Genomic DNA, 72,089 nt, shown 5'->3' with positions numbered 1-72,089 from the left:
TGGTTTTAGAAAAGGCAGAGGAACCAGAGATCAAATTGCCAACATCCTCTGGATCATGGAAAAAGCAAGAGAGTTCCAGAAAAACATCTATTTCTGCTTTATTGACTATGCCAAAGCCTTTGACTGTGTGGATCACAATAAACTGTGGACAATTCTGAAAGAGATGGGAATACCAGACCACCTAACCTGCCCCTTGAGAAATCTGTATGCAGGTCAGGAAGCAACAGTTAGAACTGGACATGGAACAACAGACTGGTTCCAAAAAGGAAAAAGAGTACATCAAGGCTGTATATTGTCACCCTGCTTATTTAACTTCTATGCAGAACATCATGAGAAACCCTGGACTGGAAGAAACACAAGCTGGAATCAAGATTGCCGGGAGACATATCAATCACCTCAGATATGCAGATGATACTACCCTTATGGAAGAAAGTGAAGAGAAGGTAAAGAGCCTCTTGATGAAAGTGAAAGTGGAGAGTGAAAAAGTTGGCTTAAAGCTCAACATTCAGAAAACGAAGATCATGGCATCCGGTCCATCACTTCATGGGAAATAGATGGGGAAACAGTGGAAACAGTGTCAGACTTTATTTTGGGGGGCTCCAAAATCACTGCAGATGGTGACTACAGCCATGAAATTAAAAGACGCTTATTCCTTGGAAGAAAAGTTATGACCAACCTAGATAGCATATTCAAAAGCAGAGACATTACTTTGCCGACTAAGGTCCATCTAGTCAAGGCTATGGTTTTTCCTGTGGCAAGTATGTATGTGAGAGTTGGACTGTGAAGAAGGCTGAGCGCCGAAGAATTGATGCGTTTGAACTGTGGTGTTGGAGAAGACTCTTGAGAGTCCCTTGGACTGCAAGGAGATCCAACCAGTCCATTCTGAAGGAGGTCAACCCTCGGATTTCTTTGGAAGGAATGATGGCAAAGCTGAAGCTCCAGTACTTTGGCCACCTCATGCGAAGAGTTGACTCATTGGAAAAGACTCTGATGCTGGGAGGGATTGGGGGCAGGAGGAGAAGGGGACGACCAAGGATGAGATGGCTGCATGGCATCACGGACTTGATGGTCGTCAGTCTGCGTGAACTCCTGGAGTTGGTGATGGACAGGGAGGCCTGGCGTGCTGTGATTCATGGGGTCGCAAAGAGTCGGACACTACTGAGCGACTGAACTGAAATGAACTGAACTGAACTGAGATGGACCTTAGTCAGCAAAGTAATGTCTCTGCTTTTGAATATGCTATCTAGGTTGGTCATAACTTTTCTTCCACGGAGGAAGCGTCTTTTAATTTGATCACCAGCTGTAGTCACCATCTGCAGTGATTTTGGAGCCCAAAAAAATAAAGTCTGACAGTTTTCACTGGTTCCCCATTTATTTCCCATGAAGTGATGGGACCAGATGCCATGATCTTCATTTTCTGAATGTTAAGATTTAGGCCAACTTTTTCACTCTCCACTTTCACTTTCATCAAGAGGCTTTTTAGTTCCTCTTAACTTTCTGCCATAAGGGTAGTATCATCTGCATATCTGAGGTTATTGATATGTCTCCCGGCAACCTTGATTCCAGCTGTGTTTCTTGCAGTCCAGCGTTTCTCATGATGTACTCTGCATAGACGTTAAATAAACAGGGTGACAATATACAGCCTTGACGTACTCCTTTTCCTATTTGGAACCAGTCTGTTGTTCCATGTCCAGTTCTAACTGTTGCTTCCTGACCTGCATACAGATTTCTCAAGGGGCAGGTTAGGTGGTCTGGTATTCCCTTCTCTTTCAGAATTGTCCACAGTTTATTGTGATCCACACAGTCAAAGGCTTTGGCATAGTCAATAAAGCAGAAATAGATGTTTTTCTGGAACTCTCTTGCCTTTTCCATGATCCAGAGGATGTTGGCAATTTGATCTCTGGTTCCTCTGCCTTTTCTAAAACCAGCTTGAACATCAGGGAGTTCACGGGTCACATATTGCTGAAGCCTGGCTTGGAGAATTTTGAGCATTGCTTTACTAGCGTGTGAGATGAGTGCAATTGTGCAGTAGTTTGAGCATTCTTTTGCATTACCTTTCTTTGTGATTGCAATGAAAACTGACCTTTTCCAGTCCTGTGGCCACTGCTGAGTTTTCCAAATTTTCTGGCATATTGAGTGCAGCACTTTCACAGCATCATCTTTCAGGATTTGAAACAGGACAAGCAGTGTGACCACAGCCGATTCACAAGCCTCTTGCATTTCAAATTCCTCCCTTGTAAAAGAGGACAGGAATCTCCCTTCTACCTCCTTCCCTGAGCTTCTATGAGAAGGATACAGTGGGGCAGCAAAAGCAATGCTAGTGGCTGTCATGTTGAGACTTCTTATTCATTGGGCACCTTATATCCATCACTTCACTTATCCCCAAGTTATGAGAACATGAGAAATACCCTCAGTGAAAAACACACTGAAAAATTTCCTGAAGGAACATGCTTACAGACCATCCCAGATTTCTTCTGGTGGCTGAAATATAACTATTCACCCCCTGATGAACATCATGAAAAGATGCTCAACATCACTCATTATCAGAGAAATGCAAATCAAAACCACAATGAGGTACCATTTCATGCCAGTCAGAATGGCTGCGATCCAAAAGTCTACCAGCAATAAATGCTAAAGAGGGTGTGGAGAAAAGGGAACCCTTTTACACTGTTAGTGGGAATGAAAACTAGTACAGCCACTATGGAGAACAGTGTGGAGATGCCATAAAAAACTGGAAATAGAACTGCCTTATGACCCAGCAATCCCACGGCTGGGCATACATACCAAGGAACCCAGGATTGAAAGAGACACGTGTACCCCAATGTTCATCACAGCATTGTTTATAATAGCCAGGACATGGAAGCAACCTAGATGTCCATCAGCAGATGAATGTATAAGAAAGCAGTGGTACATATACACAGTGGAGTATTACTCAGCCATTAAAAAGGATACATTTGAATCAGTTCTAATGAGGTGGATTAAACTGGAGCTTATTATATAGAGTGAAGCAAGCCAGAAAGAAAAACACCAATACAGTATACTAATGCATATATATGCAATTTAGAAAGATGGTAACGATAACCCTGTATGTAAGACAGCAAAAGAAACACAGATGTATAGAACAGACTTTTGGACACTGTGGGAGAGGGTGAGGGTGGGATGATTTCGGAGAATGACATTGAAACATGTATAATATCATGTGTGAAATGAATAGCCAGTCCAGGTTCGATGCATGATACTGGATGCTTGGGGCTGATGTACTGGGACGATCCAGAGGGATGGTTCGGGGAGCGAGGAGGGAGGAGAGTTCAGGATGGAGAACATGTGTATACCTGTGGCAGATTCATGTTGATGTATGGCAAAACCAATACAATATTGTAAAGTAATTAACCCCCAATTAAAATAAATAAATTTATATTAAAAAAAAAAAAAGAACAGTGGAGTGGGTTGCCATTTCCTTCTCCAATGCATGAAAGTGAAAAGTGAAAGTGAAGTTGCTCAGTCGTGTCTGACCCTCAGCAACCCCATGCACTGCAGCCTTCTAGGCTCCTTCATACATGGGATTTTCCAGGCAAAAGTGCTGGAGTGGGGTACCATTGTCTTCTCCAAAATGAAGACCTAATGCTGCCCCCAAAAAAAAAAAAAAAAAACCACCCACCTCCAAAGAAACTAGTCAGGTCTCAGGGGAAGCAGGACACGAAAAAGGAAGAAACCAGTCTGGTTCTGATATTATGCAAGTCACGGAGAGGGAAGCCACAGCCTGTTTTCACAGGGAACTTGGGATATAAGTTGTGCCTCAACCCAAGGCTAGGGAGCTGGGATTTCACTCTCCCACTAGCGCCTCCCTCTCATCCTTCAACTAACACCCAGCTGATGTCTCCAAGCCCTTGTATTAGATGCTGGAAGGACAAATCAAAGCTGAACCTAGAAGCAAAAGACACCAAAGGTCAGGGAAATGCAACCTCAGATAATGTCTAGATGTCTGCACCCAGTCTGCCATCTCCAGCATCATATCTGAAATCTTCCGAGTCTAAAGAACTCCATAGGTCTCTACATGTAAGCATTTTTTTTTGTTAAAATTCAGGTTTTAATTTATATGAGTGTAGTTGATTTACAGCATTGTATTAATATTAGTTGTATGGGAAATTAATTTCCATATATATACACATGTATCCATTGTTTCTTAGATTCTTTTCCCATACAGGATATTACAGACTATTGAGCAGAATTCTTGTGCTGTACAGTAGGTCTTTGTTGCTTATCTATTAAATAAAGTAGTATACAGATATTAATCTCAAACTCTCAATTTATCCCTCCCCCACCTTTCCACTTTGGTAACTATAATTATTGTTTTGATGGAGGGAACGATCTAGGCACTTTTTGGATGAGGGTCTGTGCTTGTGAGAATGCATTGGCCAGAAAAAGCAAGCCTGAGAGAGACTCATTTGAGATTATGGTGAATGTTGAAAAGGACCTGGCCATGCAGAAAGCTGGAAGAAAAACATTGTAGATGTGGAAAGTAGCCCCTGCTAAGGACCAAGATAACCAAGTTTAATAAATGGCTACCCTTTCACTGCCAACCTTCCTTCTATGCTTGGAACTTGGCCTACAGGTCAACCACCATGACCTCATCCCATGCTTCAGTTGTGAGTTAGCCACAATGAGGCATGTCAGCCTTCCCAAAAAGGGAGAACCTGGACTATCACAAGGCTGAATATGCGCTGGATTCAGGGACTTGTCCACAAACTAGTTGTCACCAGGAGCATCAGGTGCCAGGGGCACCGCCAATGCCTCTGACTATCTCCATGTACTTGTTCTCAGGAGTATAAATGCCAAGGAACTGATAGAGCAATGAACAAGTAGTGACTGTTTTTCATCTTGCCCCATGTGTTTTCACAGCCCTTTGACCACACTTGTCTCTGGCCAAAAACTCTTTCCTGTATTCCTTCTTCAAAGGTGCCTTGTGAATAACATCAGCACTTGACTGTGAAGCCTGATGGCTGGAACTGAACTCACAGTCAGCTGGGACTCAGAGATGTCTGCCTTTTCCTGTGTTTCTATCCTTTTTCTCCAACCAGATTCATAAAGCAAAATCCCTATAAGATATAAGGATGATTGTAATTCTCTCAAGGCGTTTGAATCTCCAAGTACTATTTACAGCATCAAGGAGGGAACACATTCCCTGCATCCAGGCTAGTCTAAGACCCTGATCTCGCTCAGCCAGTGGTTCCCTAAGGAAACGTAAGGCACATATCTACGTTGCCAGAAGGTTGAGAAGAGAAAGCTTCTCACTGTGAATGCAGGTTCATGTTACTCTGTCAGCCAAGGGTCTGTCTTGTGTGAATGAGGAGCGGGAGCTCTGGAGATCTGAGTTGGGAGTGAGTCAGTCACCACCTGCACGACTGCCTCCTGGGGTTACTACAGCTGGGGCTCTCCCACTGTGCCTGGTACCCAGAAGAAACCCAGAAAAAGGGGGGCTTCTTTTTTAAAGGAATAGCTACTGTAAATATATATCATGTTCAAAAAGTTGTTTGTCCCATGCCGTGGTAGAAGGAAATTATCATCTGAGGGACTCTCAAGATTAAGCTTGTCAAGCTTCTTGTAAATTCTCCCAGTGAGTAAGTTGAGAGGCAATTTGACTCCAAAGTCTGTGTTCCTTACTGGTAGTACAACTTTCAAGTGCACTGTCATGGATTGGTTAGTCTCATATTCTCCTAGTATTTGTATAATAGATCTGGAATTTCTCACATTCCCTGGTGGCTCAGATGGTAAAGAAACTGCCTACAATGCAGGAGACCTGGGTTCAATCCCTGGGTCAGGAAGATCACCTGGAGAAGGGAATAGCAACCCACTCTAGTATTCTTGTCTGGAGGATTGCATGAACATAGGATCCTGGTGAGCTACAGTCAGTGGGGTCACAAAGAGTGGTCCACGACTGAGCAGCTAACACTAACTAACTGATCCAACAAGTGAAGTGGTAGATTTTAGATGGAAAGCAAAATGCAACTATTATCAGTTGACATGTGAAAAATAATCAATGGCCTCCCAGGTGGTGCTAGTGGTAAAGATTCTGCCAGCCAATGCAGAAGACGATGCAAGAGATGTGGGTTCGATACCTGGGATAGGAAGATCCCCTAGAGAAGGAAAGGGCAATCCACTCTGGTTTTCTTACCAGGAATATGCCATGAAGAGAGGAGCCTGGCAGGCTACAGTCCTTGGGGTCTCAGGGAGTCGGACAGGACTGAGCAACTGAGCACAGCTGACTGCCCTTGCATGCTCATCTTTCATCAGGTGGCTGGTGGAATCTTCTCGATGGCTGATTATCACCAATAAACCAGATGAGGGCTTAAAGGAACTTAAAATGGCTGCACACAGAAATGGAATGAAGAATGTTGAAGAAACCCTGAACTTAGAGGTGAGTGGGAAAGGGAAGGGAAGAGGGTTACTTGGTTGAAGGGAGATCATAAAACTGACCTGCCTTCTTGAGATAGCGTCTTTTAATTTCAAGGCTGAATATTGCTTTCCTGCTGCTACATGGAGGCAGGTCTGCTGATAAAATGAGAACCAGACTTGAGGGGCAACAGGAAAGAAACTTCCACTCTGGTGCTTACAGACATCTGAGAGCTACCCAGCAGTGGATGCAATTGAGCTTTCTCTCATCTTTCCCTTCCTGGAAGTCTCCTAGCCTGAGAACCAGAGTTCCTGGGTCCCAACTCTTCACTAACTTACCTGCAGCTAATGTGAGTCATACACACATTAGGGTTCAGTTTCCCATCTCTTGGATGAGGGAGACTGGACTTGCTGCAGAACACTTGTTCCAGACTGAAGCTCAATGCCAATCAGTGGACAAGTGGCTCAGAAGTGGGTGTTGCTGAGGATGATGAGGCTGCCTCTGGTGGGCAGGGGGATGTAACTGTTTGGTGATGTTCATGTGTCCTGGTCTCAGGACTGAAAGTTGTAGAGCACTTGGCACACAGCTGCTGTGACACCTAGGATCTTAGAGGCCTTGCCCACTAGAACTTACCATCATTTGAGTTCTGTGGGATGAGATCAGATAGTTATAAGTCAGAAGTTACCAATGGGGAAGCTTGTAGATTCCTCAGCAGAAACCCAAATTAGGCTGATGAATCATCTCTCCAAAAATACTCTGGGAACTAGATATGCCTGGATTCTTAGACAAATTTTGTGTTATTTTAAATACCATTTAAAGTTGGTTATCTTTTGGATGACCTGCCATTTGCTCTCTGGCTTGGGATGATACCCACAGTTAGAGTGGAATCAAAGGGCCTCTGGGGGGCTGTCCCTCTCCCCATGACTCATTAGCAGTGAGTACGGCTGTCTCCTCTCCACATCTGGAGCAGGAATTCCAGCAGGAAGAAAGTGACCTCCAAGTTTAACTGGAAGACTCAGGTAGGTCTGGCCCTCAGGTAGGCACTAGTCTTTTCCCAGTGCTTCTGCCTTCCCTCCTGGGTCCTGTACAAGCTGCCCACCTCCTGGTTATTGGGTTCTGAATTCCTCCTCCATTCACTTGTAGATATCTAGCCATTCCCACTTGTGGCTCCATCTCTATCCATGCCCAATCCCTCACCTGCAGATGGCACTAAAGAAGGGAAAACCAAGATGGGTCTTCCCAGTTCATTCTTTCTAAAAATGTCTGCATTCCTTCATCTTCCAGACCCTGTCCTGAATCAACATCTCCAGCTAGATGACTCAGCTTAGCAGAGGAATAGAGATGCAGATGGGAGTGGGGCAGTAGGGGTGTCAGGTGTGGGGGACAGTTTTCAGATGACAAGAGATTAGTTAGAGTAAGGAGCATGTTGTCCTCCAACCACTCATTCATTGGGGACCTGCCTGAATCTGCTATCTTGGGCTCCTCAGGGTATCACTAAGACAGAAACTTCAAAATGGATTTTCTATAGACTTCTTACTAAAAAACAATTTCAAACATAACAAATATAAGGCAGAAGAGTGTCATGAACCCTATGTTTCATCATTCGGCATCAATAACTATAAAACTAACCTCAGTCCCACAGTTTGTCATAGACTGCAGACTATGCAACATCAAGGTGGTGGCCAATTGATTTCCCAGTGAAGGCATTCTTGACTTCCATCAGTCTTTCTCTTTTTGCTATATTCTCACGTGTGGTGGTTGAAGGGAAGGAAGAAGAGGGAGAATAAGAGAGAAAAAGAGGGAGAGGCTAATCCTATCATGAGGGACCACCATCAAAACCCCATGTCAACCTGGATACCTCCCAAATGCCCTACTTCCTAATACCATCACATTGGGAGTGAAGGGTGGACACAATTCAATATATAGCAGCTATCTGTTTTTAAATCAAGACAGACCGTCATTTCATTCTCTCTTTTACTCCTTATTCATTTTTCCTGAAGTATTTTAGGGACAAGATGAACATTTCACCAAATATACATAATGGGTAATTGTGGTAGAATGATAGGATATTAAAAAAATGCTCTTTTGTTCCCCCCAAAATGAACATTTTATATCCAGTCCATGTGCAAATTTCCCTGATTCTCAAAAAGCAGATGTCTTTTCACATTTTATTGAAAGAATGTAGTCATATGTTGTACGTGGTTGTTCTCCTTTAAGACAAAGTAACTGTTTCTCTCCCAATTTTAAAGCCATTTATTTGTTCAGAAACAGGGAGAAAGCAGGGTGGTTTGTCTTACAGAATGTCCCACTATTGGGTTTAGAGCAGGAGTCCACAATACCAGCACAGTGGGTCAGGACCAGTATCAGTCCTTGGTCTATTAGGAACCAGACCTCCACAGCAGGTGAGCTGCAGGCCAGCAAGTGAGGCTTCATGTGTATTATAGCTGCTCCCCATCACTCTCTCATCACCCCCAGAAGGGACAGTCTAGCTTGTTTTCCTGGAACTGTTGGTAGTATCATAACCTATGCTTAATAGAAACAAAAATAGCATAAATATTGATTATTTTCCTTTCTCAGTGCTCAGAATGCTGAGTTGGTGTCCTAGCAGTCTATCACAGTGACAAATTAGATGTTGCCTATTAACATTTGGCACATTCGACCAGCTTAAAATTAAATATTAAAAAACTAAAATCATAGGATATGATGATCCAGCCCCATCCTTCATGGCAAATAGAAGGAGAAAAGGCGGAAGCAGTGACAGATTTATTCATCTTAGGCTCTAAAACAACTGTGGATGGTGCCTGCAGCCATGAAATGAGAAGACGTTTCCTTCTTGGCAGAAGAGCTATGAGAAACATAAACAGCATGTTGAGAAGCAGAAACATCATTCTGCCCAACAAACTGGTAGATGTTTGGCCTTTCATTTGGATTCTTAAACTTTCTGTCCAGTCTCCATTGGTCTTTGAAGTTCCTCAGTTTTCTGGTCCTTCACGATTCCCAAGATTATTTTGTGCATTTCTTTACCCAGTCCTGAAATCAACCATCTCTTTAAGATTGTCAGATGGGAAATGTATTCAGAGGCTACATGTTAGACCTCAGAATAGTCACTGTCATCAAGTTGTCACTCCTTCTAGGCTTTACAGTGGTCAGAGGAGGAAGTACACATTTTGCTTAAAAATTAAAATGGAATAAAAATAGTTGGTACAAACTTATGCTTTCAGTTCAAGATTTAAGACAGCAGGATTTGAATTAAACTTCTATATGTTATGTGTGGACCTCTTTTTCTAGCCACTGAAAGGCTTACTTCAAAACATTAGTTGTAATTATTGTCTTGCTTTTACCTGTTAACATACATACGATTCTGTCACAATTACAGAAACAGTATGAGGAACAATAAGTTGTTGAATTATTGCTCGCTGCAGCTACGATGCCAGTGCAGATGCATGGCGGCTGCAACAGCAGTGCAGAAGCATGGCGGAGAGGAACTACCCTATGTCCAAATCAGAGGCGGCAGCCGAGAGGAGCTGCCCTACTTCCGAAGTAAGGAGCAGTGGCTGCGCTTTGCTGGAGGAGCCGTGAAGACATACCCCACGTCCAAGGTAAGAGAAACCCAAGTAAGATGGTAGGCGCTGAGAGAGGGCATCAGAGGGCAAACAGAATGAAACCACATTCAAAGACAACTAGCTAATTTGTCACCCAGACTACAGTCTTGTCTAACTCAATGAAACTAAGCCATGCCATGTGGGGCCACGGAAGATGGACGAGTCATGCTGGAGAGGTCTGACAGAATATGGTCCACTGGAGAAGGGAATGGCAAACCACTTCAGTATTCTTGCCTTAAGAACCCCATGAACAGTATGATAAGGCAAAAAGATAGGACACTGAAAGGTGAAATCCCCAGGTTGGTAGGTGCCCAATATGCTACTGGAGATCAGTGGAGAAATAACTCCAGAAAGAATGAAGGGATGGAGCCAAAGCAAAGACAACACCCAGTTGAGAGTGGGACTGGTGATATAACCAAGGTTCGATGCTGTAGAGAGCAATATTGCATAGGAGCCTGGATTGTTAGATCCATGAATCAAGGCAAATTGGAAGTGGTCAAACAGGAGATGACAAGAGTAAACATAGACAGTCTAGGAATCAGCAAACTAAGATGGACTGGAATCTGTGAATTTAACTCAGATGACCGTTATATCTACTACTGTGGTCAGGAATCCCTTGGAAGAAGTGGAGTAGACATCACAGTCAACAAAAGATTCTGAAATACAGTACTTGTATGCAATCTCAGAAATGACAGTATGATCTCTGTTCGTTTCCAAGGCAAACCATTCAATATCACTGTAATACAAGTCTATGCCCTGACCAGTAATGCTGAAGTTGAACAGTTCTATGAAGACTTTAAAGACCTAGAACTAACACGTGAAAAAGATGTCATTTTATAGTGGACTGGAATGTAAATGTAGGAGTCAAGAAACACCGGGAGTAACATGCAAATTTGGCCTTGGAGTACAGAAAGAAGCAGGGCAAAGGCTAATGGAGTTCTGCCAAGAGAACACACTGGTCATAGCAAACACCCTCTTCCAACAACATGAGAGAAGACTCTACACATGGACATCACCAGATGTTTGGAACCAATTCAGATTGATTATATTATTTGCAGTGAAAGATGGAGAAACTCTATACTGTCAGCAAAAATGGGAGCTGATGGTGGTTCAGATCATGAACTCCTTATTGCCAAGTTCAGACTGAAATTGAAGAAAGTGGAGAAAAGCACTAGACCATTCAGGTATGACCGAAATCAAATTCCTTAGGACTATACAGTGGAAGTTAGAAATAGACTTAAGGGACTAGATCTAATAGACAGAGTGCCTGATGAACTATGGACGGAGTTTCATGAATTTGTACAGGAGACAGGAATCAAGACTACCCCCAAGAAAAAGAAATGCAAAAAACCAAAATGGCTGTCTGAGGAGGCCTTACAGATAGCTGTGAAAAGAAGGGAAGCCAAAAGCAAAGGAGAAAAGCAAAGATATACTCATTCGAATGCAGAGTTCCAAAGAATAGCAGGGAGAGATAAGAAAGCCTTCCTCTGTGATCAATGCAAAGAAATAGAGGAAAACAATAGAATGGGAAAGACTAGAGATCTCTTCAGGAAAATTAGAAGTACCAAGGGAATATTTCATGCAAACATGAGCTCAATAAAGGACAGAAATGGTATGGACCTAACAGAAGCAGAAGATATGAAGAGGAGGTGGCAGGAATACACAGAAGTACTGTACAAAAAAGATCTTCCTGACCCAGATAATCACAATGGAGTGATCATTCACTTAGATCCAGACATCCTGGAATGTGAAGTCAAATGGGCCTTAGGAAGCATCACTATGAACAAAGCCAATGGAGGTGATGGAATTCCAGTTGAGCTATTTCAAATATTAAAAGATGATGCTGTGAAAATGCTGCACTCAATATGCCAGCAAATTTGGAAAACTCAGCAGTGGCCACAGGACTGGAAAAGTTGTTTTCATTCAAATCCTAAAGAAAGGCAGTGCCAAAAAATGCTCAAGCTACAGCACAACTGCACTCATCTCACACACTGGTAAAGTAATGCTTAAAATTCTCAAGCCAGGCTTCAGCCTTACGTGAAACATGAACTTCCAGATGATCAAGTTGGTTTTAGAAAAGGCAGAGGACCCAGAAATCGTATTGCTAACATCTGATGGATTATCGAAAAAGCAAGAAATTCCAGAAAAACACCTACTTCTGCTTTACTGACTATACCAAAGCCTTTGACTGTGTGGATCACGATAAAACATGGAAATTTCTTAAAGAGATGGGAATACCAGACCTCCTGACCTGCATCTTGAGAAACCTGTATGCAGGTCAGGAAGCAACAGTTAGGACTGGACACAAAACAACAGACTGGTTCCAAACAGGAAAGGAGTATGTCAGACTGTATATTGTCACCCTGCTCATTTAACTTATATGCAATGTGCATCATGAAAACGCTGGGCTGGAGTAAGAACAGGCTGGAATCAAGATTGCTGGGAGAAATATCCATAGCCTCAGATATGCAGATGACACCACCTTATTGCAGAAAGTGAAGAAGAATAAAGAACCTCTTGATGAAGGTGAACGAGGAGAGTTAAAAGTTGGCTTAAAGCTCAACATTTGGAAAACTAAGATCATGGCCCCGGTCCCATCACTTCAGGGCCAATAGAGGGGAGACAGTGGAGACAGTGGTTGACTTTATTTTTCTGGGCTCAAATCACTGCAGATGGTGATTGCAGCCATGAAATTAAAAGACGCTTACACCTTGGAAGGAAAGTTGAGACTAATCTAGACAGTATATTGAAAAGCAGAGACATTACTATGTCAACAAAGGTCCGTGTAGTCAAGGCTATGGTTTTTTCCAGTGGTCATATATGAATGTGAGAGTTGGACTATCATGTAAGCTAAGCCCCGAAGGATTGATGCTTTTGAACTGTGGTGTTGGAGATTCTTGAGTGTCCCTTGGACTGCAAGAAGATCCAACCAGTCCATGCTAAAGAAAATCAGTCCTGAATGTTCACTGGAAGGACTGATGCTAAAGCTGAAACTCCATTATTTTGGCCACCTGATGCAAAGAGATCACTCATTTGAAAAGACCCTGATGTTGGGAAAGATTGAGGGCAGGAGGAGAAGGGGATGAGAGAGGATGAGATGGTTGGATGGCATCACCAACTCAATGGACATGAGTATGTGTGGACTCCGGGAGTTGGTGATGGACAGGGAGGCCTTGCATTCTGCCATTCATGGGCTCACAAAGAGTTGAACACGACTAAGCAACTGAACTGAACTGAAGTTGTTGAGTATAGTTTCACATTTCTTTCCTTTTTTTCTTTTGGTTTTCTTTGGTTTGTATTTTGATGTGCAGTATTTTTGTTTTTCCTTAGAAGATATTCCACTCTGAATGTAGAGTCATAAGTCTGAATTTTAAAGCCACTTAAGTAATGTGTTGTTATAGGTAGCTAGTCAACAACTTGATGCAATTAAATTTGTTCACTTCAGTTCAGTCCTTCAGTTGTGTTCGTCTCTTTGCAACGCCATAGACTGCAGCATGCCAGGCTTCCCTATCCATCGCCAACTCCCAGAGCTTACTCAAGCTCATGTCCATCAACTTGGTGATGCTATCCAACCATCTCATCCTCTGTCTTCCGCTTCTTGTCTTGCCTTCAATCTTTCCTAATATAAGGGTCTTTTCCAATGAGTCAGCATGTTTAGTATGCATTCAGTCTCTTTTAAAATCAACCAACATGTATTAAATTCCTCTCTGTCCTCACTGCACTCCCGATTCTAGGCAGAAACACAAAACTGCAGAGACTGAAGGCTGATTCCAGCACATCACTGTGGAGATTTCATTCCCACTGTTTTTTAGGAAAAAAAAATTAATTGTTAACATTAAAATCAGTAGATTGTACATAAATATCCAAACTTCTGATTCTCTTGAAATCATGGCCAACTGGCCTTTTTTCCATCATGGGTGAAATGGAGGGAAGGCTGCTCCCAGTGGTAAGGCCTGTGCTGCCCAGATTCCAACATGGCCACCTAGTCCTAGTATCATATCACCTGCCTCCTGGGGCCATGAGTTCTAGCTCTCTTAAGATAAAGACTACTTTTGTCTTGATCAACTTTGACTTTGAAGCCTTTAGCCCAGAACCTAGCATACAGTTCTTCCTTGTACAATTGTTGGATGATATAAAATATCTTTTGGATGCATATAAAATTTCCTCCAATACTGAAACCATGCAACTGAAGTACTACTCTGCCATAAATCTTTGATGCAGCCTGGCATCATAGGTGCCCCTGATGTCTGCCATTAGACCCACTACCTAAAGCCAGGTGTATGTCCCTGGGCTGTCCCTGAAGTCTTCAGTTTGCCATTTGACAACTTATCCTCCTAGCAATCTCCTCTCCAATGAAGACAGCAATGCATATCTCATGAAGTGGCTAGGAAGATGACATGAAACCATGAATGTCGAGCATGGTGCCTAGTATCCATTTTCATGATGCTCTTAGCTGTTTTTTCTCCAAGTAGTGAGAGTTCTCCATCTTCTTAGATGTCCGTGAAGATCAGTTTGATTTTCCAGCCAAGCTTCAAGGAAGAGTTTATGGTTCAATTCTCTGTATTCTGAAAAGCTTCAAAGGCCACTCATCAAGGACACTGAAGAAGGTAAAGATTTTATCAAGACCTTTGTATTTTTTTCAGATCTTTTAGTGGTCTAAAGCAGAAAACTAGGGTAGGTCAGAGCATATATAACTAGGGGCTCCTGACCACCACTACATGCTAAGAACCCAAACTTCCCTGAGTACTTGGAGCCAGGAAAGAAGCATGAAGTGGCTTGTGCTCCTCGGGCTGGTGGCCTTCTCAGAGTGCATAGTCAAGTAAGTATGGGGACTGTATGTCGCATCATATTCCTTTCTCAGATTTTTCTTTTCATCTGATTATTCTTCCACTCATCAGGTTTAGAAGGGAATGGAATATTTCCCTAAGAGTCTTAAAGTTCAACTATTACTTTTCAATAAGTAACTTGCTGTAGGAACTGTGGATCCCAAGGTCTTGGTGTAGATTTGGGTTGCACAAATCCAGGGGTCCAGTCATGTCATGACCTATTGAAAATGCAACTCCTTGTAACTGTTCAGTGCATAGTCTATGCAGATGTGGATGTGGTCCTGTGGAATAGCACTTTTCTACATTTTATTCAACATGTCCTCTTTGTTCCCTATCTACTTCAGTGTGTATATGCCTATGTCTGCATCTCTGTATCAATGTCATTTATCTCTCCATCTCTTTGGAAGTCACTGGGAGTGTATTTCTCTTTGTGCTGTTTTCTTTTAATTTTTCATTTCACTAATTCTTCCTTCTCAAGCCTCTGAATTTCCCTTACTTGTTCCCTATATCTTGAATTCTTCTTTCAACTCTTTCTTTTCTTTCAACTTGGAGAAAGATACACTGTTTTCTATACACTGTTTTCTGTCAGACAAGCAGTGTGACCGCAGTCAACTCAGAAACTCTTGCATTTCAAATTGCTCCCTTGTAAAAAAGGATAAGAGTTCCCCTTCTACCTCCTTGCTTGAGGTTCTTTGAGAAGGAATGAGTAGGATGGCAACAGCGATGCTAATAGCTGTCATTGTTGAGACTTCCTATTTATCAGGTACCTTATATTCATCACTTCACTCATCCCCAGGATATTCTATTTGGAGGGTTTTTATTGTCACATTCCACCATTTTATTGAAGGGGATACTGAGACACCACGTGGTCATATGGTTTACCCAAGATTGCAGAAAAGAACCTGTATTCAATTCTATGTGTTTGCCATGGTATATGCATAAAATTCTGATAATATTGTGCCTCATAAAAATGATTAGAAAATACACAGGGCCATTACAATGTCCGTTATACCTTAACACTGACTGCTAATTGTAGCATCTTCATTGTTTTCTTTTTCAAATACTCGGTGAAAGAATACCTCTAAGGAGAGTGAAGACCATGAGAAAAACCCTCAGTGGAAAAAACATAGTGAACAATTTCCTGAAGGAGCATTCTTACAGACTGTCCCAGATTTCTTTTTGTGGCTCAAAACTAACTGTTCACCCTCTGAGAAACATCAGGGATGTGAGTATTTTGGGAGGATGGTGCTCCACAGCGCCCTTTGGTGCTATATCCTAGCATGGGGCTCATCTGGAGGTGCCAGGTGGGATGGTGGGGTTGGGTTTCCTGCAGGAGGCAGAGACACTGGAAAATAAGGACCCCACCCAGAGGAGAAGGCACTCTCATCCTCAACTTTTGTTTTTTGTGACTGGGCTGGGCAATTACCAGGTGGCAGGTAAATATTCATTTCTGTGTCAAACGTGTCATTTGTTTGAGGACGATTGTTCCTTGTGAACTAAGTGAGCCACTCAGTTACAGATGAAGAGTGAACCATCACTGATCAAAAGTTAGAACCAACTGCAAAGCAATTGTGAATCCCCAGGTAGAGGAATTCAGTTGCCACAGATGCAAGAATGACAGCAGTAAAAAGTTACTGAACCTGTATTCCGTGTATGGCCGTAAGAATCACTGTGGTTACTGTTTTTAGATTAGAAAAAGGGATTATTTTGTCTTCAAGATGACTTCAAGATGCCCATGCCAGCCTGAGAGATAGGCAAGGAGTGAATACATGTCAAATGAAAGGGTCATCTGTGTGGTGTTGATTGGGTGTGATCTGAGTTTAGAGGGAGTGGCTGGGGTTGATCAAGAAGGACCTCCTGGAGAAGCAAGTGGGAAGGCTGGGATTGAAGAGACTATAGAGCGTCTCAAATGAAGGCACCAGGACTTCCCAAGGTGTCCAGTAGTCCTGGAGGCCCAGTGGTTATGCCTCTGGGCTTCCCATGCAGGAGGTACCACTTCAACGCCTGGTCATAGAATCAATATCCAGCATACAATGTAGCACAGGATAAATATGTCAAATGCAGATACCTCTGTGACCAAAGTCTGTGAGGTGCATGGTGGTTAGAAAGTGGTCTCAAGAGATATGTGACACCCAGAGGGAGGCATCAGTGTGGGAATAGAGGGTAGCCATTTCTGCACTAACCCACTCCCTCCTTCTCCCTTTAGTTGGTCTACGTGGGTAACATCACCATTGGAACACCTCCTCAGGAATTCCAGGTTGTCTTTAGCACAGGCTCATCTGACTTGTGGGTGCCCTCCCTCTTTTGTTCCATGCCAGCATGTTGTGAGTATAGATACCCCCTACCTGGACCATCTTCACTTGCCCTGCTGCCCTGTTTCCACCCTTGGCACCTGATGGCACTCATCTCTTCTGTCTGCAGCTACACACGTTTGGTTCAGACAACATCGGTCTTCCACCTTCCAGCCTACCAATAAGACCTTCACCATCACCTATGGATCTGGGAGCATGAAGGGATTTCTTGCTTATGACACAGTTCGGGTAACAGTGTAACATATGCTGAGACAAGACTGGCTATGGAGTGACCACTGCTTGCAAAACAGATGCAAGACCATCTGGCAGGACCCTTCCTAGCCTAACTCCCATAGATATTGGCCATCTAATCTACAGGATCATGTCTCTGGGGAGGCAGTGCCTGTGGTGACACAGAGCAAACAAATTAGCTAACCCAGAGTGTGACTTGAGGTGTGGACTTGCAGCTCCTCTGCCCATGAGCAGTTCAAGGTTCATTTTGCTGGGAGCAAGAAGAAGGGATAAAAGCACCCACTTTTATATTTGGACTTTTCCAGGCACTTTCAGGTGGTAACTGGTTTAATCCTGCAACAACCCCACATAGCAGTTACTCTGATTAGCTCATGAGACATATGAGGAAACTGAGGTGCAGACAGCAAGGGCCTTGCTGAGGGCACACATGTGGTAAAAGGTGGATTTAGGCTGGCTTTTCAGGACTGAAGTTGCTGTGGGGTGTTTGGGCACAGGATAAAACTGATCTGAGCACCCTGCGGGCAGTCAAGGCCTTCAGGTATCCAGAGTGGGAAACAGGAGGCCTGAGAAGTCAAGGGGCCTGATAAATGAGCTCCCACTCTAGAGGACCCTTGAGAGTCTAATAAACTTAAGGCCTGCCTTCCCCAAAATACCTGAGTAGTTCCCCTCTTTCTCTTTGTCTCTCATGCATACTTACAGAAATATACACATATCCCCAAAAGTGATTTCCCCAGGCAGTAATTTCATAGAACTCTGCAAGCAAGATTGTGTTTTTGGCTTTAGTCTTCCTGGACAGATCCAGAATCCATAGTACCTTGCAGAGAATGCAGTCCATTCCTGTCATTAGGTCACAGGGATGCTAAAGAGAAGGCTATCTTGCTCTTGATTGCTTTGTCCATAAGGTGGCACCAATGGGACCTGGCTTGACTCCTGGTTGCCCCACCTGTACAGAAGCCAAGAGGCCAATTTGACTCACTCTGGTGGTGTTTTTCAGAGGGACAGACATTTTAAAATTCACAGCCTCTCAGAAATGGAACCCAAATTCCCCTCCTAGCTTGGTCTAACTGTCTGTGGGGCACCGAAGACAGAGCCCAGCCTCAAATCTTCTCTGAGGATCTTATGGCAATACACGCTAGCCCAGTCCTAGCACCACTTTATATCTCTGCAACTGGGATCACTCTTCTCTCCCACAGATTGGGGACCTTGTAAGTTCTGATCAGCCATTTGGTCTAAGCATGGCGGAATATGGGTTGGAGGGCAGAAATTATGATGGTGTCTTGGGCTTGAACTACCCCAACGTATCCTTCTCTGGAGCCATCCCCATCTTTGACAACCTGAAGAATCAAGGTGCCATTTCTGAGCCTGTTTTTGCCTTCTACTTGAGCAAGTAAGTCTGAGATGGACAATCCCTTTCTCCAAATTAGCTGTAAGATGCTTTCAGTTGCACAAAAATTACAGAACACTTGATAAAGAAGTATCCTGAGAGATAATCTAACCCAGGATAACTATGGCCCCATGGCCCTACCTTGCTTCACGATTGGCTCTTATAAATAAAAGTTTATTGGAACAGAACTCTATTCCTGGGCTCAAGACCAGTAACATGGTCTAGGGGGGTGAGTGAGGAGGATGGCTAATGGAAGGCAACAGGAAACAAGTTGAAGGAAAGGCATTAGGATTTGCTTATGAATTTGATAAGGAAGGAAGGAGAAGGATGGTGTATATCTTTCCTTCCTCGTTAGCATATCACTGGGAGCCCAGGACTAGCTATCCAATTTGTGGAGCTAGTAAGAAATGAAAGTGTGGTACACAAAAGTGTGGGACCACTAGTTCAAGAAATATTAGGCATTTCAAGTCAGGGAGAGCAGAAGTGATTCCCTTCTGAGTGTGGGGCCCTTTGGACATTAGAGGTCACAGGCCAGTGAAGCCAACTCTGGGTGACCTGAACCCACACCCTTAGAACTCCCAGGCCTTGATTTTCCTGAAAAATGACAAGATGGATAAGGGGAAAGCCAAAGCCCTTCAGCACCCTCTCCTCTGAGGGTGTCTGAGCACTCAGGTCGCTGGAGGTCCAGGGCACCTTCAGAAGACATAGTGGGTGGAGCCCAGCCAAGTGATTCAGCTTTTAACCTTCTCTGTGCCACTCATGAGATAGTAACAGACTTCAGTCTGGATCTCAATCTCTCCTAGAATCAATTTCTGCATCTGTACATAGGGACTTTATTAGGGCCTTGATGGGTGGACAAGCACAGCTCTCAGACAGTGCTGTTGTTACTGTCCTCCAAGATTCCCCCCCTCTCTTCTCCCTACAGAGACAAGCGGAAGGGCAGTGTGGTGATGTTTGGTGGGGTGGACCACCACTACTACAAGGGAGAGCTCAACTGGGTACCATTGATTGAAGCAGGCGACTGGAGAGTACACATTGACCGGTAAGCCTCTCCCTCTGAGGGTCAGTCCAAGTGATGCTCCCACTACTGTACATGGACACAGGCAGAGACACACAAATGCATTCTCAGGCACACAGTCACACAGACATACACACCACTCAAAATGACACAGACAGACACACAGACACAGGGAAACACACAAGCAGACATATAAACATACACAGAGACACATAAAAACATGCATAGCTGGTCAGAGACACACAAACCCACACAGAGACACATAGAAACACACATACAAACAAACACACAAGCACCTAGATACAAAAAACCCATTGGGTCATAACCCCAGGCCTTCTGAGCAAGGCCCTGACCAGGGCCCTAAAAGGGTCCAGAGAGGTCTGTGCAGCTGAGAGAGGGCTGCACCCATTGCCCTTTGAGGTGTGGAACAGGATTAGAGGACTCAGGTTTGTGACATTGTACAGGAGACAGGGATCAAGAACATCCCCATGGAAAAGAAATGCAAAAAAGCAAAATGGCTGTCTGGGGAGGCCTTACAAATAGCTGTGGAAATAAGAGAAGCAAAAAACAAAGGAGAAAAGGAAAGACATAAGCATATGAATGCAAAATTCCAAGGAATAGCAAGAAGAGATAAGAAAGCCTTCTTCAGCGATCAATGCAAAGAAATAGAGGAAAACAATAGAATGGGAAAGACTAGAGATCTCATCAGAAAATTAGAGATACCAAGGGAACATTTCATGCAAAGATGGGCTCAATAAAGGACAGAAATGGTATGGACATAACAGAAGCAGAGGGTATTAAGAAGAGGTGGCAAGAATACACAGAAGAACTGTACAAAAAAGATCTTCATGACCCAGATAATCACGATGGTGTGATCACTCATCTAGAGCCAGACATCCTGGAATGTGAAGTCAAGTGGGCCTTAGAAAGCATCACTACAAACAAAGCTAGTGGAGGTGATGGAATTCCATTTCAGCTATTTCAAATCCTGAAAGATGATGCTGTGAAAGTGCTGCACTCAATATGCCAGCAAATTTGGAAAACTCAGCAGTGGCCACAGGACTGGAAAAGGTCAGTTTTCATTCCAATCCCAAAGAAAGGTAATGCAAAAGAATGCTCAGACTACTGAACAATTGCACTCATCTCACATGCTAGTAAAGTAATGCTCAAAATTCTCCAAGCCAGGCTTCGGCAATATGTGAACTGTGAACTTCCAGATGATCAAGCTGGTTTTAGAAAAGGCAGAGGAACCAGAGATCAAATTGCCAACATCTGCTGGATCATGGAAAAAGCAAGAGAGTTCCAGAAAAACATCTATTTCTGTTTTATTGACTATGCCAAAGCCTTTGACTGTGTGGATCACAATAAACTGTGGAAAATGTTGAGAGAGATGGGAATACCAGACCACTTGACCTACCTCTTGAGAAATCTGTATGCAGGTCAGGAAGCAACAGTTAGAATGGGACATGGAACCACAGACTGGTTCCAAATAGGAAAAGGAGTACGTCAAGGCTGTATATTGTCACCCTGCTTATTTAACTTATATACAGAGTACATCATTAGAAACACTGGACTGCAAGAAACACAAGCTGGAATCAAGATTGCTGGGAGAAATATCAATAACCTCAGATATGCAGATGATACCACACTTATGGCAGAAAGTGAAGAGGAACTAAAAAGCCTCTTGATGAATGTGAAAGTGGAGAGTGAAAAAGTTGGTTTAAAGCTCAACATTCAAAAAAGAGATCATGGCATCCAGTCCCATCACTTCATGGGAAATAGATAGGGAAACAGTGGAAACAGTGTCAGACTTTATTTTTTTGGGCTCCAAAATCACTGCAGATGGTGACTGCAGCCATGAAATTAAAAGATGCTTACTCCTTGGAAGAAAAGTTATGACCAACCTAGATAGCATATTCAAAAGCAGAGACATTACTTTGCTGACTAATGTCCATCTAGTCAAGGCTATGGTTTTTCCAGTAGTCATGTATGGATGTGAGAGTTGGACTGTGAAGAAGGCTGAGTGCCGAAGAATTGATGCATTTGAACTGTGGTGTTGGAGAAGACTCTGAGAGTCCCTTGGACTGCAAGGGAATCCAACCAGTCCATTCTGAAGGAGATCAGCCCTGGGATTTCTTTGGATGGAATGATGCTAAAGCTGAAACTCCAGTACTTTGGCCACCTCATGCGAAGAGTTGACTCATTGGAAAAGACTTTGATGCTGGGAGAGATTGGGGGCAGGAGGAGAAGAGGACGACAGAGGATGAGATGGCTGGATGGTATCACTGACTCAATGGACGTGATTCTCAGTGATCTCTGGGAGTTGGTGATGGACAGGGAGGCCTGGCCTGCTGAAATTCATGGTGTCGCAAAGAGTCGGACATGACTGAGCGACTGAACTGAACTGAACAGTTATGATAACATGGCTGACTGTCCAGGACTACCTAAGATATAGGAATTTCTCAGTACAGATAAATGTCATTTCAAAAACAGGGACAGTCCTGAGAAATTGGGGAAAACTTGTCTTCTTAGGGAACAGCTACCTAGCAGTGGAGAGAGGTTGCCTGCAGTCTTAAGACATGAAAGCAACTAATAAAAAAGACACGCCTAGTTCTTGGGCACACAGTGGGACAGGGGCTATTACAGAGAATCAGGAAGTTGAGGTCCAGAAGTGACCTGAGGACAAGAGGCATAATTGATAGGATTCTGTGTGACACCCTCAGAAAAAAGCTGACCTATCCTTTGGAGTCTCTGTGGGCTAGTCATTTATTTCCTGACCAGGGTCTCAGGGTCTGAGCTGGTTGTAGGAGCAGTGCTGGCAGACACCCTCTCCCAGAGGAGCCCCTCTCTCCTGCTACTATGAGAATCTTCTGCCCCTGCGAATCTCCATCTTCACTCTGTGTGCCACCCATTATTTGTTCCCTACCAGATACAGCTCTCTGGATGTTTCTTATTCTTTTCTAAGTCTTCATTCACTCATTGAACAAGCAAACATTGAGCATCCACTGTGTGCCAGGCACTTTAGTGAGGCAAGGAGAATAAAACTCGCCCTCACATCTAAGAAGGCAGATGTACATGAAGTGACTTGCCCACATAGTGAATTGTGACTTTGGTACATGCTAGACATGATGAGGAGAAGGCAATGGCAACCCACTCCAGTACTCTTGCCTGGAAAATCCCAGGGACGGCGGAGCCTGGTGGGCTGCCCTCTATGAGGTCACACAGAATCGGACACGACTGAAGTGAGTTAGCAGCAGCAGACATGAGGAAGGGTCTACAGAGATTGACCAAGAGGGGAGACTGATAAACACCAGGGGAAAGACTTCGCGAAAACTATACAATTACGATGGAATCTGGAAGATGAGAAGAAATGTGCTAGTCAAAGTGGAGTGGAGCCTTCTAGGAAGGAAGACCAGCTTGTGTCAAGGTACAAAAGATCGTAGTGTATTCAAGTACTGCATTCAAGGATGTCAAGAAAGGTGCTGTGTCGAGAGCAAAGGAAAAGAGAGCAAGAGACGAAGGGCTGTTTAGGAGACAGTCGGGAAGGGGACAACTCTGGGGAGAATCAGAGTGACCTTGATGCCCTCTTTCTTCCATTGTGTCTCAGCATCTCCATGAAAGGAACGGTTATTGCTTGTTCTGACGGCTGTGAGGCCCTTGTGGACACTGGGACATCACATATTGAAGGCCCAGGAAGACTTGTCAATACCATACAGAGGCTCATCCGTGCCAGGCCATTCGGTTCCAAGGTGAAGGGTCATGCCCCAGGGTCACTCCCAGTCTCCACACACAACAAGGATCTCCAGGGCCAACCTCTCACTCTCTCTCTCTAACAGCACTACGTTCCATGTTTTGCCATCAAATACCTGCCCTCTATTGTCTTCACCATCAATGGCATCAAGTACCCAGTGACAGCTCGAGCCTACATCCTTAAGGTGAGGGGACAATATTGAGGGTTGGTTCTCAAACTGGAGCTTGCAGGAACCCTTTGGCTGCTGCTGGGAGGAGGGCGCCCTCTGGAGGCCATGTCACACCATTGCAGATGTTGCTGAGCCCTGTGGCTGGGCCAGTGCTTTCCACAAAACCAAACACGAGAGTAAAGGGCTGTGTGGGACACTGATCTTCGTGAAATAAATGTGGAGATACCACACCATATGGCATGGTGGGAGTCAAGCAGAGGGGAAAACTAAGGTCCTCAGTCCTCAAAGAGCTTCAATTCAATCTGAACCCTTAGGTGCATGAACATGAAATTCAGCACTAGCAGTCCCTGAAATAGGCCACGTTACAAGCAGAATGGCTGGGGGCAGGCCCAGTGTAATGTCCCAGCATAAGTTAACAGTCTCCCTTCCTTTCTCAAAGTTTTCCTGGTTTGGATGATAAATTATATGGTCAGCCTAGTTCTTGGCTGCATCTTCCCCTTGCTCTGGCCAGGTGCCTCCTTTGTGAGTTGGGGTACCCGATCCCTCTGTGGGGAGGTTGGAGCCTAATGTGAATAAAGGGTGCACTGTGACTGCTCAGCCCCAGCACTGGGTGGAAGCTTAATGTCAGCTCCCAGCGAGGGTTCAGAGCAGGCTAATGGGCCCAAAGAAGGCTTTGAGGAAGAGAGGGAATTTTAGGAATTCCAAAACCACAGACTCATTGAGCCATATGGAAGGTTGCTGGGTTCTAGGCAAAACCGCACTAGATTCCATGCAAATAACATCTCAAGGTGGTGTGCACTGGGGCACTGGGGACTTACTAGGGTTGATGAGGGGTACGGACTGACCAGTGGGGATGGGGAACCAAGGTACGTAACCCAAGCAAGCCTGGAGAGGCCACAGAGGGTGAGTGTGGGCCGAAGGAGGCTTCTCAGAGTTCTTGAGTTAAGTCTTCAAGAACGTGTTGTGGGGACTGCTCTATTTAAGATGGATAACCAAAAATGAGTTGCTGTGTAGCACAGGAAACTCCGCTCAGTTATATGACAGCCTGGATGGGAGGGGTGTCTTTGGGACCAGGATACCTGGATATATACAGTTGAGTCCTTTACTGTCCACCTGAAATTCAGAATATTGTTAATCAACTATACTCCAATACAAAATAGAGTTTTCTAATAAAGTACGGATTGTGGGGATGCAAAAGGAGGACCAGCATTCTCTGCAGAGAAAACAAGGAGCAGGAGTCAGAAGGAAAGAAACAGGGAGTGAGGAGAACTATGGACACTCTTGTTCTTTTCTAAATAATTATGTTGAAGTGTGGCTAATCTTCAGTGTTGCATTAAGTTCTGCTTACAACAATGCCACTCAATTATACACATAAAAATATATATTTTTTCTTGTCTTTTTCATGTGGTTTATCACTGAATATTGAATATAGTTTCTTACTCTCTACAGTAGGGTTTTGCTGTTTTTCATTCCTCTGTTTCCCCAACTGCCAGTCCTCCACTCACCACACCCTTCCTCATGACAACCTCATGTCTTGGTCCTCTTTGGTTTTGAATGAAATCTCATATATCCTGCTGCTGAGAAAACACCTTGATACTTACCAAAAGTGGGAAATAAAACAAAGAATTGTGCTGGGTCTGGATATTGTGGGGGATTCACCGGTAAGGGCTCATGCTGACTGGTGTGTGTCTCTGACTCCCCCAGGATTCTAGCGGCAGCTGCTATTCCACCTTTAAAGAGAACAGAGTGAGGACATCTAGAGAGACCTGGATCCTGGGTGACGTCTTCCTGAGGCGATATTTCTCAGTCTTTGATCGAGGAAATGACAGGATTGGCCTGGCACGGGCAGTGTAAATGTTTAGAGTGGTTCAGGAATCAGTAAGGCTGTTCCTAACATACACTCCCTCACACTTTGGGCACTCTTGCCTAGGATGCTGGTGAACTGTATTTGGTGGTCTGTACACCCTATTCTCAGTAAAGAATAAAGGATTTCACTCTTAATGGTGCTGAAACAAATGGTTGCCTATGTTTGTGTCTGGGAGTGAAGGATCTAGAACCAAGTCTGAATCAAAATTGAGAGAAGCCCTACTCTAACTGGCTTCAAGGAAAAGGGAGACTCATTGAAATGATTCTGGGAATCCACAACACAAGAATCAGAGCAAATACAAAGATCTCAGTGAATGGACCCAAGAAACCAGAAGTCATCAATTCTCTCTCACCCTTGCTCTTTCCGTTTGGTCTTCTTTGATGGTCTTAGCCTGGCAACTTTCTGCCTTAAGTCTTCTACAGCTAGTGAGGGCGTTCAATCTACCTGACCTAGGGTTTTAAATCCTGAAGGCATTATCTAGTAAGGAAAGAAGATTGCAGACATCAGAGTTCAAGATGTTCTCTGAATGACCCACCCCAGATCACATGTACAGCCCCAGATCTGCCATTCTGGCAGGGAAATGGGGTCTTATGACTGTCTTTTCATGGTGTTTGGCCCTGACGCGGCAGTACACATGATTGTCAATTTCCTCCAGAACTACATGACTGAAGTTGGGCAGCCCCAAGGATAGCGACCGGCAGATGGTCTAGGCCATGGAAGAATTTGTGATGACCCACCAACTCCACCACCTCCTCATTCAGAGGAATTATAAAGGATAATGAAATAGGCTCTATTTGTCCCATCTCAGATGATCTTATCACTGGGCATGTCCTCCAGGGGATTTTGGGTGAGGTACTACATGCAGAGCTGGTTCCATCTTGTTCCCACACCCCAGTCACCAGCTCTCTGCCACATATGCCTGCTCTGTCCTTTTTAGTCCCACTTGGTAAGTGGTGGCTCCAGTGGATCCCTGAGCCATACCCTACCTCCAGGGCCCAGAATGCCCCTTCCTTGGCCTCCAATGCTGCTGGGGAGAATGCAATGCATGTATCGGGGAACTCAGGGTACACAGAGCCTTCAGCCATTCTGAGCTTCCTCTGGGTGTGGAGCTACAAACTATTTGCTTGGAGCTGCCATGGTTAGGCTCTTTTGCAGTGGAAGCATCCGTTCTCTCCACCTGGAGGCCCTCAGTAGATCCCTCAGCTGAGTCAGCAGGGGTCACAGGTTGATTTCTTTTCAGATTGACTGGTTTGAATTCCTTGTTGTATAAGGGACTCTCAAGAATCTTCTCAAGCACCACGGTTCAAAAGCTCAATTCTTTGGCATTCACCTGTTCTTGTGGTCCAGCTTGCACATCTGTACATGATTACTGAAAAAATCATAGCTTTGATGCTACAGACCTCTGTAGCAAAGTCAGTCTCTACTTTTTAATACACTGTGCAGGTTTTTCATAGCCTTTCTTCCTTCCAAGGAGCAAGTGTCTTTTAATTTTGTGGCTGCCGTCAAGGTCCACCATGGTTTTGGAGCCCAAGAAAATAAAATCTGCCAGTATTTCCACTTTTCCTTTATCCATATGCCATGATGTGGTGGGATCGGATGCCACGAATATTGAGTATGTTTTTCTGAATAGTTCTTTGAATGTTGAGTTTTAAGCCAGTTTTTTATCTCCTCTCCTCACAGAGAGGCTCTTTAGATCTTTGCTTTCTGCCATTAGGGCAGTGTCATCTTTATATTTGTGGGTGTCGATATATCTTCCAGCAATTTTTATTCCAAGTTAGGATTTATGCAGTCCAGCATATCAAAAGATGTATCCTTATAAAGAAGTTAAATAACCAGAGTGAGAATGTATACCTTGTCACGCTTCTTTCCCAGTTTTAAATCTTTCAGTTGTTCTGTGTCTGATTCTAACTGCCACTTTTTAACCTACATACAGACTTTTCAGGCAACAGTTAATGTGATCTGGTACTCCCGTTTCCTTAAGAATTTTCCACAGTTTGTTGTGGTCCACACAGTGAAAGGCTTTAGCATAGTCAGTGAAGCAGACGGAAATGTTTTCTGGGATTCCCTTGCTCTCTCTATGATCCAGTGGATGTTGGCAATTGGATCTCTGGTTCCTCAAACCAGTTTGTACATCTGGAAGTTCTCAGTTCATGTAGCATTGAAACTTAGCTTGAAGGATTTTGAGCATTACCTTGCTAGAAAGTGAGATGTGCAATTGCATGATAGGTTGAACATTCTTTGGAATTGCCTTTCTTTTGGATTGGAATGAAAACTGACCTTTGCCAGCACTGTGGCCACTGCTGAGTTTTCCAAATTTGATGACATATTGAATGCAGCACTTTAACAGCCTCATTCTTTAGGATTTTTAAATAGCTCAGCTGGAATTCCATCACCTCTCCTATCATTGTTTGTAGTGATGCTTCCTAAGGCTCCAGTATATCTGGCTTTACATCAGTGACCCAAGCATCATCCGTATCCCGGTCATTGTGACCATTTTTGTACAGTTCTTCTGTGCATTCTTGCCACCTCTTCTTAATGTCATCTGCTTCTGTTAGGTCTTTGACTTTTCTGCCCTTTATTGTACCCATCCTTGCATGAAGTGTTTGTCTGGTAGCTCCAATTTTCCTGAAGTGATCTATACTCTTTACTCTATTATTTTCCTCTAATTCTTGCAGTGTTCACTTATGAAGACTTTCTTATATCCCCTTGCTATTCTCTGGAAGTCTGCATTCCATTGAGTATATCTTTCCCTTCCCCATTTGCCTTTCACTTCTCTTATTTTCTCAACTGTTTTTAAGGCCTCCTCAGGCAACCCCTTTTCCTTCTCACATTTGTTTCACTTGGGGATGGTTTTGGTGACCACCTCCTGTAGATTGTTACAAACCTCCATCCATAGTTCTTCAGGCTTCCAGACCTAATCCCTTCAATCTATTTTTCATCTCCACTATAAAATCATAAGGGATTTGATTTAGGTCATACCTGAATGTTCTACTGATTTTCCTTACTTACTTCAATTAAAGCCTGAATACTGCTTGCTTCTGCCTAAGCATTGTTGCTATATCGTCACCCACCACTCCCAGTGGATGTGGAGCAAAAACACACAATTTGAGAACACTTACCCTGGGTTTGTGCTTGGCTTTTCACATGCTTAGTGTGACCTTAATCAAGTTCCTTAACCTCAGTTTTCTCATCTGGACAATGGGCACCATGGTGGTAATTCCACCTCTAGATGCATGTGTGCCTGCTAAGAACAAGTGGCCCTGAAAGGGCTTTATGGTTTCCTGAGTCTGGAACAAATATGAATTATTCTGCCACCTAAGGAGAAGGAAATCTTCTGTTTAGAGGTTATGGCTGCCATCCCCAAGGCTAAATATTGATTCAAGGCAAATGACATCTATCTCTGAACCCTGACCCTGAACTCTGACTGAGCCGATGCTTCTGTTTTCTGGGCCCCAACAAGAGCTAATCATTACTGGCTCAGATTGCTCCCTTCCCAGCCTTACTAGTCAGCCTTTCCTTGTCAACTACTTCTAGCCTGAAATCACACTGCAAGGAGAGTTGTACGGTTTTTGGTTTCTTTTCAGTTTCCCACTTCTCCAGCGTAGCAAGAAGTAGCTGTTATGGCTACTTGTCATAGCAACAGCTATGGCAGCTGTTCAGTCCAATCTCAGCCTGTTAAATGAAACTGTCCCCATTTGACCCCTCAGGTTTAAATTACCTACAGTTGCTTTAGAAACCTTCCTATGCTTGCTGTTTAATGACCAAATATGTGTGGACTTGATCTAGTTTTCTTTCCCAAGCATGATTCCAAGCATGCAATGAAGTAACCAGACATTTAGTCTTCTAACTACCCACAGAAATTGACGAAAGCAAACCACCCATCCATTTCTTGCATGCCGCAAACAATATTGAAGTGATCTGCTGAAAGAATGTGGTACATTGGCATGAACACTCCAGAAGGGACACTTTTTCTGGATTCGTTTTCCACCTAGTGCAGAATGTGCAGCACACGCCTTGCCCTGCAGAAGCCGGTCACCTGGTTTTTGCAGATTCAGCCCACTCCAGATCCCTTCGACATCCTCAGTAACATCTAGAGAAGAAACTCTGTCAAACCTCTCTCTCCTGCATAAAAGAGATTTTTGTTTTTTAGAAAACAATGTTTAGTAACACATTCAAAATCTTGTGCTCCTTGCCTTGGATTCAAGGATCTCCACCAGAGGATGCGAAGCCTTCCCTTCCACCTAAATCTTTCTCTACTCCAACCAGGACCAGAACCTTCACTGGCTCCTGTGTCCTCATTGGCATCATTTGTTGTCAAGTCATGTCTGACTCTTTGTGATTACATGTTTAGCAACAAATAGGCTTCCCTGTCTTTTACTATTTCGTGTAGTTTCCTCAAACTCATGTCCTTTGAGTACATGATGCCATCTCACAATCTCATCCTTTTATTCCCTCTCTGCCCAAAATCTTTCCCAGCATCCGGGTCTTTTCCAAAGAGCTGGGTCTTGACATCATTGGCCTAAGTGTTGGAGCTTCATCTTCATCATCAGTCCTTCCACTGAGTATTGCTCTACCACTTAAAAAACAAAACTCATATGTTTCCAATCACCTAACAATATTGAACATTGATAAAGTTTAATAAAAGTGGGATCATGTCCTCTGGGAAATTCCAGCACTGCTGACCTTCCTTCTCTTATTATTCTCTCCACCTGGCATAGAATTGCTTCCCTACAGTCTCTCCAGCTTGAAATGGCCTGCTGACCCAAAATTGTCAGCTACCCAGGAATTGTTCCTTCCTCCTTCTTTAAAGATTTATGCCTGCTCCCTGATTGTCCTCTGTGCATCAGTTCAGTTCAATCTCTTAGTCATGTCCAACTCTTTCCTATATCATGGGGTACAGCATGCCAGGCTTCCCTGTCCATCATTAGCTTCCAGAGCTTGCTCATACTCATGTTCATCAAGTTGGTGATGCCACCCAACAATTTCATCTTCTGTTTTCCCCTTTGCCTCCTGCCTTTAATCTTTCCCAGCATTGGGGTCTTTTATAATGATTCAGTTCTACCCATCAATTTGCCAATGTAAGGGAGGTTCAGCTTCAGCATCAGTCCTTCTAATGAATATTCAGGATTGATTTTCTTTAGGATGGACTGGTTGGATATCCTTGCAGTCCAAGGGACTCTCAAGAGTCTTGTCCAACACACAGTTCAAAAGCATCAATTCTTTGGTGCTCAAATTTCTTTATGGTCCAACTCTCACATCCACTCACGACTTCTGGAAAAACCACAGGTTTGACTATACAGACTTTTGCTAGTAAAGTAATGTCTATGCTTTTTAGTATAGGTCAAGGTTTTTCATAGCTTTTCTTCTAAGGACCAAGGTTTTTTTTTGTCTGTTTGTTTTTTTCCTCCACAGCTGCAGTAACTATTTTCAGTGATTTTGGAGTCCAGGGAAATAAAGTCTGTCACTCTTTTCATTGTTTCTCCATGTTTTAGCCATGAAATAATGGAACTGGATGCAGTGATCTTTGTTTTTTGATTTGTACGTACCACATTAAGACCATCCCCAAGAAAATGAAATGCAAAAGGCATAATGGTTGTCTGAGGATGCCTTAGAAATAACTTAGAAAAGAAGAGAAACAAAAGGCAAAAAAGGAAAAGAAACACATACCAATGTGAATGCAGAGTTCCAAAGATAGCAAGAAGAGATTTAAAAAAAGCCTTCCTAAGTGATCAGTGCAAAGATATAGAGGAAAGCAATAGAACGGGAAAGACCAGAGGTCTGCTCAAGAAAATTAGAGGTAGGGAAGGATCATTTCATGTAAAGATGGGCCAAATAAAAGACAGAAATGGCATGGACCTAAGAGAAGTAGAATATATTAAGAAGAGGTTGAAAGAATACATAGAAGAATTATACAAAAAGGATATTAATGACCCAGATAACCACAATGGTGTGATCACTCACCTAGAGCTGGACATCCTGAAATGTGAAGTCAAGAGGGCCTTAAGAAGCATTACTACGAGTAAAGCCAGTGGAGGTGATGGAATTGCAGTTGAGCTATATCAAATCCTAAAAGATGATGCTGTTAAAGTGCAGCACTCAATATGCTAGCAAACTGGAAAACTCAGCAGTGGCCACAGGACTGGAAAGTCGCTTTCATTGCAATCCCAAAGACAGACAATTTCACCACCTCTTTATTTTTATTTATTTATTTTTTTAATAATAAATGCATTCCCAAACATGAACACCCCTCCCACCTCCCTCCCCATAACATCTCTCTGGGTCATCCCCGTGCACCAGCCCCAAGCATGCTGTATCCTGCATTGGACATAGACTGGCGATTCGATTCCTACATGATAGTATATATGTTTCAATGCCATTCTCCCAAATCATCCCAACCTCTCCCTCTCCCTCTGAGTCCAAAAGTCCACTATACACATCTGTGTCTTTTTTGCTGTCTTGCATACAGGGTCATCATTGCCATCTTTCTAAATTCCATATATATATGTTAGTATACTGTATTGGTGTTTTTCTTTCTGGCTTATTTCACTCTGTATAATCGGCTCCAGTTTCATCCATCTCATCAGAACTGATTCAAATGTATTCTTTTTAATGGCTGAGTAATACTCCATTGTGTATATGTACCACAGCTTTCTTATACATTCATCTGCTGATGGACATCTAGGTTGTTTCCATGTCCTGGCTATTATAAACAGTGCTGCGATGAACATTGGGGTACATGTGTCTCTTTCTATTCTGGTTTCCTTGATGTGTATGCCCAGCAGTGGGATTGCTGGGTCATAAGGCAGTTCTATTTGCAATTTTTTAAGGAATCTCCACACTGTTCTCCATAGTGGCTGTACTAGTTTGCATTCCCACCAACAGTGTAAGAAGGTTCCCGTTTCTCCACACCCTCTCCAGCATTTATTGCTTGCAGATTTTTGGATCGCAGCCATTCTGACTGGTGTGAAGTGGTATCTCATTGTGGTTTTGATTTGCATTTCTCTAATAATGAGTGATGTTGAGTATCTTTTCATGTGTTTGTTAGCCATCCGTATGTCTTCTTTGGAGAAATGTCCATTTAGTTCTTTGGCCCATTTTTTAATTGGGTTGTTTATTTTTCTGGAATTGAGCTGCATAAGTTGTTTGTATATTTTTGAGATTAGTTGTTTGTCAGTTGCTTCATTTGCTATTATTTTCTCCCATTCAGAAGGCTGTCCCAAAGACAGGCAATTTCAAAGAATGTTCAACTATGACACAGTTGCACTCATCTCACATGCTACCAAAGTAATTTTTCCAATCAAGTCTTCAACAGTACAAGAACTGTGAAATTCCATATGTTCAAGCTGGATTTAGAAAAGGCAGAGGAACCAGAGATCAAATTGCCATCATCTGTTGGGTCATAGAAAAAGCAAGAGAATTCCAGAAATATACCTACTTCTGCTTTATTGACCTTTGCAAAAGCCTTTTACAGTGTGGATCACCACAAACTGTGGAAAACGCACTGAGGTTGGAATACCAGACCAACTTATGTGCCTTCTGAGAAATCTGTATGCAGGTCAAGAAACAACAGTTTGAACTGAACATGGAACAGCAGACTGGTTCCAAATTGGGAAAGGTGTACTTAAAGGCTGTATATTGTCACCTTGCTTATTTAAATTATATGCTGAGTACATCATGCGAAATGCCCAACTGGATGAAGCACAAGCTGGAATCACGGTTGTTGGGAGAAATATCAATAATCTCAGATATTCAGAAGACAACATTCTCATGGCAGAAACTGAAGAGAAACTAAAGAGCCTCTTGATGAAAGTGAAAGAATAGAGTGAAACATCTGGCTTAAACTCCACATTCAGAAAATGAAGATCATGGCATTTGGTCCAGTCACTTCATGGCAAATAGAAGGGGAAACAATGGAAACAGTGACAGACTTTATGTTCGGGGACTCCAAAATCACTGCAGCTGATGACTGCAGCCATGAAATTAAAAGATGCTTGCTTGTTTGAAGAAAAGCTATGACAAGCCTAGCAGCAGTTTTAAAAGCAGAGACATTACTTTGCTGAAAAAGTTCAGTACAATCAAAGCTATGATTTGTCCAGTTGTCATGCATGGATGCGACAGTTGGAGCATAAAGAATGGTGAGTAATGAAGAATTGAAGGTTTTGAACTGTTGTGTTGGACAAGACTCTTGAGAGACCTATGGACTACAAGGAGATCCAATAAGTCCATGGTAAAGGAAATCAATTCTGAATATTCATTGGAAGGACAGATGCTGAAGCTGAAACTCCAATACTTTGGCTAACTGATGTGAAGAACTTACTCATTAGAAAAGACCCTATTACAGGGAAAGATTGAAGGCAGGAGGAGAAGAGGATGAGATGGTTGGATGGCCTCACTGACTCGATGACGTGAGTTTGAGCAAGATCCAGGAGTTTTCAAGGACAGAGAAGCCTGGCGTGCTGCAGTCCATGGAGTTGCAAAGAGTCGGACATGACTTAGCGACTGAACTGAATGGAACATACCCCATAGCAAATGCTATTTGTAATTGTCATGTTTCTCCAGCAGGACGAGGCTCCCCAAAGCCTCAACACATATCCCTAGTTAGTCTGCACTCATGCACAGAAGTCACTGCCTAACATTCACAAGGCATTCAGTGAGTTCTAATTGCAGGGAGACCATTTTGGTAGACATAGAGGAATAAAGGGCACATTTATCCTCCTGTCTCAAACGTCTTGAAAGTAGAAGAGATAAATGAAAGACCAGTTTTTTACATCAAATGTCAGGCAGCAGAAATGGATTCCTGAGGTGGGGAGCAAGCAAGGTGAGTTCTACAATTGCCCCAACTTTATAAATAGTTTCCTTCACATACATGGAAGGGCTATCTAGGCAGAGACAAACGGTCTCCCCAAGAAGAGAGATTTGAGACTCTAGATAGTTAGAGTTCACAGGAGAGAGCTACACACAGAGAACTGTGAGAGTGTACAGGTGATACAGTTCCAGTTTTCAGCAGAGAAGTGATAGTACTGGTCAGGATTATAGGGAACAATCCTTGAATCTTAAATTGCGCCAGCTCTAATGTTGTCCCCACCCACCAGCATGGAAATTACTCAATTCCCATGACATCAGTATGGCCCTGAAGACAATATTGCCTTACTAGTGGGGAATAGTAAACCTGGTCTAAAGGCTGGTCTTATATCAGCTAAAAGTCCTGAACAGCAAACCTTCAAAAATACAATTGTTTCCAAGAAATTAACAGTGTTTGCGAATAGTGCCAGGAATAATTTATAAAAATTAAGAATATCCAACATCCAAAGCTTAAAAATTGCCATATCCAATATCCAATTTAAAATTTCCACATGAATTGTGAAAATATTTGTCCTGGGTCAATAAAATATTGTAAAGTAATTACACTCTATTTAAAATAAATACATAAATTTAAAAAGAAAAAATATTCCAATGTGTAAAGATGCAAGAAAATATCCACAATGAAGGAAAAATCAATTAGTAAAGACACAGTTAAAACATACATTACATAATTAGCAAGGAAGGACATTAAAATGTTTCCTAGAAAAATAATCTTTATATTCATGAAGCTGAAAAATATTGAGTATGTTAAATAGAGACATGGAAAATAGGAATGAAAAGACTGTGGGAAAAATTTAATTGTGCATCACAGAGATTTGAAACAACTTTAAGAATACCGAAATATATGTAAAGTCAGGAACAAGACAAGGGTGCTCATTTTCACTGCTACTATTCAACATGGTTCTGGAAGTTTTGGCCACAGCAATCAGAGTAGAAAAAGAAATAAAAGGAATCCAAATTGGAAAAGAAGAAGTAAAACTCTCACTGTTTGCAGATGACATGTTCCTCTACATAGAAAACCCTAAAGATTCCACCAGCAAATTACTAGAGCTAATCAATGAATATAGTAAAGTTGCAGGATATAAAATCAACACACAGAAATCCTTTGCATTCCTATACACTAATAATGAGAAAGTAGAAAAAGAAATTAAGGAAAAAATTCCATTCACCATTGCAACAAAAAGAATAAAATACTTAGGAATATATCTACCTAAAGAAACTAAAGACATATATATATAGAAAACTAGAAAACACTACCGAAAGAAATCAAAGAGGACACTAATAGATGGAGAAATATACCTTGTTCATGGATCAGAAGAATCAATATAGTGAAAATGAGTATACTACCCAAAGCAATCTACAGATTCAGTGCAATCCCTATCAAGCTACCAGCCGTATTTTTCACAGAGCTAGAACAAATGATTTCACAATTTGTATGGAAATACAAAAAACCTCGAATAGCCAAAGCAATCTTGAGAAAGAAGAATAGAACTGGAGGAATCAACCTGCCTGACTTCAGGCTCTACTACAAAGCCACAGTCATCAAGAGAGTACGGTACTGGCACAAAGACAAAAATATAGATCAATGGAACAAAATAGAAAGCCCAGAGATAAATCCACACAACTATGGACACCTTATTTGACAAAAGAGGCAAGAATATACAATGGATTAAAGACAATCTCTTTAACAAGCAGTGCTGGGAAAACTGGTCAACCACTTGTAAAAGAATGAAACTAGAATACTTTCTAACACCATACACAAAAATAAACCCAAAATGGATAAAAGATCTAAATGTAAGACCAGAAACTATAAAACTCCTAGAGGAAAACATAGGCAAAACACTTTCTCACATAAATCACAGCAGGATCCTCTATGACTCACCTCCCAGAATACTGGAAATAAAAGCAAAAATGAACAAATGGGATCTAATTAAAATTAAAAGCTTCTGCAGAACAAAGGAAATTATAAGCAAGGTGAAAATACAGCCTTCAGAATGGGAGAAAATAATACCTAGTGAAGCAGCTGACAAACAACTAATCTCAAAAATATACAGGCAACTCCTGCAGCTCAATTCCAGAAAAATAAACAACCCAATTAAAAAATGGGCCAAAGAACTAAACAGACATTCCTCCAAAGAAGACATGCAGATGGCTAACAAACACATGAAAAGATGCTCAACATCACTCATTATCAGAGAAATGCAAATCAAAACCACAATGAGATACCATTTCACACCAGTCAGAATGGCTGCAATCCAAAAGTCGACAAGCAATAAATGCTGGAGAGGGTGTGGAGAAATGGGAACCCTCTTACACTGTTGGTGGGAATGCAAACTAGTACAGCCACTATGGAGAACAGTGTGGAGATTCCTTAAAAAACTGGAAATAGAATTGCCTTATGACCTAGCAATCCCACTGCTGGGCATACACACCAAGGAAACCAGAATGAAAGAGACACGTGTACCCCAGTGTTCATTGTAGCACTGTTTATAATAGCCAGGGCATGGAAGCAACCTAGATGTCCATCAACAGATGAATGTATAAGAAAGCTGTGGTACATATACATAATGGAGTATTGCTGCTGCTGCTGCTAAGTCACTTCAGTTGTGTCCGACTCTGTGTGACCCCATAGACAGCAGCCCACCAGGCTCCCCCATCCCTGGGATTCTCTAGGCAAGAACACTGGAGTGGGTTGCCATTTCCTTCTCCAATGCATAAAAGTGAAATGTGAAAGTGAAGTCGCTCAGTCGTGCCCAACTCTTAGCGACCCCATGGACTGCAGCCTACCAGGCTCCTCCATCCATGGGATTTTCCAGGCAAGAGTACTGGAGTGGGTTGCTATTGCCTTCTCCAGTACTGCCAATGCCTGGAGTATTACTCAGCCATTAAAAAGCATACATTTGAATCAGTTCTAATGAGGTGGATGAAACTGGAGCTGATTTGCAGAATGAAGTAAGCCAGAAAGAAAAACACCAATACAGTATACTAACACATATATATGGAATTTAGAAAGATGGTAATGATAACCCTGTATGTGACACAGCAAAAGAGACACAGATGTATAGAACAGACTTTGGGACTCTGTGGGAGAGGGAGAGGGTGGGATGATTTGAGAGAATGGCATTTAGACATGTATAATATCATGTAAGAAATGAATCACCAGTCTAGGTTTGATGTAGGATACAGGATGCTTGGGGCTGGTGCACTGGGATGACCCAGAGAGATGGTATGGGGAGGGAGGTGGGAGGGGCGTTCAGGATTGGGAACTCATGTACACCCATGGTGGATTCATGTTGATGTATGGCAAAACCAATACAATATTGTAAAGTAATTAACCTTCAATTAAAATAAATAAATTTATATTTAAAAAATAAAAAAAAAAGAAAATTCCCTAATGTTGGAAAAGATTGAAGGCAGGAGGAGAAGGGGATGACAGAAGATGAGATGGTTGGATGGCATCACCAACTCAATAGACATGAGTACGTGTGGACTCTGGGAGTTGGTGATGGACAAGGAGGTCTTGCATGCTGTCGCTCATGGGCTCACAAAGAGTTGAACATGACTGAGCAACTGAACTGAACTGAAGTTGTTGAACATAGTGTCAGATTTCTTTCCTTTTTTTTTTTTTTGGTTTTCTTTCATTTTGTTTTTGATGGGCAGTATTTTTGTTTTGCTTCAGGAGATATTCCACTCTGAATGTAGAGTCATAAGTCTGAATTTTAAAGCCACTTAAGTAATGTGTTATTACAGGTAACTAGTCAACAACTTGATGCAATTAGACTTATTAGTCTTTGTTCTCAATTTGTTCAGTTCAGTTCAGTCCTTTAGTTGTGTCCATCTCTTTGCAATGCCATAGACTGCAGCATGCCAGGCTTCCCTATCCATCATCAACTCCCGGAGCTTGCTCAAGCTCATGTCCATCGACTTGGTGATGGTATCTAACCATCTCATCTGCTGTCTTCCACTTCTCCTCTTGCCTTCAATCTTTCCTAATTGGTCTAAGATGCCAGACTGCATCAAAAATTTAGGGCAGAGCAGTACTTCAGTTGCATGTTTTCATTATTGGAAGAAATGCCATATGCATCCACAAGATATTTTATATCATCCAACAAATGTACAAGGAAGAACTGTGTGCTAGGTTCTGGGTTAAAGGCTTCAAAGTCAAAGTTGATCAAGACAAAAGTAGCAATTGGCACCTTTTCCTCAGGGTCTTTTCCAAGGAGTCAGCATGTTTAGTATGCATTCAGTCTCTTTTAAAATCAACCAACATGAATTAAATTCCTCTCTGTCCCCACTGCACTCCCAACTCTAGGCCAGAAACAAAAACCTGCAGAGACTGAGGGCTGATACCAGCACATCACTGTGGAGATTTGTTCCCACTTTCTCTTCAGGAAAAAAAGAATTAGTTGCTAACATTAAAATCAGTATATTGTACATAAATATCCAAACTTCTGATTCTCTTGAAAACATGGCCAACTGACCTGCTTTCCAGCATGGGTGAAGTGGAGGAAAGGCTGCTCCCAGTGGTAAGGCCTGTGCTGCCCAGATTCCAACATGGCCACCTAGTCCTAGTATCATATCTCCTGCCTCTGGGGGCCATGAACCTGTGAGAACTAGACTTCTAGCTCTCTTAAGATAAAGACTACTTTTGTCTTGATCAACTTTGACTTTGAAGCCTTTAACCCAGAACCTAGCACACAGTTCTTCCTTGTACATTTGTTGGATGATATAACATATCTTGTGGATGCATATGGCATTTCTTCCAATAATGAAACCATGCAACTGAAGTACTGCTCTGCCCTAAATTTTTGATGCAGTCTGGCATCTTAGCTGCCCCTAATGTCTGCCATTAGACCCACTACCTAAGGCAAGGTGTATGTCCCTGGGCTGTCCCTGAAGTCTTCAGTTTGCCATTTGACAACTTATCCTCCTAGCAATCTCCTCTCCAATGAACACAGCAATGAATATCTCACGAAGTGGCTAGGAAGATGACATGAAACCACGCATGTCGAGCATGGCCCCTAGTATCCATTTTCATGATATTTTTAGTTATTTTTTCTCCAAGTAGGCAAGGTTCTCCATCTTCTTAGATGTCCATGCAGATCAGTTTGATTTTCCAACCAGACTTCAAGGAAGAGATTATGGTTCAGTTCTCTGTATTCTGAAAAGCTTCAAAGTCCACTCACCAAGGCCACTGATGAAGGTAAAGATTTTATCAAGAGTTTGTGTTTTTTTTTTTTTTTTCAGATCCTTTAGTGGTCTAAAGGGGAAAACAAGGGTAGATCTGAGCATATATAACTAGGGGCTCCTGGTCACCACTACATGCTAAGAACCCAAACTTCCCTGAGTACTTGGAGCCAGGAAAGAAGCATGAAGGCTTGTGCTCCTCGGGCTGGTGGCCTTCTCAGAGTGCATAGTCAAGTAAGTATGGGGACTGTATGTTGCATCATATTCTTTTCTCAGACTTTTCTTTTCATCTGATTATTTTTCCACCCATCAGGTTTAGAAGGGAATGGAGTATTTCCCTAAGAGTCTTAAAGTTCAACTCTAAATTACTGATAAGTAACTTGCTATAGGAAGTGTGGGTCCCAAGGTCTTGGTGTAGATTTGGGTTGCACAAATCCAGGGGTCCAGTCATGTCATGACCTATTGAAAATGCAACTCCTTGCAACTGTTCAGTGCATAGTCTATGCAGATATCAATGTGGTCCTGTGGAATAGCACTTTTCTACATTTTATTCAACATGTCCTCTTTTTCCCCTGTCTACATCAGTGTGTATATGCCTATGTCTGCCTCTCTGTATCACTGTCACTTATCTCTCCATCTCTTTGGAAGTCACTGGGAGTGTATTTCTCTTTGTGTTTTTTCTTTTAATTTTTAATTTGACTAGTCCTTCCCTCTCAAGCCTCTGGATTTACCTTACTTGTTCCCTATATTTTGGATTCTTCTTTCAACTCTCTCTTCTCTGACAACTTGGAGAAAGATACACTGTTTTATATCTGACAAGCAGTGTGACCACAGCCAACTCAGAATCCTCTTGCATTTCAAATTGCTCCCTTGTAAAAGAGGATAAGAGTCCCCCTTCTACCTCCTTCCTTGAGGTTCCATGAGAAGGATAGTGTGGGATGGCAACAGTAATGTTAATGACTGTTATTGTTGAGACTTCCTATTTATCATGTACTTTATATCCATCACTTTTCTTGCCCCCAAGATATTCTATTTGGAGGGTTTGTATTGTTACATTACACCATTTTACCGAAGGGGAGACTGAGACACCACATAGTCACATGGCTTACCCAAGATTGCAGAAAAGAACCTGTATTTAAATCTATGTCTTTGCCATGGTATATGTATAAAATTCTGATAATAATGTGCCCCATAAAAATGATTCAAAATACACAGGGCCATTACAATGACTTTTTAAAAAAAGTAAATGGTAATTTACGGCAGACCCAGTTTCTATTTGTTGCTTTGCCTTCTTAAGAATTCAGTAAGCTTAGTTTGCTTTTGATGCAGCCTTAACATGGTTTGAGTGGCAATGTCATATCAAGTAAGCAAATTAGTATGTATCTTTATTATAAGTTTAATGTGAATTTTCGGAGAGGGCAATGGCACCCCACTCCAGTACTCTTGCCTGGAGAATCCTATGGACAGAGGAGTCTGGTGGGCTGCAGTCCGTGGGGTGGCTAAGAGTCGGACACGACTGAACGACTTCACTTACACTTTCACTTTCACTATTACAATGACAGTTATACCTTAACACTGACAGCTAATTGTAGCACCTTCTTTGTTTTCTTTGTCAAATGTTTGGTAAAAGAATACCTCTAAGGAGAGTGAAGACCATGAGGAAAACCCTCAGTGGAAAAAACATGCTGAACAATTTCCTGAAGGAGCATGCTTACAGACTATCCCAGATTTCTTTTCGTGGCTCAAATCTAACTATTCACCCACTGAGAAACAACATGGATGTGAGTATTTTGGGAGGATGGTGCTCCACGTCACCCCCTTGTTCTCTAGCCTAGCATGGGGCTCATTTGGAGGTGCCAGGTGGGATGTTGAGGTTGGGGTTCCTGCAGGAGGCAGAGACACTGGAAAACAGGGACCCCCCCAACCAGAGGAGAAGGCACTCTCATCCTCAACTATTGGTCTTGGTGACTGGGCCTGGCAATTACCAGGTGGCAGGTAAATATTCATTTCTGTGTCAAAGATGTGTCATTAGTCTGACGGTGATTGTTCCTTCTGAACTAAGTAAGCCATTCAGTTACAGATGAAGAGTAAGCCATCACTGATCAAAAGGTAGAACCAACTGCAGAGCAATTGTGAATCCCCAGGCAGAGGAATTCAGTTTCCACAGATCAAGAATGACAGCAGTAAAGAGTTATTGAACCTGTATTCCATGCATGGCCATAGCAATCACTGTGGTTACTGTTTTTAGATTAGACAAAGGGCTTATTTTGTCTTCAAGAATGCCCATGCCAGCCTGAGAGATAGGCAAAGGGTAAATACATGTCAAATGAAAATGTCACCTGTGTGGTGTTGATTGGATGTGATCTGAGTTTAGAGGGAGTGGCTGGGGTTGATCAAGAAGGAGCACCTGGAGAAGGGGCTGCTAAGACTGGGTTTGAAGAGATTACAGAGCTTGTCAAATGAAGGCACCAGGACTTCCCTGGGTGTCCAGCATTCCTGGAGGCCCAGTGGTTATGCCTCTGGGCTTCCCATGCAGGAGGTACCAATTCAATCCTTGGTCATAGAGTCAATATCCTACATACAGTGTAGCACAGGAAAAATATATCAAATGCAGATACGTCTGTGACCGAAGTCTGTGAGTTGCACGGTGGTTAGAAAGTGATCTCAAGAGATATGTGACACCCAGAGGGAGGCATCAGTGTGGGAATAGAGGGTAGCCAGTTCTGCACTAACCCGCTCCCTCCTTCTCCCTGTAGTTGGTCTACGTGAGTAACATCACCATTGGAACACCCCCTCAAGAATTCCAAATTGCCTTTGACACAGCCACATCTGACTTGTGGGTGCCCTCCATCTTTTGCACCCGTCCAGCCTGTTGTGAGTACAGACACCCCATACCTGGACCATCCTTCTCTTGCCCTGTTGCCCTGTTTTCCCCCCTTGACACCTGATGACACTCATCTCTTGTGTCTACAGCTACACATGTTAGGTTCAGACATCTTCAGTCTTCCACCTTCTGGCCTATCGAAAAGACCTTCAGCATCAACTATGGATCTGGGAGAATGAATGGAGTTGTTGCTTATGACACAGTTCGGGTAACAGTGTAACGAATGCTGAGTCAGGACTGGCTATGGAGTGACCACTGCTTGCAAAACAGATGCAGGATCATCTGGCAGGACCCTTCCTAGTCTAACTCCCATAGATATTGGCCATCATATCCATAGAATATGTTTCTGGGGAGGCAGTGCCTGTGGTGACACAGGAGTAAACAAATTAGCTAACCCAGAGAGTGGCTTGAGGTGTGGACTTGCAGCTCCTCTGCCCATGAGCAGTTCAAGGTTCATTTTGCTGGGAGCAAGAAGAAGGGATAAAAGCACCCACTTTTATATTCACAGACTGTTCCAGGCACTTTCAGGTGATAACTGGTTTAATCCTGCAACAACCGCACACAGCAGTTACTCTGATTAGCTCAAGAGACATAAGAGGAAACTGAGGTGCAGACAGCAAGGGCCTTGCTGAGGGCACACATGTGGTAAAAGGAGTTAGGCTGGCTTTTCAGGACTGAAGTTGCTGTGGGGTGTTTGGGGACAGGATAAAACTGATCTGCGGACCTTGGGGGCAGTCAAGGGCTTCAGGTATCCAGAGTGGGAGACTAGGCGCCTGAGAAGTCAAGGGGCCTGATAAATGAGTTCTCACTCCTGAGGACCCTTGAGAGTCTAATAAACCTATTGCCTGCTTCCCCCAAAATACCTGAGTAGTTCCCCTCTCTCTCTTTCTCTCTCATACATGCTCACAGAAATATACACGTATCCCCAAAAGTGAAATCCTCAGGCAGTAATTTCATAGACACCGGAAGCAAGATTGTCTTTTTGGCTTCTGTCTTCCTGGATAGATGCAGAATCCACAGTACCTTACAGAGAATGCAGTCCATTCCTGTCATTAGGTCACAGTGATGCCAAAGAGAAGGCCATCTTGCTCTTGATCATTTTTTCCATAAGGTGGCACCAATGGGACCTGGCCTGACTCTTGGTTGCCCCACCTGTACAGAAGCCATGAGGCCAATTTGACTCACTCAGGTGGTGTTTTTCAGAGGGGCAGATGTTTTAAAATTCATACCCTCTCTCAAGGGGAACCCAGATTCCCCTCCCAGATTGGTCTAACTGTCTGTGGGCCACTGAAGACAGAGCCCAGCCTCAATTCTTCTCTAAGGATCTAATGGCAATGTATCCCAGGCCAGTCCTAGCTCCTCTTCACGTATCTGTAAGTGTGATCACTCTTCTCTCCCACAGATTGGGGACCTTGTAAGTACTGACCAGCCATTTGGTCTAAGCATGGCAGAATACGGGTTTGAAGGCAGAACTTATGATGGTGTCTTGGGCTTGAACTATACCAACGAATCCTTCTCTGGAGCCATCCCCATCTTTGACAAGCTGAAGAATCAACGTGCCATTTCTGAGCCTGTTTTTGCCTTCTATTTGAGCAAGTAAGTCTGAGATGGACAATCACTTTCTCCAAATAAGCTGTAAGTTGCTTTCAGTTGCATAAAAATTATAGAACACTTGATAAAGAAGTATCCTGAGAGATAATCTAACCCAGGATAACTATGGCCCTCAGGCCCTACCTGGTGTCACTACTGGCTTTTATAAATAAAATTTTATTGGAACACAATCCTACTCCTGGGCTCAAAACCAGTAACTTGGTCTAGGGGCGTGAGTGAGGAGGAAGGCTAATGGACGGAAACAGGAAACAAGTTGAAGGAAAAGGCATTAGGATTTGCTTATAAATTTGATCAGGAAGGAAGGAGAAGGATGGTGGATATCTTTCCTTATTAGCATTTCACTGGGAGCCCAGGACCAACTACCCAATTTGTGGAGCCAGTGAGAAATGAAAGTGTGGGACACAAATGTGTGGGACCCCTTGTTCAAGAAATAGTAGGCATTTCAAGACAGGGAGAGCAGAGGTGGGGTCCCTTCTGAGTGTGGGACCCTTTGGACAGTAGAGGTCATAGGCCAGTGAAGCCAACTCTGGGTGACCTAAACCCATGCCCTTAGAACTTCCAGGCCTTGATTTTCCTGAAAAATGACAAGGTAGGCAAAGGAAAAGCCAAAACACTTCAGCACCCTGTCCTCTGAGGGTGTCTGAGCACTCAGGTCACAGGAGATCCAGGGCATCTTCAGAAGACATAGTGGGTGGAGCCCAGCCAAGTGATTTAACTTCTAACCTCTTCTCTGCCACTCATTAGCCAGTAACAGACCTCAGTCTGGATCTCAGTCTTTCCTAGATGCTATTTCTGCATCTGTACATGGGGCTCTTATTAGGGCCTTGATGGGTGGACAAGTACAGCTCTCAGACAGTGCTGTTGTTACTGTCCTCCAAGGATCCCACCCTCTCTTCTCTCTACAGAGACAAGCGGGAGGGCAGTGTGGTGATGTTTGGTGGGGTGGACCACCGCTACTACAAGGGAGAGCTCAACTGGGTACCATTGATCGAAGCAGGCGACTGGAGTGTACACATGGACCGGTAAGCCTTTCCCTCTGAAGGTCAGCCCAAGTGATGCTCCCACTACTGTACATGGACACAGGCAGACACACACAAATACATTCTCAGACACACAGTCACACAGATATATACACAACCAAAATGACACAGACAGACACACAGACACATAGAAACACACAAGCAGACACATATAAACCTTCACAGAGACGTATGAAAACATGCATAGCTAGTCAGAGACACACAAGCACACACAGAGACACATAAAACACAGATACAAACAAACACACAAGCACATAAATACACAAACAACCCATGGGTTCATAATCCCCAGGCATTCTGAGCAAGGCTCTGAAGAGAGTCCTAAAAGGGACCAGAGAGGTCTGTGCCGCTGAGAGAGGGCTACACCCACTGCCCTTTGAGGTGGGGAGCATGGTTAGAGGACTGTACAGTGTGGTGAACCGAGGATCAGGGAGAATTTGTCCAGCTTGAACATAGTTATGATAAGATGACTGACTGTCCAAGGCTACCTAGGACACAGGAAGTTCTCAGTACAGATAAATGTCATTTTAAAAACAGGAACAGTGAGAAAATGGGGAAAACTGGTCTTAGGGAGCAACTACCCAACAGTAGAGAGAGGTTGCCTGCAGTCTTAAGACATGAAAGCAACTAATAAAAAAGACATTCCATGTTCTTGGGCACACAGTGGGACAGGGGCTATAACAGAGAATCAGGAAGGTGGGAATCTGAGTGACCTGAGGACAAGAGGCATAATTGACAGGATTCTGTGTGATACCCTCAGACAAAAGCTGACCCATCCTTTGAAGTTTCTGTGAACTAGTCAGGTATTTCTTGGTCAGGGTCTCAGGGTCTGAGCTAGTTGTAGGAGCAGTGCTGGCAGACACCCTCTCCCAGAGGAGCCCCTCTCTCCCCCTACTATGAGAATCTGCTGCCCTTGTGAATCTCCATTTTCACTCTGTGTGTGACCTCTTATTTGTTCCCCACCAGATACAGCTCTCTGGATGTTTCTTATTGTTTTCTCAGTCTTCATTCACTCATTGAACAGACAAGCATTGAGCATTCACTGTGTGCCAGGCACTTTAGGGATGCAAGGAGAATAAAACTTACCCTCACATCTAAGAAGGCAGATGTACATGAAGTGACTCACCCACATAGTGAATTGTGACTTTGGTACATGCTAGACATGACGAGGAGAAGGCAATGGCAACCCACTTCAGTACTCTTGCCTGGAAAATCCCAGGGATGGCGGAGCCTGGTGGGCTGCTCTCTATGAGTTCTCCTAGAGTCAGACACGACTGAAGTGAGTTAGCACCAGCACCAGCAGCAGACATGAGTAAGGATCTACAAAGAGAGACCAAGACCGGAGACTGATAAACACGGGGGAAAGACTTCCCGAAAACAATACAATTAAGGTGGAATCTGAAAGATGAGGAGAAATTTGCTAGTCAAAGTGGAGTGGAGTCTTCTAGGAAGGAAGATCAGCTTGTGTCAAGGTACAAAATATCCTGGTGTATTCAAGTACTGCATTCAAGGATGTCAAGAAAGGTGCTGTGTTGAGAGCAAAGGAAAAGAGGGCAAGAGACCAAGGGCTGTTTAGGAGACAGTCAGGAAGGGGGCAATTCTGGGGAGAATCTGAGTGACCTTGATGGCCTCTTTCTTCCATCATCTCTCAGCATCTCTGTGAAAAGAAAGGTTATTGCTTCTGATGGCTGTGAGGCCCTTGTGGACACTGGGACATCACATATAGAAGGCCCAGGAAGACTGGTCAATAACATACAGAAGGCCATCGGCGCCAGGCTACGGGGTTCCAAGGTGAAGGGTCATGCCTAGGGTCATTCCCAGTCTCCAACCATAACAAGGAACTCCAGGGCCAACCTCTCACCCTCTCTCTCTAACAGCACTAGGTTTATTGTTCTGTGGTCAATATCCTTCCCTCTGTTATCTTCACCATCAACAGCGTCAAATACCCAGTGCCAGCTCGAGCCTACATTCTCAAGGTGAGGGGACAATATTAAGGGTTGGTTCTCAAACTGGAGCTTGTAGGAACCCTTGGGCTGCTGCTGGGAGGAGGCCATGTCACACCATTGCAGATGCTGCTGAGCCCTGTGGCTGGGACAATGCCTCCCACAAAACCAATCACTTGAAAGTAAAGGGCTCTGTGGGACACTGATCTTCCTGAAATAAATGTGGAGATACCACACCATATGGCATGGTAGGAGTCAGGCACAGGGGAATACTAAGGTCCTCAGTCCTCAAAGAGCTTCAATTCAATCTGAACCCAGAGGTGCATGAACATGAAATTCAGCACTAGCAGTCCCTGAAATAGGCCATGTTACAAGGAGAATGGCTGGGGACAGTCCCAGTGTAATGTCCCAGCATAAGTTAACAGTCTCCCTTCCTTTCTCAAAGTTTTCCTGGCTTGGATGATAAATTACATGGTCAGCCTAGTTCTTGGCTGCATCTTCCCCTTGCTCTGGCTAGGTGCCTCCTTGGTCAGTTGGGGTACCTGACCCCTCTGTGGGGAGGTTGGATGGTAATATGAGTAAAGGGTGCCCAGTGACTACTCAGCCCCGGCACAGGGTGGAAGCTTCATGTCAGCTCCCTGCGAGAGTTCAAAGCAGGCTGATGGGCTCAAAGAAGGCTTTGAGGAAGAGAGGGAATTTCAGGGGTTCTAAATCCACAAACTCATTGAGCCATATGGAGGGTTGCTTGGTTCTAGGCAGAACTGCACTAGATTCCATGAAAATGGCATCTCAAGGTGCTCTGCACTGGGGCACTGGGTACTTACTAGGGGTGATGAGGGCTACGGACTGACCAGTGTGGATGGGGAAACAGAGTACCTTACCCACCCACGCCTGGAGTGGCCAGAGAGGGTGAGTGTGGGCCGAAGGAGGCTTCTCAAATTTGCTGAGTCAAGTCTTCAAGAACGTGCTGTGGGCACTGCTCTATTTAAGATGGATAACCAACAATGAGTTACTTTTTAGCACAGGGAACTCCCCTCAGTTATATGACAGCCTGGATGGGAGGGGTGTCTTTGGACCAGGATACCCGGATACATATGGTTGAACCCCTTTACTAGCCACCTGAAACTCAGAATTTTGTTAATCAGCTATACTCCAATACAAAATAGAGTTTGATAATAAAGTACAGATTGTGGGGACACAGGAGGAGAACCAGCGTTCTCTGCGGAGAAAACAAAGAGCAGGAGTCAGAAGGAAAGAAACAGGGAGTGAGGAGAGCTGTGGGCACGCTTGTTCTTTTCTAAATAATTATATTGAAGTGTGGCTAATCTTCATTGTTCCATTAAGTTCTGCTGAACAGCAATGTGACTCAGTTATACACACAAAAAATATACTTTTTTCTTATTCTTTTTCATGTGGTTTATCACTGAATATTGACTATAGTTCCTTATGCTCTACAGTAGAACTTTGTGGTTTTTCATTTCTCTGTTTCCCCAACTCCCAGTCCTTCCCTCCCTCACATCCTTCCTCATGGCAACCTCATGTCTTGGCCCTATCTGGTTTTGGATAAACTCTCATATCCCCTGCTGCTGAGAAAACCCCTTGATACTTACCAAAAGAGGGAAATAAAACAAAGAATTGAGCTGGGTCTGGATATTGGGGGGAGTCATCAGTAAGGGCTCATGCTGATTGGTGTGTGTCTCTGACTCCCCCAGGATTCTAGAGGCCACTGCTATACCACCTTTCAAGAGAGCAAATTGAGTCCATCTACAAATATCTGGATCCTGGGTGACGTCTTCCTGAGGTAGTACTTCTTGGTTTATGATCGAGGAAATGACAGGATTGGCCTGGCACAGGCAGTGTAAATGCTTGGAATTTTTCAGGAATCAGTAAGGCTGCTCCTAACACATACTCTCTCACATTGGGCACTCCTGCCCAGGATGCTAGTGAACTGTATTTGGTGGTCTGTACACCCTATTCTCAGTAAAGAATAAAGGATTTCACTCTTAATGGTGCTGAAACAAATGTTGCCTCTGTTTGTGTCTGGGAGTGATGGATCTACAACCAAGTCTGAATCAAAATTGAGAGAAACCCTACTCCAACTGGCTTCAAGGAAAAGGGGCAACTCATTGAAATGATTCTGTGAATCCAGGATACAAGAATCAGAGCAAACACAAATATCTCAGTGACTGGACCCAAGAAACCAGAAGCCATCAATTCTCTCTCACTTTCGCTCTTTCCGTTGTCTTGTTTGATGCTCTTAGCCTGGCAACTTTCTTCCTTAAGGCTTCTACACCTAGTGAGGGAGTTCAAGCTACCTGACCTAGGGTTTTAAATCCCGAAGTCATCACCTAGTAAGGAAAGAAGTTTGCAGACATCAGAGTTCAAGGGTGTTCTATGAATGACCCACCTCAGATCACATGTATAGCCACAGATCAGCCATCCAGGAAGGGACATGAGGTCTTATGACTGGCTTTACATGATCTTTGGCCCTGACCCCTCAGAGCATGATTGTCAATTTCCTCCAAAACTACATGACTGAAGCTGGGGAGAGGAAGACCCAAGGATAGCAACTAGCAGATGGTCTATGCTATCGAAGAACTTGTGATGACCCACCAACTCCACCACCTCCTCATTCAGAGGAATTATAAGGGATAATGAAATAGACTCTCTTTGTCCCATCTCAGATATTCTTATCACTGGGCTTCTCCTCCAGGGGATTTTGGGTGAGGTACTTCGTGGATAGCTGGTTCCCTTTTGCCCCACACCCAGTCACCAGCTCTCTGCCACACATGCCTGCTCTGTCCTTTCCAGTCCTACTTGATAAGTGGTGGCCCCAGTGGATCCCAGAGCCATCCCATCATCCAGGGCCCAGAATGCCCCTTCCTTGCCTCCAATGCTGCTGGGGAGAATGCAGTGCATGTATCGGGAGACCCAGGGTACACAGAGCCTTCAGCATTTCTGAGCTTCTTTCTAGGGGTGGAGCTACAAACTATTTGCATGGAGCTGCCATGGTTAGGCACTTTTGCAGTGGAAGCATCCGTTCTTTCCACCTGGAGGCCCTCAGTAGATGCCTCAGCTGAGTCAGCGGGGGTCAGAAGTTGATTTCCTTTCAGATTGACTGGTTTGATCTCCTTGTTTTATAAGGGACTCTCAAGAATCTTCTCAAGCACCACAGTTCAAAAGCTCAATTCTTTGGCATTCATCCTTTTGTATGGTCCAGATTGCACATCTGTACATGATTACTGGAAAATCATAGCTTTGACACTACAGACCTCTGTAGCCAAGTGAGTCTCTGCTTTTTAGTACACTGTGCAGGTTTTTCATAGCCTTTCTTCCTTCCAAGGAGCAAGTGTCTTCTAACTTTGTGGCTGCTGTCAAGGTCCACAGTTGTTTTGGAGCCCAAGAAAATAAAATCTGCCACTGTTTCTCCTTTTCCCTCATCTATATGCCATGATGTGGTGGAACTGGATGCCCTGAATGTTGAATATATTTTTGTGAATAGTTTTTTTGAATGTTGAGTTTTAAGCCAGTATTTGCATCTCCTCTCCTCATTAAGAGTCTCTTTAGTTCTTTGCTTTCTGCCATTAGGGCAGTGTCATCTTCATATCTGTGAATGTTGATATTTCTCCCAGCAATCTTCATTCCAGCTTGGGATTTATGCAGTCCTGCATATCGAATGGTGTATCCTATATAGAAGTTAAGTAACCAGAGTGACAATGTAAATGTTGTCATGCTTCTTTCCCACTTTTAAATCTTTCAGGTTTTCTGTGTCTGATTGTAACTGCCTTTTTTGACATACATACAGACTTTTCAGGAGACAGGTAAGGTGATCTGGTACTCCCATTTCCTTAAGAATTTTCCAGTTTGTTGTGGTCCACACAGTATAAGGCTTTAGCATAGTCAGTTCAGTTTAGTTCAGTCACTCAGTCGTGTCCGACTCTTTCAGACCCCATGAATCCCAGCACGCCAGGCCTCCCTGTACATCACCATCTCCCGGAGTTCACTCAGATTTACATCCATCGCATCCGTGATGCCATCCAGCCATCTCATCCTGGGTCGTCCCCTTCTCCTCCTTCCACCAATCCCTCCCAGCATCAGAGACTTTTCCAATGAGTCAGCTCTTTGCATAAGGTGGCCAGAGTACTGGAGCTTCAGCCTTAGCATCATTCCTTCCAAAGAAATCCCAGGGCTGATCTCCTTCAGAATGGACTGGTTGGATTCCCTTGCAGTTCAAGGGACTCTCAAGAGTCTTCTCCAACACCACAGTTCAAAAGCATCAATTCTTTGGCGCTCAGCCTTCTTCACAGTCCAACTCTCACATCCATACATGACCACAGGAAAAAGCATAGCCTTGACTAGACGGACCTTGGTCGGCAAAGTAATGTCTCTGCTTTTGAATATGCTATCTAGGTTGGTCATAACTTTTCTTCCAAGGAGTAAGCATCTTTTAATTTCATGGCTGCAGTCACCATCTGCAGTGATTCTGGAGCCCCTCAAAAATAAAGTCTGACACTGTTTCCACTGTTTCCCCATCTATTTGCCATGAAGTGATGGGACTGGATTCCATGATCTTCATTTTCTGAATGTTGAGCTTTAAGCCAACTTTTTTGCTCTCCTCTTTCACTTTCATCAAGAGGCTTTTTAGCTCCTCTTTAGTTTCTGCAATAAGGGTGGTCATCTGCATATCTGAGGCGATTGATAATTTCTCCCGGCAATCTTGATTCCAGCCTGTGTTTCTTCCAGCCCAGCGTTTCTCATGATGTACTCTGCATAGAAGTTAAATAAGCAGGGTGACAATATACAGCCTTGATGCACTCCTTTTCCTATTCGGAACCATTCTGTTGTTTCATGTCCAGTTCTAACTGTTGCTTCCTGACCTGCATACAGATTTCTCAAGAGGCAGGTCAGGTGGTCTGGTATTCCCATCTCTCTCAGAATTTTCCACAGTTTATTGTGATCCACATAGTCTAAGGCTTTGGCATAGTCAATAAAACAAAAATAGATGTTTTTCTGGAATTCTTGCTTTTTCCATGATCCAGAGGATGTTGGCAACTTGATCTCTGGTTCCTCTGCCTTTTCTAAAACCAGCTTGAACATCAGGGAGTTCACGGTTCAAGTATTGTTGAAGCCTGGCTTGGAGAATTTTGAGCATTACTTTACTAGCATGTGAGATGAGTGCAATTGTGTGGTAGTATGAGCATTCTTTGGCATTGCCTTTCTTTGGAATTGGAATGAAAACTGACCTTTTCCAGTCCTGTGGCCACTGCTGAGTTTTCCAAATTTGCTGGCATATTGAGTGCAGCACTTTCACAGCATCATCTTTCAGGATTTGAAACAGCTCAACTGGAATTCCATCACCTCCACTAGCTTTGTTCGTACCGATGCTTTCTAAGGCCCACTTGGCCTCACATTCCAAGATGTCTGACTCTAGATTAGTGATCACATCATTATGATTATCTGGGTCATGAAGATCTTTTTTGTATAGTTCTTCTGTGTATTCTTGCCACCTCTTCTTAATATCTTCTCCTTCTGTTAGGTCCAGACCATTTCTGTCCTTTATCGAGCCCATCTTTGCATGAAATGTTCCCTTGGTATCTCTAATTTTCTTAAAGAGATCGCTAGTCTTGCCCATTCTGTTGTTTTCCTCGATTTCTTTGCATTGATCGCTGAAGAAGGCTTTCTTATCTCTTCTTGCTCTTCTTTGGAACTCTGCATTCAGATGCTTATATCTTTCCTTTTCTCCTTTGCTTTTTGCTTCTCTTCTTTTCACAGCTATTTGTAAGGCCTCCCCAGGCAACCATTTTGCTTTTTTGCCTTTCTTTTCCATGGGGATGGTCTTGATCCCTTTGTCCTGTACAATGTCAGGAACCTCATTTCATAGTTCATCAGGCACTCTATCTATCAGATCTAGGCTCTTAAATCTATTTTTCACTTTCACTTTATAATCATAAGGTCATACCTGAATGGCCTAGCGGTTTTCCCTATTTTCTTCAATTTGAGTCTGAATTTAGCAATAAGGAGTTCATGATCTGAGCCACAGTCAGCTCCTGGTCTTGTTTTTGTTGACTGTATAGAGCTTCTCCATCTTTGACTGCAAAGAATATAATCAATCTGATTTCGGTGTTGACCATCTGGTGATGTCCATGTGTAGAGTCTTCTCTTGTGTTGTTGGAAGAGGGTGTTTGCTATGACCAGTGCATTTTCTTGGCAAAACTCTATTAGTCTTTGCCCTGCTTCATTCCACATTCCAAGGCCAAATTTGCTTGTTACTCCAGGTGTTTCTTGACTTCCTACTTTTGCATTCCAGTCCCCTATAATGAAAAGGACATCTTTTTGGGGTGTTAGTTCTAAAAGGTCTTGCAGGTCTTCATAAAACCAGTCAACTTCAGCTTCTTCAGCATTACTGGTTGGGGCATAGACTTGGATAACTGTGATATTGAATGGTTTGCCTTGGAGACGAACAGAGATCATTCTGTCATTTTTGAGATTGCATCCAAGTACTGCATAGTCAGTTAAGCAGACGGAAATGTTTTCTGGGATTCCCTTGTTTTCTCTATGATCCAATGGATGTTGAAATTTGATCTCAGATTCCTCAAACCAGTTTGTACATCTTGAAGTTCTCAGTTCATGTAGCACTGAAGCTTAACTTGAAGGATTTTGAGCATTACTTGGTTAGCAAGTGAGATGACAGCAATTGCATGATAGGTTGAACATTCTTTGGAATTGCCTTTCATTTGGATTGGAATGAAAACTGACCTTTTCCAGCACTGTGGCCACTGCTGAGTTTTCCAAATTTGCTGACATATTGAATGCAGCACTTTTACAGCCTCATTCTTTAGAATTTTTAAATAGCTCATCTGGAATTCCATCAGCTCTCCTAACATTGTTTGTAGTGATGCTTCCTAAGGCCCACTTGACTGCATATTCCAGTATATCTGGCTTTACACGAGTGACCCAAGCATCATCCTTATCCCAGTCATTATGACCATTTTTATACAGTTCTGTGCATTCTTGTTACCTCTTCTTAATCTCATCTGCTTCTGTTATGTCTTTGACTTTTCTGTCCTTTATTGTGCCCATCCTTGGACGAAGTTTTCCTCTGGTAACTCCAATTTTCCTGAAGCGATCTATATTCTTTACAATTCTATTATTTTCCTCTTATTTTTGCCATTTGCACTTATGAAGACTTTCTTATCTCTCCTTGTTATTCTCTTGAAGTCTGCATTCCATTGAGTATATCTTTCCCTTTCTCCTTTGCCTTTTACTTCTCTTATTTTCTCAGCTGTTTTTAAGGCCTCCTCAGGCAACCCCCTTTCCTTCTCACATTTGTTTTTCCTGGGGATGGTTGTGGTGACTACCTCCCGTGTAGTGTAACAAACCTCCATCCTAGTTCTTCAGGCTACCAGACCTAATCCCTTGAGTCTATTTTTTATCTCCACTATAAAATCATAAGGGATTTGATTTAGGTCACAGCTGAATGTTCTACTGGTTTTCCTTACTTACTTCAAATTAAGCCTGAATACTTCTTGCTTCTGCCTAAGCATTGGTGCCAGATGACCACCCACCATTCCCAGTGAGTGTGGAGCAAAAACACACAATTTGAGGACTGTTACTCTGGGTTTGTGCTTACCCTTTCACGTACTTGGCTGTGTGAGCTTGATAAAGTCACTTAACCTCAGTTTTCTCATCTGGAAAATGGGCACCATGATGATAGTTACACCTTTTAGATTGCATGTCTTCCTGCTAAGAACAAGTGGCCCCAAGAGGGCTTTCTGGGTTCCTAGGTCTGGAACAAATATGAATTATTCTGCCACCTGGGGAGAAGGAAATCTTCTATTTAGAGGTTATGGCTGCCATCCCCAAGGCTAAATATTGATTCAAGCCAAATGACATCTATCTCTGAACCATGAAACAGAACTCTGACTGAGCTGATGCTTCTGTTTTCTGGGCTCCCACAAGAGCTAATGATTACTGGCTCAGATTACTCCCATCCTCAGCCTTACCAGTCAGCCTTTCTTTGTTAACTACTTCTAGTCTGAAATCACACTGCAAGGCAAGTTGTAAGGCTTTTGGTCTCTTTTCAGTTTCCCACATCTCCAGCATAGCAACAAGTAGCTGTGATGGCTTATTTTCATAGCAACAACAATGGCAACCGGTACAGTCCAATCTCAGCCTGTTAAATGAAAGTGTTCCCATGAAAGGTTGTTGAACCACGACGCTAGGATTCTTGGCCCTGAAGGAGAAGAATTCAATCTGGGGCCAGAGACGAGGCTTGATCGCTCAGAGCTTTTGTGTAATAAAGTTTTATTAAAGTATAAAGGAGATAGAGAAAGCTTCCGACATACGCATCAGAAGGGGGCAGAAAGAGTGCTCACCTGCTAGTCTTCAGCTGGTTGTTATATAGTCACTAGCAGTCTGTTAATAAAAGAAAGGAGTGTCTTAAAACTCAGAATGGCACCAGGCCCCTCACCCATAAGATGCATTCTGTGATAATCTTGGCACCAAATGGTTCATCTTGGCCCATAAAATGATTAACTTGAATCTTGAAGAAGGGCAGATCACCATACAAATAGTTTCATTTACATAGATTAGAGGAACAATATCTGAATATAACATACTTGTTTGTCAAGTAGGTTCTGAGCCAAAAGGCAGAACTAACAGAGTTTGGAGCAAATGCATAGTACATTAGCATAGCTTAAGATAAACATTTCCATAAGAAAAAGGCATTGGTTATCTCTAGGTTTGAGAATAGTTAACTTCAGGTGAAATCAGGTGTCGTTATGGCAACAGAGTATTTTAAGAGAAACCTCCTTTTAAATTTGTAGAGAAGGAAAAAATATGGCTAGTTTGTTTCCTCCTGCTGTTTAAGAGAGATAAAAATGTCTGACACTTGCAGGCTATTTCCTCCGTTTGGAGACCCCTGGCCTTCCTGCCTGTTACCCTCTCACCCATTTGTCCCCTCATGTTTAAATTACCTACCCTTGCCTTAGAAACCTTCCTATGATTGCTGTTTAAGGATGAAATATCTGTGAAGCTGATCTAGTTTTCTTTCCCAAACAAGATTCCAACCATGCAATGAAGTAACCAGACATTTAGTCATCTAAATACCAACAGGAATGGAGAAACGCAAACCACCCATCCTACATTTCTAGCTTGCCCCAAAACAACATTAAAGTGATTTGCTGAAATAATGTGATACATTGGCGTGTACACACCAGAAGGGACACTTTTTCTGGATTCATTTTCCACTTAGTGCAAAATGTCTACCACAAGCCTCGCCCTCCAGCAGCTGGTCACCTGGTTTTTGCAGTCTCAGCCTGACCCCGATCCCTTTTAAATCCCTCAAGAAAATCCAGAGAACAAACTCAGTCAAAGCTCTCTCTCCTGCAGAAAACAGTTTTTTGTTTTTTAGAAAAGAATGTTTGGTAACACATTCAAAATATTGTGCTCCTTGCCTTGGATTCAAGGACCTGTGCCAGAGAATGGGAAGCCTCCCCATCCACTTAAATCTTTCTCCACTCCAACCAGGACCAGAGCCTTCAGTGGACTCTGTATCCTCATTCATATTGTTCAGTTGCTAAGTCATGTCTGACTCTTTGTGATTACATGTTCGGCAACAAAGCAGGCTTCCCTGTCTTTCACTATTTCGTGGAGTTTCTTCAAAGTCATGTTCTTTGAGTCGGTGATGCCATCTCACAGTCTCATTCTTTTATTCCCTCTCCTTCTGCCCACAATCTTGCCCATCATCAGGGTCTCTTCCAATGAGCTGGGTCTTGACATCATTGGCCTAAGTGTTGGAGCTTCATCTTCTGCATCAGTTCTTCCATTGAATATTGTTCTACCACTTCCAAAACAAAACTCATGTTTCCAAACACCTAACAATATTGACCACTGATAAAGTTTAGTAGAACAGGGATCTTGTCCTCTGGGAAATCCCAGCACTGCCACCCTCCCTTTTTCTTACCATTTTCTCCACCTGGAATAGAATTGCTTCCCTAGAGCTTCTCCAGTTTCAAATGGCCTGCTGACCCAAAACTGTCAGTTATCCAGGAATTCTTCCTTCCTCCTTCCTTAAAGACTTCTGCCTGTTCCCTGATTGTCCTCTGTACATCAGTTCAGTTCAATCTCTCAGTCATGTTCAACTCTTTGCTATATCATGGAGTGCAGCATGCCATGCTTCCCTGTCCATCACCAACTCCAAGAGCTTGCTCAAACTCATGTTCATCAAGTTGATGATGCCACCCAACAATTTTGTCTTCGTCTTCCCCTTTGCCTACTGCCTTTAATTTTTCCCAGCATCGGGGTCTTTTATAATGAGTTAGTTCTACACATCAATTGGCCAAAGTAATGGTGGTTAAGCTTCATCATCTGTCCTTCCAATGAATATTGAGGACTGATTTCCTTTAGGATGGACTGGTTGGATCTCCTTGCAGTCCAAGGGACTCTCAAGAGTCTTGTCCAACACCACAGTTCAAAAGCATCAATTCTTTGGTGCTCAACTTTCTTTATAGTCCAACTCTGACATACACTCATGACTTCTGGAAAAACCATAGGTTTGATGATACAGACCTTTGCTGGCAAAGTAATGTCTCTGCTTTTCAGTATGCTGTCAAGGTTTTTCATAGCTTTTCTTCCAAGGACCAAGTGTCTTTTTTTTTTTTTTTTTTTTCTTTTTCACAGCTGCAGTCACCATCTGCAGTGATTTTGGCACCCAGGGAAATAAAGTCTGTCACTGCTTTCATTGTTTCTCCATGTATTTTCCATGAAATAATGGATCTGGATGCAGTGATCTTCATTTTTTGATCTGTATGTACCTCCTCAAGACCATCTCCAAGAGAATGAAATGCAAAAAGGCAAAATGGTTGTCTGAGGATGCCTTAGAAATAACTTAGAAAATAAGAGAAGCAAATAGCAAAAGAGAAAAGAATCACATACCATTCTGAATGCAGAGTTCCAAAGATAGCAACAACAGATTTTAAAAAAGCCTTCCTAAGAGATCAGTGCAAAAATATAGAGGAACACAATAAAATGGGAAAGACCAGAGAACTGCTCAAGAAAATTAGAGGTAGGGAAGGATCATTTCATGCAAAGATGGGCCAAATAAAAGACAGAAATGGCATGGACCTAAGAGAAGCAGAATATATTAAGAAGAAGTTGAAAGAATATATAAAAGAACTATACAAAAATGATATTAATGACCCAGATAACCATGATGGTGTGATCACTCACCTAGAGCTAGACATCCTGAAATGTGAAGTCAAGAGGGTCTTAAGAAGCATCACTATGAGTAAAGCTAGTGGAGGTGATGGAATTGCAATTGAACTATTTCAAACCCTAAAAGATGATGCTGTTAAAGTGCTACACTTAATATGCTAGCAAATGTGGAAAACTAAGCAGTGGCCACAGGACTGGAAATTTCGTTTTCATTGCAATTCCAAAGAAAGGCAATTTCAAAGAATGTTCAACTACCACACAGTTGGACTCATCTCACATACTACCAAAGTAATTTCTTCAAGCAAGTCTTCAACAGTACATGAACTGTGAAACTGTATATGTTCAAGCTGAATTTAGAAAAGGCAGATGAACCAGAGATCAAATTGCCATCATATGTTGGATCATAAAAAAAGGAAGAGAATTCCACAAGTATACCTCAGTCAGTTCAGTTCAGCTCAGTCACTCAGTCGTGTCCGACTCTTTGAGACCCCATGAATCCCAGCACCTCCAGGCCTCCCTGTCCATCACCAACTTCTGGAGTTCAAACAGACTCATGTCCATCGAGTCAGTAATGCCATCCAGCCAATCTCATTCTCTGTCGTCCCCTTCTCCTCCTGCCCCCAATCCCTCCCAGCATCAGAGTCTTTTCCAATGAGTCAACTCTTCGCATCAGGTGGTCAAAGTACTGGAGTTTCAGCTTTAGCATCATTCCTTCCAAAGAAATCCCAGGCCTGATCTCCTTCAGAATGGACTGGTCGGATCTCCTTGTAGTCCAAGGGACTCTCAAGAGTCTTCTCCAACACCACAGTTCAAAAGCATCACTTCTTCGGCGCTCAGCCTTCTTCACAGTCCAAGTCTCACATCCATACATGACTACTGGAAAAACCATAGCCTTGACTAGATGGACCTTAGTTGGCAAATATACCTACTTCTGCTTTATTGACCATGCAAAAGCCTTTGACAGTATGGATCACAACACACTGTGTAAAAGTTACTGACATTGGAATACCAGACCATCTTACCTGCCTTCTGAGAAATCTGTATGCCGGTTAAGAAGCAACAGTTAGAACTGAACATGGAACAGCAGACTGGTTCCAAATCAGGAAAGGAGTAATTAAAGGCTGTCTATTGTCACCCTGCTTATTTAAATTATATGCTGAGTACATCATGTGAAATGCCCAACTGGATTAAGCACAAGCTGGAATCATGGTTATTGGGAGAAATATCAATAACCTCAGATATGCAGATGATATCACCCTCATGGCAGAACGTGAAAAGAAACTAAAGAGCCTCTTTATGAAAGTGAAAGAAGAGAGTGAAACATCTGGCTTAAACTCCACATTTAGAAAATGAAGATCTTGGCATTTGGTCCCATCACTTCATGGTAAATAAATGGGGAAGCAATGGAAACAGTGAGAGACTTTATTTTGGGGGGCTCCAAAATCATGGCAGATGATGACTGCAGCCATGAAATTAAAAGATGCTTGCTTGTTTGAAGAAAATCTATGAGAAGCCTAGCTGCATTTTTAAAAGCAGAGACATTGCTTTACTGAAAAAGTTCAGTATAATCAAAGCTATGATTTTTCCAGTTGTCATGTATGGATGTGGCAGTTGGGCCATAAAGAATGGTGAGTAATGAAGAATTGAAGGTTTTGAACTGTGGTGTTGGACAAGAATCTTGAGAGTCCCTTGGACTACAAGGAGATCCAACAAGTCCATGCTAAAAGAAATCAATCCTGAATATTCATTGGAAGGATCGATGCTGAAGCTGAAACTCCAATATTTGGCCAACTGATGTGAAGAACTTACTCATTAGAAAAGACCCTATTACTGGGAAAGATTGAAGGCAGGAGGAGAAGAGGATGACAGAGGATGAGATGGTTGGATGGCATCACCGACTCAATGGCATGTGTTTGAGCAAGATCCAGGAGTTGGTTAAGGACAGAGAAGACTGGAGTGCTGCAGTCCATGGGGTTGCAAAGAGTAGGACATGACTGAGCGACTGAACTGAACAGAACATACCCCATAGGAAATGCTAATGGCAATTGTCATGTTTCTCCGGCAAGATGAGGCTCCCCATAGCCCCAACAAATATCCCTAGTTAGTCTGCACCCATGCACAGAAGTCACTGCCTAGCATTCACAATGCATTCAGAGAGTTCTGATTGCAAGGGAACCTCCATTTTTGTAGACATAGAGGAGCAAAGGACACATTTATCCTCCTGTCTCAAACAACTTGAAAGTAGAAGAGATAAATGAAAGAGAAGTTTTTTACATCAAATCTCAGGCAGCAGAGAATGGATTCCTGAGACAGGGAGCAAGCAAGGTGAGTTCTACAATTGTCCCAACTCTAGAAATAGAGAAGAAGAACTACTACACAATAGAGAAGAAGAACTACAATCACAACTACGCATGTGATTGTTTACAACCTTCTCAACCGTGAGAGGCATGGGAAGCTTAAAACATTCTAGGAATGTAGAGCCTTTTGAGGATAAAAATCATCAGAATAGAACTGATTAAGGCTTTCATTGTTGAGCCAATGCTTGCCACCAAGTTTTCATATCTTTCGTTGTATACCTAGGAGTGCATTAATTAATATAATTGAAATGTAAGTAGTGGCCTTGATATTAACAACGTTAAACTTTGAGTTAATAAATTCTTTCCTTGTTATAGCCCACTACACCTTTGCCCTATAGGAATGTAACTTTATTTAGTGCTTTCTGAGAGTGGTGCCAGACTTTAGAAAGAATAACACTTTTAGGGAAAATAAGTTTTCTGGTTGATGGACCCTTATCAGAAAAGGGTCATAAAATGCTAATAGGCCTGGCCAGAAGATGATGTAAATCACCTAAGACCTGTGTATACAGATAGGCATACAGAAAGAATGCCTGGTCTCAATAAGGGTCAGGTCTGTTGACCCTGCATGACTTTGTATTTTCCATTATTCTCTATGTACAACTTAGGGTATATAAGTTCCCTTTGAAAATAAACTTGTGTGTCTTGCACCAATGCTTGGCCTCCCCATGTCGTACTTTCTTTCTCTCTTTATCTCTTTTTCAGGCTAATTCCTTGGAGCGCAGGGGCCATCTGAGTTCACCAACTGCCTGGGCTTCTAAGACCCACTCGAGAAGGTGCCCAAGGTGGGGGCACCTTCCGCTATTCGAGAGGGCGCCTGAGGCCTACGTGAACAGTGCAAGTCTCTTGTCTGAGGCTTTATTGGCCTTCTGCGTAAACCAAGGAATATCAGCCTCTTTCTCTCCTCTCTCCTCTTAACTGCGAAATTCTTCCTTTATCTCCTTCTATATCGCTAAATAAATAAATTTCAGTCGCCTATGCCATCCCCCTGAAGATATCCTGGATCCATCCGGGGCTGGCCCCCAGTACTATGTATTTAATGTGATATAGCTTTATTATTTTTTTGGGTTTAGTGAATATATTTATGTTTTACATTTCTCTAATTTTTTATTTTATAAATTGATTCATCAAACATTATTGTGTAAATGCAAAATTATGATTATATGCATGTTTCCTTTAGATTTTGAATTTTTATACTTTCTTATTTTCTCCCTTTCTTGTTTTCCCATATTTTACAGCCTGGACCATGTCCGCTCTTATAACCTCATCCATATCCATATCTGCAGGCAAAAACAGACCGAGAGCTGTGTGGGGAGAACCAAAGAAGAATGAATACAGGGATATGAATGAAGGGAGGTGGGCCTTGTTACTTATCATGAATTCCTCTGCCTTTCTGTGTGCCCATCACCCCCAAGTTTGCCATGAACATGGAAGATACTTCAGCTCGTTGAATTTGAGTAGAGGTGATATCTCCATTCCAAATGGAAGTATTCTTTTCTGTCCCACTAGCTGGAATGCAGATGTAATGACAGGAGAAGGAGCAGCCATGTTAGACCAGAGGTAAGTAGCACAAGTGGAAGATGTGACAAGAAAGAAGTGGGCCCTCATCTCTGTGGAGAGACCTGCACTAGCATTATATGACAGAGAATTGAAATTGTATTGTAGTTTAGACAATGTTATTTAGCGTTTGATTACAGTTGTTGAACCTGTAACCTAACACTCATAATGACTGACCTTTGTGTTAGCCTTGTCTTGACATTAGGGTCTGAATGAGACAATATCTACTGACGTATACTTAGAAGTGAGTCAAGTGACAGCCCTGCCCTCTGGAAGCTGTGCTCTAGTGTGGGATTCAGAAACTGAAGCAAGAACAAAGCCACATGGCAGGAGAGCTTCAAGATCCTGTAGGAACCCTGGGGAGGAGAGCCTCAATCAGTCCTGATCTCAGGAGGTTGCTTGAAGCAGGGATAATCCTCTATCAGGCTCCTCATAAATAGGCCATGGTGCCAAGTTTCATGTAAAAGTAATTTATTTCAAATTCCTTCCAGAGTGTTTTCCCTTTTGATCCAGTGCTTAAGATATGTGTTTGAATCCTGGTTTGGGAAGATTGCAAATGCTCAAATTGCAAATGCCCTGGTTTTGGAAGATTGCAAATGGCCCAACTAAGCCGGTGGGCCACAACTGCTGGGACTGAGTGCCTAGAGCCTGTGATCTACATCAAGAGAAGCACAGGATTGAAAACCCAGTGTACTGAAATTACAGAGTAGCTCCTGCTCGCTGCAAATAGAGAAGTCCAGAGCAGCAATGCCAACCTAGTGCAGCCAAAATTAAACTACATATATATATATATCCCAGAGAATTCTCTCAGGGGAAGCAGGATATGAAAAAGGTTCAGACCAGTCTGGGTCTGATATCATGCAAGTCATGGAGAAGAAAGCTACAGCCTGTTTTCACAGGGAACTTGGGATATAAGTTGTGCCTCAAACCTGTCCCAACCCAAGGCTAAGGAGCTGGGATTTCACTCTCCCACTAGCGCCTCCCTCTCATCCTTCAACTAACACCCAGCTGGTGTCTCCAAGCCCTTGTGTTAGATCCTCCAAAGAGAAATAAATGGTGATACTAGAAGCAAAAGACACCAAAGCTCAGGAAAATGCAACCCCAGATAATGTCTGGATTTCTGCACTCAGTCAGCCATCTCCGGCGTCATATCTGAAATCCTGTGAGTTGAAAGAAATCCATGGGTATCTACACGTCAGCATTTTTTAAAACAATTTCAGGGTTTAATTTATATAGGAGTGTAGTTGATTTAGAGCATTGTATTAATATTAGTTGTATGGGAAATTAATTCCTTTATACATACACTTGTACCCATTGTTTCTTAGATTCTTTTCCCATACAGGATATTACAGACTATTGAGCAGAATTCCTGTGCTGTACAGTAGGTCTTTGTTGATTACCTATTAAATAAAGGTGTATACATATATTAATCTCAAACTCTCAATTTTTCTGTCTCCCACTTTTCCACTTTGGTAACTATAATTATTGTTTTGATGGAGGGATGTATCTAGTCACTTTTTCGATGAGGGTCTGTGCTTGTGAGAGTGCAGTGGCCAGGGAAAGCAAGCCTGAGAGAGACTCATTTGAGATGATGGTAAATGTTGAGAAGGACACGGCCATCTAAAAAGCTGGGAGAAAAACATGCTATATGTGGGAAGTAACGCTGCTAAGGACCAAGGTAACCAAGCTTAATAAATGGCTACCCTTCCACTGCTAACCTTCCTTCCATGCTTGGAACTTGGCCTAGGTCAACCACCTCATGGAAGTCAACCACCATGACCTCATCCCATGCTTCAGTTGTGAGTTAGAAGCAATGCGGCATGTCAGCATTCCCAAGAAGGGAGAACCTGGGGCTATCACGAGGCTGAATATGCTCTGGACTCAGGGACATGTACACAAACTGGTTATCACCAGGAGCATCAGGTGCCAGGGGCACCACCAATGCCTCTGACTATCTCCATGTACTTGTGCCAGGAGTAGAAACACCAAGGAACTGAGAGAGCAAAGAAATAAGTAATCACTCTTGTTTCATCTTGCCCCGTGTGATTCCCATGGCCCTTTGACCACACTGCTCTCTGCCCAAAAACTCTTTCCTCTTTTGCTTCTTCAAAAGTGGCTTGTGAATAACACCAACACCTGACTGTGAAGCCTGGTGGCTGGAACTCAACTCACAGTCAGCTGGGACCCAGAGATGTCCAGCCTTGTCCTGTGTTTCTGTCCTTTTTCTCCAACCAGATTCATAAAGCAAAGTCCCTACAAAATATAAGGGTGATTGTAATTCTCTCAAGTCCTTTGAATCTCCAAGGTCTATTTGGGGCATCAAAGAGGACATACATCCGCTGCATCAGTCTTATTGTGGTCAAGAATATACTCAGGGTCGTGTACAGGCACTCAGGTGATGAATATTTTCCCCAGCGGTCTTAGCTTGGAAGGCATTCTGGAAGGTTACTCTGATTGCACCCCAGGTGGCATCATAGGCAAGGTTAACAGCAAAGAGCTGGACGTCAGGTAGGGATCCTATCAGGTCTACCCCTGGTACATCCCCACCCCGTCTCTGTGGTAGAACTGGGAGGGATGAGGATGGCGCCTGAGTCAGTAAGGGACAGAATAAGTCTGACCAGGAAGGAAAAGCTTTTGGTGTAAAGTCTTCTACACCCCCATCTAGAGCAGGGAGGGACGCCTCCGGTAAAAAATGGCACTGGTCACTTTTTTCTCTCTTATAGATGGGAGCTAACAATTCCATCCTCACTCCTTTGAACTGTATCCTGAAAAACTGGGCTTAAACTGATCCCCAGGGCTTAAAGAAGACACACCTGGTCTTCCTATGTGATACTACATGGCCACAGTATCCATTGGAGGACAGTGAATGCTGGCCAGTTGGAGGGTCTGTTAAGTATAATACTGTTTTACAATTAGACCGGTTCTGTAAGGAACAAGGGAAAAGTGTTCTTAAAGGATAGATTTCTCACTCAGTCGGCTCCAGATATCTGCTGTAAGCTATTAAAACGGGCGTATGGACCAAATCAGTCTTTAGATACTCTGTTACAACTCCCTCAGACAGTCTATTATGGTAGGGAATATGAGGAAAAGAAAGAAAGGCAAAAAAAGACAAAGGAAAAGGCAGAAGACTTCGCAATCGGTATGAAAAACTTTCTTAAACAGCCTGAGAAAGATGTCCAGAGGGACCCAGGTGAAAAGGGATGGGCTTGCTATTACTGTGGAAAGGAGAGACACCTCAAGTGGGATTGCCCTCAGGCATCTAAGCCATCCCCAGCTCCATGTCTGGTCTGCAAAGGACCACACTGGAAGAGAGACTGCCCCCTGAGGCATAGGTCTCTGGGATCAGACTCTCAAGACAATCAGGACTGAAGGTGCCTGGGGGTCCCCAAACAAGCTCCCATCCTAATCCTAATTACACCTGAGGAACCCCCAGTATTAATAATTGTGGGGGGCCAATCCGTTGATTTCCTTTTAGATACTGGGGCAACTTACTTTGTGCTTACTGAAACCCCTGGCGCACTTTCTTCCCGATCCGCTTCCATAATGGGACTGTCTGGACAAACCAAAAGGTATTATTTCAGTTATTCTTTATCTTGAGACTGGGTTTCTGTGCTGTTTTCACACAAGTTTCTGATTGTGCCAGAATCTCCCTCACCTCTTTTGGAGAGGGATATACTGAGCAAAGTCCATGCCTCTGTTTTCATGAATATGGAGCCCTCCCTTTCTCTCTCTTTAATTGAACAAAATATAAATCCTAGAGTATGGGCTGATGGAAAATCTGTGGGTCGAGCACAAAATGCTATTCCTGTAGTTGTCAAGCTCAAAGACCAACACTTATTTCCACATAAGAAGCAGTATCCACTGAAACCTGAGGTTAAGAAAGTGTTAAAACCCATCACCAAAAATTTAAAGGAGCAGGGACTATTAATTCCCTGTAACTGTCCTTGCAACACTCTTAATCTGGGTATAAAGAAATCAAATGGTAAATGAAGACTAGTTCAAGGTTTATGTATAATAAATGAGGCTGTAGTTCCTTTATGTCCTGTGGTGCCTAGTCTTATGCTCTATTGTCTGAAATTCCTGAACTAGCCAAATATTTCTCAGCAATTGATTTGAAAGATACCTTCTATTCAGTGCCTTTGGTGGAAGAAAGTCAATTTCTATTTGCATTTGAAGAGCCTACGCAGCCAGCTTCTCAGTTAATAGCTATGAAGCGGTGGTGTTACAATATGTAGATGATATTTTGCTCTGTGGTGAGACAGAGGAAGCTTCTGGCAGGCTGTGGTTACAAGGCATCAAGAGAAAAGGCTCAGCTTTGTCAACAATCGGTTAGATACCTGGGCTTAATCATATCAGAAGGGACTAGGGCCATAGGCCTTGAGAGAATTAAGCCTATACTAAATCATCTCCTACCTATGACTTTAAGACAATTGAGAGGATTTTGGGGAGTCACAGGTTACTGTCCCATTTGGATTCCAGGTTATGGGGAACATGCCCGGCCTTTATATAGACTTATAGCTGAAACTCAGCAGGCACAAACTGACAAACTGGTTTGGTCTCCAGGAACTCAAAAGGCTTTAAAGGTTCTTCAGACTGCTCTCCTGCAACCTCCAGCCCTGAGCTTGCCCACATGGTCAGAATTTAATTTGTTTGTCACTGAAAGAAAAGGTATGGCCTTGGGAGTTTTGACACAACCCTGAGGGCCTCACGAGCAACCTATTGGTTATCTAAGCAGAGAATTAGATGTAATTTCACGTGGGTGGCCCCACTGCCTAATCTAAGGTTAATATTTGGATGACAGACTTCTTAAATATCAGTCATTGTTGTTAGAAAGACCCTTAACTAAGCTTAAAGTTGGTGGAAATTTAAATCCTGCCACTTTCCTTCCTGAGAAGGAAAATGAAACACCTGATCACGATTGTTCTCAATTCCTAACTTTAAACAATGCAACTTGGGAACATCTAATGGATACCCCCATTAGACAATCCTGACATGGAAATATTTACAGATGGCAGTTCTTTTGTTCGGGATGGAAAGCATAAAGCAGGTTACACCTTGGTGACTGCAAAACAGGTTTTGGAAGCAAAATCTCTCCCCCAGGGAACCAATGCTCAGTTGGCAGAGCTTGTGGCTCTGACCTGAGCTCTAGAGTTAAGCAAAGGGCAGCGGGTAAATATCTACACGGATTCTAAGTATGCTTATTTGACTTTACATGCTCATGCTGCAATATGAAAAGAAAAACAGCAACAGGAGAACCTATTAAGCTTTTCAGAGAGATCGAGAGACTTTTAACTGCTATATATTGTCCTAAAGAAGTAGCTGTTATGCATTGCAAGGGGCACAGCAGGGATGGGAGTAAAGTAGCAGAAGGTAATCAGCTGGCTGACTGTCAAGCCAGAAAAGCAGCACTTTATGAAACACCTTAAGTGCAGACGCCTTTGATGTGGACAGGTCCTGTGGAACAGGAAAAACCACAATATACTGAGGAAGAATTAGAAAGATATGAGAAACGAGGAGCAAAGATTACTGATAAAGGATGGTTACAGTTCGAGGGTGGATGATTAACAATTGCTGAAAATGCTCAGTGGAGAATTTATGCATCAGAGTTTTTCATTTGGGTGCAGAGAGTACTTACCAAATGGCTTCTCGTTTATTTGAAGGTAAAAATGTAATGAAAACTTTAAAGAATATTATCAAAAAGTGTGAAGTTTGTCAGAAAAATAACCCAAAGACTGGAAAGCTAGCAAAATCTGGATTACAACAAAGTGGGAAGCATCCTGGAGAGGACTGGGAAATTGATTTTACTGATATGCCAAAAGCTAATGGATACTCTTGCTTACAGGTTTGGGTAGATACTTTTACTGGATGGATTGAGGCTTTTCACTGTCATAGTGAACAGGTCTATGTTAAAGGTCTATGTTTAAACCTCCTGTTTAACCACAGGAGGTTAAAAAGATTTTAATCCATGAAATTATCCCCAGGTTTGGGCTGCCACGGAGCCTTCAGAGTGACAATGGCTCCGCCTTTAAAGCTGCTGTAACTCAGGGGCTATCTAAAGCTCTAGGAATAGAATATCACTTACACTGTTCCTGGAGACTCCAATCCTCAGGAAAGGTCAAAAAAGCTATGACATTATCAAAAGACATTTGCGCAAATTAACTCAAGAGATGCAGGACAATTGGATTAAAGTCCTACCCATAACTTTAATGAGGGCTCGAAATGCCCCCCAAAAAGGAGGGACTGTCCCCCTTTGAATGTATTTATGGAAGGCCTTTCTTATGCACAGACATTGTTATAGACCCTGAAGCCTTGGAATTAACTAGTTATGTAACTCAGCTCTCAACTTTTCAACAGGCATTAACAGAACTCCGGGAGACAACTCCTGACCCTGCCTCTGAGTCAAGCAAGCCTTTATTTGAGCCAGGAACTGAGCTCCTCATAAAAACACTGGGATCTGGGGGCCCATCTCTCGAGCCCCTCTGGGAAGGCCCTTATCAGGTTGTTCTTTCTTCTCCCACAGCTGTCAAAATGCCAGGAATTGATTCGTGGGTACATCACACTCAAGTTAAGAGGTGGCACCCTGACCAAAACTAAGTGACATATTTTTATGTCTTTACTTTCTATGCTCTGACTTTGTACTTTTCAAATGGGCCTGATAACCTATGTGAGCTTACTTCTGCTGACTCCAAATATCCTGAGTCTGCCATTTGATCCTCAAGACAATGCCTTCCTGTCCTGGGCTCACTCCTATGCTGCATTCCACAATGGGTCTAACTGCTGGGTCTGTGGAGCACTCCCCTCTTCATCAGTGGAAGGCTTCCCATGGTGGACATCTCCACTTCAAAGAAAAGATTTTCTCTAAGTCAGTGAATACCTTTGACAACAATCACATGCGATGCCTCTTCTTCATCTGATGACATCTATCAAACCTAAAATGGACTGGTGCAACACTTTGCACTTTAACTATGGACATAATATGACTTTTAATTTTGATGATACATTGTCTCAGTTCAATGACTATTTTGTTATGCATAAGACAAATAAGTCTAGATCTAATGGTTTTTTACCTGACGTTTATCAAATATGGGATGAGGTTATATGGCTAACTCCTGAAAAAGGATGTTTAATATCTACTGCCCCTATATGCAGGGAACAAACAGAGCCATCCCCAAAAGTTAGCCAACAACATAATTACAATGATTGGAAACAATTGGGATTTTTGCCTCAGGAAATATGCAACATAATCATTCTTGTCTTTTCCAACCCCAGTTCAGGTCTTCCCTTTGTGTGGCCAGGCAATAATTGGGACTGGATATCTCAGTCACACTGGCTTGCTCCAAACGGGACTTCTTGGATATGTGGCTCTTACCTACGGGCATGGCTTCCCCCTGGTTGGATAGGGAGATGACCTTGGGCCTAGCTTTTATTTACAGCATTATATTTTCAGAGCTTCCAGAAAAGCCTGCTAATTTACCCCACCTTAAGACTCAGTGGGCAAGGTCTGTATTTCACTGATATGATTATTTGGCTGCAGTCTGTGTTCCCTCCTAGGGAACTACAGATGTTATGCTATGAGTGGATGTTTTGACTAATTTTACTCAACAGGCATTACAAGATTCTCAAAAGGCTCTTTCAGCTCTTAATGCTGAACAAGCACAAATTAGAAAGGTGGTTTTACAAAACAGATTGGCTTTAGATATTCTGACAGCTGTGCAAGGAGGAACGTGTGCCATTATTCATACCCAATGCTGTACATATATACCTGATATGAGCACAAATGTTACCCATTTTACTAAACACATGAACAAGATGATTGGGGCCATGGATACTCCTGAAACCTCAATTGCCTCACTTTGGGAGACGTTAACTAGTTCCCCATGGTGGACAACTATCTTAATTACAATACTTCTGATTGTTTTGTTTGCTCCCTGCATCTGTAATTGTATAACTGGATTTGCTTCTAGCCGCATGAAAGGTTTTAAGTTACAAACGGTTGCTCAGACTCCTGCTACTGCTGCAGCTGTCTCCAACTACTATTTGGGGCCCCTGGATCAGATATCCTCCATATGAGGATTAGGAGAATATGTTGCCTCACCAATTTAGGGACAACACCCCTTCTCACCTCGGAAGCAGTTATGGAACAAGAACGATGCCGCTTTTCCCTAGACAACATAATTCTCCTAAAAGAAAAGGGGGGAATGAGAGGGTAACAGGCAGGAAGGCCAGGGGTCTCCAAATGAAGGAAATAGCTTGCAAGTGTCAGACATTTTTATCTCTCTTAAGCAGCAGGAGGAAACAAACTAGTGATATTTTTTCCTTCTCTATACAAATTTAAAAGGAGGTTTGTTTCTCTTAAAATACTCTGTTGCCATAATGATACCTGATTTCACCTGAAGTTAACTATTCTCAAACCTAGAGATAACCAATGCCTTTTTCTTATGGAAATGTTTATCTTAAGCTATGCTACTGTACTATGCATTTACTACAAACTCTGTCAGTTCTGCCTCTTGGCTCAGAACCTACTCAAACCAATATGTTATACTCAGCTATTGTTCCCCTAATCAATGTAAATGAAACTGTTTGGACAGTGATCTGCCCTTCTTCAAGATTCAAGTTAATCATTTTATGGCCCAGGATGAACCATTTGGTGCCAAGATTATCCCAAAATGCATCTTATGGGTGACGGGCCTGGTGCCATTCTGAGTTTTAAGACATTCCTTTCTTTCATTAACAGACTGCTAGTGACTATATAACATCCAGCTGAAGACTAGCAGGGGGGTACTCTTTCTGCCCGCTTCTGATGCCTATGTCAGAAGCTTTCTCTATCTCCTTTATACTTTAATAAAACTTTATCACACAAAAGCTCTGAGCCATCAAGCCTTGTCTCTGGCCCTGGATTGAATTCTTCTCCTCTGGGGGCCAAGAACCCCAGTGTCTTTGCATGATTCAACAACAACCTTTCACACGCAGGCGACTGGAGTGTACACATGGACCGGTAAGCCTCTCCTTCTGAGGGTCAGTCCAAGTGATGCTCCCACTACTGTACATGGACACAGGCAGACACACACAAATGCATTCTCAGACACACAGTCACACAGACATATACACCACCTTCAATGACACAGACAGACACATAGAAACACACAAGCAGACACATATAAACATACACAGGGACACATATAAGCATGCATAGCTAGTCAGAGACACACAAGCACTCACAGAGACACATAGAAACACATGTACAAACACATATACAAACAAACACAGAAGCAGATAGATATGCAAACATCTACTGTGTTCATAATCCCCAGGCCTTCTGACCAGGGCTCTGACCAGGGTACGAAAAGGATCCAGAGAGGTCTGTGCAGCTGGGAGAGGATTGCACCCACTGCCCTGTGAGGCGTGGAGCATGGTTAGAGGACTCTACAGTGTGGTGAACAGAGGATCAGGGAGAATTTCTCCAGCCTGAACAGAGGTATAAGATGACCAACTGTCCGGGGCTACCTCAGACATAGGAAGATCTCAGTACAGATAAATGTCAATTTAAAAACACAGAGAGTCCTGAGCAAATGGGAAGAACTGGTCTCCTAAGGGAGGGACTACTGAGCAGTGAAGAGAGATTTACTGAAATCTTAAGATGTGAAAGCAACTAATAAAAAAGACACCCCACGTTCATGGGCTCATAATGGGGCAGGGGCTATAACAGAATCAGGAAGGTGGGATCCAGGAGTGACCTGAGGACAAGATGCATAATTGATAAGATACTGTGTGATACCCTCAGACAAAAGCTGACCTGTCCTTTGGAGTTTCTGTGGGCTAGTCATGTATTTCGTGGCCAGGATCTCAGGGTCTAAGCTGGTTGTAGGAGCAGTGCTGGCAGACATCC

At 43.0% G+C, this 72,089-nt stretch overlaps 1 protein-coding gene and 1 pseudogene across 1 annotated transcript; both read left to right on the top strand.

The window, feature by feature from the left end:
• The first annotated feature begins 14,711 nt into the window (after positions 1 to 14,711).
• Positions 14,712 to 25,545, top strand: LOC120874521 (pregnancy-associated glycoprotein 1-like). Its single transcript, XM_040255943.1, has 9 exons — positions 14,712 to 14,812; positions 15,894 to 16,044; positions 17,026 to 17,143; positions 17,241 to 17,359; positions 18,556 to 18,749; positions 19,672 to 19,788; positions 23,372 to 23,513; positions 23,601 to 23,699; positions 25,389 to 25,545. The coding sequence occupies exons 1-9, from the start codon at positions 14,712 to 14,714 to the stop codon at positions 25,536 to 25,538; spliced, it is 1,191 nt and encodes a 396-aa protein (XP_040111877.1). The 3' UTR covers positions 25,539 to 25,545.
• Positions 25,546 to 37,852: 12,307 nt separating this feature from the next.
• On the top strand, positions 37,853 to 48,940 carry LOC120874520 (annotated as a pseudogene).
• The last annotated feature ends 23,149 nt before the right edge of the window (positions 48,941 to 72,089 follow it).

The sequence above is a fragment of the Oryx dammah genome, unplaced genomic scaffold (assembly GCF_014754425.2).
Source record: "Oryx dammah isolate SB20612 unplaced genomic scaffold, SCBI_Odam_1.1 HiC_scaffold_15, whole genome shotgun sequence".
Lineage (NCBI taxonomy): Eukaryota > Metazoa > Chordata > Mammalia > Artiodactyla > Bovidae > Oryx > Oryx dammah.
Note: the sequence above shows the minus strand (reverse complement) of the source record. Positions and strands in the feature narration are given on the sequence as shown.

Excerpts from the sequence above, each read along its gene's own strand:
- LOC120874521 (XM_040255943.1), top strand. The coding sequence starts at position 14,712 with ATGCTAAGAACCCAAACTTCCCTGAGTACTTGGAGCCAGGAAAGAAGC. Across the intron at positions 16,045-17,025 it reads CTCTGAGAAACATCAGGGAT|TTGGTCTACGTGGGTAACAT; the intron begins GTGAGTATTTTG and ends TTCTCCCTTTAG. Across the intron at positions 17,144-17,240 it reads TTGTTCCATGCCAGCATGTT|CTACACACGTTTGGTTCAGA; the intron begins GTGAGTATAGAT and ends TTCTGTCTGCAG.